The sequence below is a fragment of the Urocampus carinirostris genome, chromosome 18 (genome assembly GCF_059441175.1).
Source record: "Urocampus carinirostris isolate Australia breed hairy pipefish chromosome 18, RoL_Ucar_1.0, whole genome shotgun sequence".
NCBI lineage: Eukaryota > Metazoa > Chordata > Actinopteri > Syngnathiformes > Syngnathidae > Urocampus > Urocampus carinirostris.
This window is the reverse complement of record NC_142366.1, coordinates 16,027,350-16,090,721: the sequence shown is the minus strand read 5'-3', so window position 1 is coordinate 16,090,721 and position 63,372 is coordinate 16,027,350. Positions and strand designations below refer to the sequence as shown.

At 39.9% G+C, this 63,372-nt stretch overlaps 2 protein-coding genes across 2 annotated transcripts; one reads left to right on the top strand and one right to left on the bottom strand.

The window, feature by feature from the left end:
- Positions 1-3,059: 3,059 nt before the first annotated feature.
- Positions 3,060-14,942, bottom strand: eef1a1l3 (eukaryotic translation elongation factor 1 alpha 1, like 3). Its single transcript, XM_088322728.1, has 7 exons — positions 14,675-14,942; positions 8,807-8,986; positions 7,289-7,585; positions 6,287-6,437; positions 5,159-5,415; positions 3,329-3,563; positions 3,060-3,256 (listed from the first exon to the last, which is right to left on the bottom strand). Exons 1-7 carry the CDS (start codon positions 14,816-14,818, stop codon positions 3,165-3,167), a joined length of 1,356 nt encoding a protein of 451 aa, XP_088178854.1. The 5' UTR covers positions 14,819-14,942; the 3' UTR covers positions 3,060-3,164.
- A 2,738-nt stretch (positions 14,943-17,680) lies between these two features.
- On the top strand, positions 17,681-45,383 carry cyribb (CYFIP related Rac1 interactor Bb). Its single transcript, XM_088322546.1, has 11 exons — positions 17,681-17,847; positions 30,198-30,278; positions 31,137-31,258; positions 33,635-33,740; positions 36,539-36,678; positions 37,657-37,734; positions 40,774-40,890; positions 40,958-41,037; positions 42,120-42,246; positions 42,316-42,386; positions 44,857-45,383. Exons 2-11 carry the CDS (start codon positions 30,206-30,208, stop codon positions 44,918-44,920), a joined length of 978 nt encoding a protein of 325 aa, XP_088178672.1. The 5' UTR covers positions 17,681-17,847; positions 30,198-30,205; the 3' UTR covers positions 44,921-45,383.
- The last annotated feature ends 17,989 nt before the right edge of the window (positions 45,384-63,372 follow it).

Sequence of the window (63,372 nt, the reverse complement as noted above, 5' to 3'; positions counted from 1 at the left end):
ATCATGAAAAAGTATACAAGTAGGCTATTCAACTTATCACCTGAATCATCTAATTAACTCGAAACACCTTGCGAGGGTTTCCTGAGCCTTAAAAACACTCAGCTTGGTTCAGTAAACTAAATCACAAGTATGGGGAAGACTGCTGATCTGACTGCTGTCCAGGGGACCATCATTGATACCCTCTATCAGGAGGGTAAGACACAAAAAGAAATTTCTCAAAGAGCAGGCTGTTCACAGAGTGCAGTTTCAAAGCATATCCACAAAAAGTCTGTTGGAAGGGAAAAATGTGGCCGGAAACGCTGCACAACCAAGAGAGATGACCAGGCCTTAACAAAATTGTGAAGAGCCGCTTCCAGAATTTGGGGGAGCTTCAAAGACAGTGGGCTGAAGCTGGAGTCCAGGTATCAAAAGCCACAGTTCACAGACGTGTCCGGGAAATGGGCTACAATAGCCGTATTCCCATGGTCAAGCCACTTCTGAACTCAAGACAACGGAAGAAGCGTCTGACTTGGGCTATGGAGAAGAAGCACTGGACAGTTGCAGAGTGGTCCAAAGTCCTCTTTTCAGACGAAAGCAAGTTTTGCATTTCATTTGGAAGTCAAGGCGCCAGAGTCTGGAGAAAGGCTGGAGAGGAGCAAAATCCAAGTTGCTTAAAATCCAGTGTGAAGTTCCCACAATCAGCAATGGTTTGGGGAGCCATGTCAGCTGCTGGTGTTGGTCCACTGTGTTTCATCAAGTCCAGAGTAAATGCAACTGTGTACCAAGAGATTTTAGAGCACTACATGCTTCCATCTGCTGAAAAGCTCTATGGAGATGAGGATTTCATTTTCCAGCATGATCTGGCACCTGCCCACAGTGCCAAAACCACCAGTAACTGGTGCACTGACCATGGCATCACTGTCCTTGATTGGCCTGCTAATTCCCCTGACCTGAACCCCATCGAGAATTTGTGGGGTATAGTTAAGAAGAAGATGAAAGACACCAGACCTACAAATGCAAATGAGCTGAAGGCCGCTATCGAAGCATCCTGGGCATCAATAACACCTCAGCAATGCCACAGGCTGATTGCCTCCATGCCACGCCGGATTGATGCAGTAATCCGTGCAAAAGGATTCCCAACCAAGTACTGAGTGCATCAATGGACATTTTCAAATGTTTGATTTAGTTTTGCTGTTATAAAATTATTTTTTTACTTGGTCTGAGGAAGTATTCTAATATTTTGAGATAGGATTTGAGTTTTTTCCAGCTGTAAGCCAAAATCAGCAATACTCAAATAATAAAAGGCTTGAAATAGTTCAGTTGATGTGTAATAAATCCAGAATGTATGACATTTTTGTTTTTTTAATTGCATTACAGAAAATAAAGAACTTTATCACAATATTCTAATTTTCTGAGACAGTCCTGTATATCAGATCTTAAACTGACTAATTCGACTTTCATGAGTTCTATGGTCATGAGGTCACGTGAGGCACCATCTCACCTGCCTCCCCTAAATACACATCACTGGGTTCAAGCATAAATACAACTTCTCTAGCCATCCATCAACTTTGGTAACTGTTTCTATTAAATAAGTCAAATCATGTTTATATGTATAGCCCTTAATCACAAAGTCTCAAACGGCTGCAAATTACACAAATTATTGCGACACCATCCCTGATCTAAAACCTACATGAGGGCAAATAACAAATATTGTCAACATAAAATATAGGTTCTTTATATGTTATAGAATAGGAGTTAAGCTTAGATTTAAACAGTTTCACTGAGATTGCAGATCAAATATCAGGGCAGAGCATTCCACAGGACTGGGGCCCGAATGGAGAACCCTCTCGGACCTGCGGATCTCTTCTTGGCTCTTAGAATCACTAGTAGACTAGCATTTTCAGAGTGAAGGCTCCGGACCGGAACATGGGAGGAAATTAAATTTGAAATATGAGGGGAGCAAGTCCATGTATGATTTTGTATAATATCAACAGAACCATAAAAATCACATCTTAAGCCAACAGGGAGCCAATGCAGGTGAGGTAAAATCGGGGTAATGTGATCAAACTTTCTTGTCTTAGTTAAAATCCTCATAGCAGCATTTTGTAACAACTGAAGGCTCTTGATTTTAGACTTTACAAAATATTCATGAATCTGCAGTTCTCCAAAGTGAGTGCTTACTGTAATAAAATCTGACATCAATTTGGGGTATTTATGAAGCAATTTCATCGAGTTGACCATTTAAACAAATTTCGGGGATATAAATTATACAGAGATTTACACACCTGAAAATATGCACATTCTTTGACTATATTGGAATGCGCAAGTCTGTACAACTCCAGTGCCGTAGGCAACTTTACTTTAAAACAGATGTAGATTTAAAACATTGCTTTTGGGCAATATTGCAAAATAGATTTTCTTGAATTTTGCTGGACACACTTTAAAAGTTTAGGGTCACCCATACAATTGTGATTTCCCAAAAAGTCACTAGATATTAGACTGTACCAGATATGGAGTACTTTTCACCCAACCTTCTAGAAGATCCGTAAGGTTTCCATTTCTCAAACTACAGATTAATATAATTCATCCTGCCACTTGGTTAGCACAGGTTTGTGCTCTTCTCTGAAGAGTGTAGTACACGTTTAAGATCTTCAGTTTCTTGGCAATTTCTCACATAGAGCAGCCTTTATTAGACGACCTTCACAAAAGTTCTTTCTGGACATTTTGAAAAGTGAATCACACCCACAAAAGTGACGCTCCAGAGACTTTACTGGCTCAATTTTATAGCTTCTCTGGGCCAACATTGCAAGTGTTTGTCTAATCATCCATTTGCCTTTTAACACAATAAGCAAACAATGTACTATTAGACCAGTGGAATACTAGTTGCTGGAAATGGGCCTAAACACCAGCAATTGCAGCCAATAGTTACCGTGTTAACGATGAATGGGGTGTATTTATACTTTGTTTCATGTTGTCCTTATGGGGGAAAAAATATTTTCCCTTCAGAAATGAAGGAAACCTAAGCAAGACCCAATTGACTCAAGTTGAAACATTTCAAAGCAACTTCAGAGACCAAGTTGGACAATAAATCAGGTTTTATTTTAAATTTAAACAAAAGGCGTGCAGCTATTACACTACAGAAGTCAAAGTCCTCAAACTTGTCACCTTTCTCTGGAAGTGCTGACTCATTTGGCCGCTTTGGAGCCTTTCTCCTTTTCCACCGACTTGATGACACCGACCGCAACAGTTTGCTTCAGGTCTCTGGCAGCAAAGCGACCTGTAAAGAAAACCAGATTTAACAGAAAAGCTAAGCCCTAAACAGCCTTCGAGCTATTCAAGGAGAACGTACCGAGCGGTGGGTACGTGAAGAAGCTCTCCACACACATGGGCTTTACAGGCACCAGTTTGACAGTGGCTGCATCACCCGACATTAGCAGTTGGGGGCGCTCCTCTAGTTTGGCACCCGTGCGCCTGTCCAGTTTTTCCTTCAGTTCCGCAAAGCGGCAGGTCACATGGGCAGTGTGGCAGTCTAGCACCGGTGAGTAGCCCGCCTTGATCCAACCTGGGTGGTTAAGAATAATCACCTAAAAAGTCAAAGTTAGAACTATTAGACACTCAGAATAAGGAAGACACTGGATTTTGAACTTGCACGGAGAAAAGGAGCGAAGCCTACAGATAAGAATTCCATTCCTGTTTGACGCCCCCTTAACATCTTCCATGATTCTGCACACTTAATGGATCCAGGGTTGCATTTATGCAGCTTTAATATTAGAGCCAGCCTTTCAAATTGCATAAAATTATGTTAGGAATCTCATTGGCTGACCAATCTGTCAATCGACATTTGAATCAGTCAATATTACCTAAAGATTTTTAAAGCAGAGTAGGGCATGTCTTTACAATACAAGCCCTCAAAAGTGTTTACAGGCTATGGGCCACAAAAAAGCTTGCAATTGGCAGTCAATAGAAAGGTCAGGCCAATGGCTGTATTGGAAATCTAACGTTTTTTTTTTTAATAGGGCCACATAATTTGAGTTAATATTTTACACGGATGGAAATCCAATAGCTTTTCATTAGTCATCAATACCAATGGTGGCTGAGTGCTTAGGAATCGGCACTCCCCGCTGCAACCAGGGTTTTACTCAACTCAATCTTTGTGGTTGGGTGCATAGGAGTAAGAGTGAAGCAACATTTTATACCAGTTTTTCATCCAATTATTAGGGTTCACACAGTGTACATTTTACACACAAAAAAAACAAGTTCGCCAGCGTAGTGTCCAAATTCAGGCTCGACCAATATGGGTTTTTCAGGGCAGATGCCAATTAGTATTTAAAACCAATGAGGGATATTAATTTGCAGCAAATGCTTAAAAATTGGAGATTTTTAATACAAAACAAAAATTTGATATAAATTCAAATTAAACTAATAGCCATCTTAAGTACAGTAAATAAGAATGTCAACACATGACTAGCTAACCTCGACCAAAAACTTAAAGGGCATGAAAAAAAGGCTTAGCAGTAGCTCTTACAAAAAATGTTTTACAGTAAATAAAAATGTTAATACAATCACCATGGCCAACTCAAAAGTGCAAAATGACAACAGAACTCTGGAATTCAAATGTGGGCACTTCAGTTCTAGAGCCATATTGACAAACTTATGTTATGGTAATAGCTAATCACTCAGCTTTCCACCTTAGCATGCTTTTTATACTCTCAATCACAAAAGCGAGATTGACGAACTATGTAATGATAAGAGCCAACATATTAGTGTCCACCGTAACGTGCTTCCCTTAAAAAGTCAACACTTTACACCATTCCATAACAAACTTTAAAATCTCGTAGGCGGTCTTCGTTACATGCATGTCGTGACACAGGAGTTAGCAGAGCTGCCAGCGTTCACTCTGCTCTGTTATTCCTGCTTCACAGGCTCTGCACATGGTCGCTTCGTCAATCAGAAAACGCGGGGCGGATTGGGTAGAATCTGACAGGAGTGGGAGAGAGGCTCTGCTGCATCTAAGCCTAAATCTGCCTGTCGCAGTAAAAATGCAGATATCCGTCCAATTCCAAATTATCAGCGCTTGTCATCATCCTGCCCGATATTCTGTCGACCTCTAGTCTGAATTCGCCCTTTAGGTGTTAAATTAACACTGATTATTTTACTGTGTAGACTGCAGAATGCCAACCTGTGCCTCAAAACTGCTGACATCAGAGGGCGGATCATGCCGGGCATCACCTGCGACGTCCCCGCGCCGCAGGTTCTTAACAGAAACGTTCTTAATGTTGAAGCCAACGTTGTGGCCCGGCAGCGCTGCGTCCAAGCCTTGATGGTGCATCTCGATGGACTTCACCTCCGCCGTCACCTTGGCAGGTGAGAAGGTCAGCGTCATGCCCGGCTTCAAAACGCCCGTCTCGATCTTGCCCACTGGAACAGTTCCCACGCCTGCCAACAAGCGCATCATTCACAATTTCAGTTTAACATAGGGGCTCAGATAGGCCGCCCGGGGACTGCTGGGGCTAGGGCCTGGTTGGGCCAAAATGGGGTTTTTCGATATGCTAGTTTGAGGCTATTGCCTGAATAACAGTTAAATCAACAATGTGTATCAGACTCATTGATGTATTGTGCAACCGAAAACGAGTGCTATAATGCACATGGAAAAATACAAGTGAAGGAGACTCAGTGACCAAACGGCACCCCATTACTTTTGGAGAATCAAAGCAAGAAAAAAAGACAAAAAAAGGACTAGGGAAAGAAAACACTAAAACAACAAACTAGGATTAAGAAAAAAAAAACTTATAAGGCAACTCATAACAAAATGCAATAAGTGAAGAAAAAGTGCCAAATGAGAAAAAAAAAGACAAAAAAATTAAAGGGAAAAAACGTTTTTGTGGGGTGTACCTGAGGCAGAAAGATGGTGGACAATTAGGTAGTCTACCTCAGGTTGAAGCTCATGTTATGTCAAATACATCAATTTCTTCAACTAAAATTTAAAAAAATGCAAATTAACCAAGGGTTTTGCGTGTTTGAAAACATTTGTTTTTAATGAGTGAAATTTTACCAATAAAAAGCACCAAAATGCAGTTAAAGTGCAGCTTCAAGGATAATGGATTAATTTTCTTATCACTTTTAAGTAGATCAAATTTTGTACAAGATTATTTAAAAAGATTCAACAGTGGACCGTCTTCAGTGATTTTTAGTGGAAAACCCCATTTGGACCCAACCTCAACCAGGCCCAAGCTCTAGCAGCCCCCCAAGAAGAATTTGAGATCCCTAATTGAGGACAAATAGTATGACCCATCATCCCAGGCCTCACCTCCTATCTTGTAGACATCCTGAAGGGGTAATCGCAGAGGTTTATTGAGTGTGCGAACAGGCACTTGAACGGAGTCCAGCACTTCCAGTAGAGTTGAGCCGGTAGTGTTGCACTCTTTGCGGCGTGCTTTCCACCCTTGGAACCACGGCATCTGAAAATCCAAAATCCCAAAAGCTTCAACTTGACTAAACTTAAGCCAACACTATTCTGCCAGGATGACCACAGCACATCATAAATGAATCCGCTTCCTCGTCCTAGTCAGTGTGTAGAAATTAAATATTGTATTTCCAGCGTGCCAAGAACTGACATTTTCATGGTTTAATATCTAGTGCATCCGTTCAATATGGTTTGTGTAAAGTGGTGAGCTGTTTTTGAAACGAAAGTGGAATAAGAAGGCTTGATGCGGTTGAGAAAATGGTCAGAACGCTTATCACGGAGGAGGACCTCTTCCAAAAGTTAAATTTGATCTTTATAGAGCATATTTTTTCATGAAACATTTTTAGTACAAAACAGTACAGGTTACTTATACAAGCCTTAAACATACTTATATAAACCTTTAACATACAAAATTTAGCACTGAAGCAACTAACAAACAAATTCAACTTGTTCGCAAGTAGGGCAGCGTCTAATGAGCCCCAACAATCTTGAGACAAATTTAAAGTTCTAATGTTGATATAGCTAACATATCCATCATTTCATTTGATTTGATCAAATCATCCAACGCTGCGGTTAGATTTGTGTGTCGTTAGATTCTAATGTCAGTGTAGTAAACTGAAAAATTAGCTTTTGTCGGGAGACATGTTTGGCAGTTTTTCTGAATTTTGTATTAATATACGGTATAGCTCTCCAAAAATAATGTATTCATGTTTGGCCATTATGGCTCTTTGGGTCAAAAAGCTTCCAACCCTTGACCTAGAAACTTTTGGTGTACTCATTTATGGCGGACCGGATCAAACCATCCGACAGGCCGGATCGAGCCCGCGGGCTGCATGTTTGACGCACCTTGTTGGAAGTGCTGATCAAGTTTTCGCCGTTCCAGCCGGAAACCGGGACAAAGGGCACAGCGTTTGGATCATAGCCAATCTTTTTGAGAAATCCGCCGACAGCGCGGGTCACCTCGCGGAAGCGCCGCTGGCAATACGGTGGTTCTGTGGCATCCATTTTGTTGACGCACACGATCATCTGTTTGATGCCCAATGTGTACGCTAGCAAGGCGTGTTCGCGCGTTTGGCCGCTGCGGGACACGCCCGCCTCGAATTCGCCTTTGGCTGCAGACACCACCAGTAATGCCACATCTGCCTGCAACGGAGTTTCAAAACATTTTGCTTGACTGCCTGCTTTGTGATCCAACAACCTTATACAGGGAAATGATGCTTCATTAAAAACAGACTGAAAACCTGGCTCAAACTAAACCTAGTCACATTCCATCATTTGAGTTTTTCCCCCAGTCTGAGACTACTACATATGTGGTCCTGAACGCACCTAAACTCATCTGTTTTAAAAAAAAAAAAAAAAAAAAAAAAAAAAAAAAAAAAAAAAAAAAAAAAAGCATTTTGTCCAAACGAAACTGCACAAATCTGTTAAAAAATACTTTATCAGCCGCATTATTTTTAAATATGCACACTTGTCTGTTGTAAGGCAGCTGCAGCAGAGGGCACCCTCGCCCTATCATGCAGTGCACCCTGTGCAAGTACACAGAAATAGAACCTGTCATGGTTGCCGATTCGGGGCACCTGCGAATGCCCCATGTGCTGATTGGTTCATGGATCCTTTTTAAACCCCCGGCTTCCAAGAAGAAGCCGTCAGACAGTCCTGCGAACCTACGCTTTCGCTAGGCAAGCACCGTACCCTCCGACAATCTCATGCTTCATTTTCTCCTGCCTGATTACCTGTTGCCGACCCGCTTCTGGACCCGCTTCCGTCCCGGCCATCGATCAGTTTTGCCCCATTCCCTGCCCGATACTTGTTGCCGACCTTTTTTCTGGACTCGGTTGCTGCCCTTGCTCCCCTGTCCCGGCTACCGACCGGCTTTCCTGCCACCCACGACTATCCTCGCTCGACGCGGAAGGGCCACTTCCGCGTTCCTGCCATCAGCCACCCGTGTCAAATGATGATCGGATCGTCGAAGCAAGCACTGCTCTCTATTTCAATAAAACAGTTTAACGAACGCTATTGGGTCCTGTCTCAGTTTCTGGCTTTTGACAGAACCATCAACTGAGACTGCAGCTTTTAAAAATGTGTGCCCTATGGTCATGAAAATACAGCAGTTTTTCACTAAGTACTTTTACGCAATTATTTGGATGACTCCTTTTTACTTTTACTACAGTCATATTCTGAAGTAACAGTACTGTTACTTGAGTAAAACTTGACCAGCAGTTGCACATGAATTTAACATCCTAACCAACTTCCACAAACACTAAGTTCACAGATCAGTGACTGTCCCTTACACTACCACTAGAGAGCAAAGGCAACTCACTGCAAGGCTTTTGAAACGTCTCGATGGGGCCCAGAACATTTTACCTGGGAGGTCCCGGTGATCATGTTCTTTATGAAGTCTCTGTGACCGGGTGCGTCGATGACGGTCATGCACAATTTGTTGGTGTCAAACTTTAGCAGCGAGATGTCGATTGTGATTCCACGTTCCCGCTCCGCCTTCAGCTTGTCCAGCACCCACGCGAACTTGAATGAGCTCTTGCCGGCCTTTGAGAAAAGCAGATGTTAAATCAGGAGTCAAACTACACCCCACGTGCCGGATCAGGCCTCCTAATGGATTAAATTCTGCATGCGAGACGAAGCTGAGAGCACAAAAGAAATAAGCCCCGGCCTATCATATACAGTTTTAACAGCTAGTACTAGATGTTCACATATTTGCTCTTTGAGAGTCAAGTTATCAAAGAAGGAACATTGCATGTAAAACAATACAGGGCATAAAAAAGTATATGTACATGCATCTAAGGTCCCCAGAACATTAGGAGTTAAGTAGTCAAAATTTAATAATAATATCAGAAATGACTTTACAGCGCAAAGGCATAGACATTCCATGATCATAATACCTCGAGGGTAGATAGTCATTTCTAACCTTAGGGGTTAAATATGTCTACTCCCGAAGCTGTACGTGCTGATGATCATTTATCAACCAGAGAACTTTTGAGGAAACACTCGTATGTTTTTTTTTTTACAAAAAATAGAAGTCTCGCACACACCCTTTCAGCAAACAATTGCAATCCCCTGGATTAAAAAAAAAAGAACAATAGCAAAAGTTAAAGGCTTTCGCTCCTTTCCATGCGAAGTTTCCAAAGTTAACTCTTACATAAAAGACTTTTGAATCATTAAATAAATCATTTACTCGTGCATTTTAACCCAGCCTGCCTAATGAAAATGGTTAAGATATAATGCCAACATATGTTAAAAAGCCAATGTACCAATAAACATGCATTATCTTAGTCTTAGAGTCTCGTGTGCTCACAAATTTTTCATTATGCTCATGGCCAACATGGAAGCACATTTACACATTTCTGTATTTTTTTAATCATTTTTATTTATGAGATTGCATTTCATAGAAAGAAACTGGTGAAGTACCCCTACTGCATCGAGTTTCAATGCAAAATAATACAATTTGATGCTGTACGGAATTTAAAACTTGCTGCCACCATCTTCTGGCTTGCGTCATTGCAGCTTCTGTCAAGTGCCTCGTGTTGTGAGTACATTAGACGCGCTCGAATTTTTTAATCCTTTAGATTGACTACAACAGGATTTTACTTACCTACACCACTATTATACTATGCTAAAAAAAGATACATTTGCCATAATTTTTAATTTAAGTTTTTATTTGTAAATAAATATGTGTTGGATAAAGTATCCCTTTCTAAACAAATACCATTTACAGGCAGTGACGGACCATGCAGTTAACACCTACGCCTTCACTCCAGTCTGAAATTAATTTTTAGTCATTCGCAAACAAACTGGGTCAAGTTTATTAGCGAACATCACTTTTTGGGAATTCTGTGTTGATGACTAGATTTGTTCAGTACGAAAAAGGCCAAACTGTTTCGGGTATAATTTTGTACATCAATAACGAAATGTTTCCTTTGATTTTCGCAACTAATGTAGAGTTTTTTTCTTGTATGACATTGTTGCACTGAATATTTTGATTAACATTGAGTCAAGTGTTTGAGATTCTGAATTGCGATAAGTTGACATTAAAGTTGAGTTGTACAAAAAATGTAATCTTTTAAACGAGTTACAACACAGTGACATCTTGTGTTATAGTGTGAAAAATAGATTTTATTTTTTAGAAAAAGGTTTTCTAAATTGCCATTTGATTTTGTGCGCAACTACTTTTTAGGGGACCCAAAATCTTGTCTTTTTTGGTTTTTTTCCCTTTTTACATTTGTCGTCCTAAATACAACCCTTAATGACCAATTTATGAAAAACCTTTATTGCAGTTACAGCTGAAAAACAAAAAAAGGCATCAATAGTATCTGTGGGCAGTTGGCGCAATAGTTTTCTGATGAAAAAGACGGAATATTTTAAATTACGTTTTTTTTTTATTACCATCATTAGTTGCTTTATTTAGGCAAAGCACAAAAACAGCAACAAATTGTCACACGATTCGGATATTTTTAGGCTAGCAGAAGAGGCCTTACAGGCCCTCACATCCCATCCCACCATTGTGTTCAAGAAAACGTTAACAATAAAATTTGCTTATGCCATCTTTTTTCCTCCATGTATTGTCGAGGTACCAGTTTTAGGACTATCACCACGTTTAAACACATTACACATTAGCTCAGGAGGTAGAGCGCTCGTCTTGAAATCATTTACAATACACAAGCCATTTTTTCCCTTCTGGTCCGTCCCCAGTGCAAATGTTTTCAAACCAATGTGGCCCGTGAAATTATAGAACAGGGGTAGGGAACTTTGGCTTGGCTAATCCAGTGTTCCAAATTTGAAGAGCGCATGTCTAAGCTAGTACATGCACAGCTAGCCTAGCACTGAATTTATGGTTCGGCCCAGGATACCAAGAACATACTCCCCACTACAGCTGAGTCAAGACGTCGAAGCAAAAGACCTTATTTTATCTTTAAGTTGCTAAGGAATCCTTTATATGAAAGCTCATCAAACAATTTAGGTTTATTTTAGGGAACTTTAATGAACACCTACAGAACAGCTAGAAACGCCTGCCAAGCACATAGAGCAATTTGAGTGAGCAAAGCTACGCACACAGCACTCATCACTTAGTGTCCTTGTTTACAGTATTACATTTAACCAAAAACGATCTGGTTTTGAAACCATTACAAAAATCAGTCAAAATGACTCACTCTTAACTGTGGTGCAGACGCTCCCCTACTTGCGACCATTTGACTTACGAAGAACTAGATACGAACATTTTTTTTCGGGATGTAGAAAAATATCCGGACATTGCTGTAAATTAGATTTTGTATTGTGTGCACCTTCTTCCGAGTACAGGACAATAGTGCTTCTTTCCGCCGCGTAGCACTAGGAAAAGTCACCCATCATCCACCCCGAGGAAGAAATCCAGCATTAACTTCATAGTTCATGTGTAAACATCCAGTGCTACGTGTACTGAATCTCCAGCGCGCGCAAAACATTATTTAATGTCTCGTCCATCCAGTCTATATGGTTGGTTTAAAGTGTAAAGCAGTGAGCAGTTTCTACTATAATGAGGAATAAGAAAGCTTGATGCGGTTGAGAAAATGGTTGAAACCTTTTTTTTTTCATCCTCTACCACGGAAGAGGACCTCTTGAAGCCCATCTTCCAAAAAGTAAACTCAACTTTATCTTTATATAGCATATCATTTTATGAAATGCTTGTTTTTTAGTACAAAATACAGGTTACATATACACGCCTTAAACATACTTTTATGAACCTTTAACATGCAAAATATAGCACTGAAGCAACTTGCGAACAAATTCAACTTGCCAACGACCGTCCATGAGTAAGATCTCGTTTGTGATTAGAGCAGCGTCTATATTTCTATTAAAATGGGTTGTTGGCATTCTTATGTCATACATTTTAACAAATCAAGTCAGTGAAATTAAAGGCAATGAATTTAGATTAGTCTGAAGAGCCAGTTTAGAGTTTCAATTTGCCTAAAGGCCCTTTGGGTCAAAGATGTTCTCATACACGTCAACCTGTACGGTTTTGCCGTACAAAGTACTTTTTTAAAGCATTTTAAGACTAGTACGACGTACAAGGAAATCTGTACAGAAAAATGCAAATTTGTCAATGATTGGTACCATGCGGTATACACCGACTATCACGAAACAGCAAATCAATCAAGTCAAAGGAGTTTGTCGTGGAAACCTCCATCTCGGTATCATTTTTTCCGTTGCAAACGAAGCGAGCGGTTTGATGCTACTGTGCACATGCGTCTGCCGCCTGGGGATTTCCCATCATGCATCATTCCGAAAAAAAATTATGGTATACAATTATTTCGTAAAGCAAAATCCGACAGTTTGTACGGGCATGGAGACGTGGAGGTTGACAGGTATGTGTTCTCAACTCTTGTTTCAACCTTTTTTAAAACACTTTTCCTTAATAAAGGACAGGCTAAACAAATGAAAACACTAGCTAACATTTAAAAAATACAAAATGTTAACACTGCATCAGAAAGACTACTGCATTGAAATGGTTCAGTCCATTTCATTCCTAGTAGCACCGCACTATAGATCAAGTAATATGTTAGACCAGTGGTGTCTAACCTTTTTGAAACCATGTTATTACCGGGTTAAGTATAAGCCAGTAGGGTTAGCTAGTGGCAAGTAGAGGTAAATAGACTCGGTCAACCACTAGAAAATCACCATGACCCAGCACTGATAATCACTTCTCAGAAAAGGGACAATGGGGACAGAGTATAATTCCTATATTTACAGTACTATTGTATATTAAACAGCTATGCCCTTGCACAATAGTATTGCCCTTTACACATTGGTTAACTGCTGTTGAAGGTATCAATGGGGGTTGTTCAAGCCTCATGTTAAAATCTGATGTTGTGATATGAAAATGAAATTGTGTGCTTAATTGCTGTTAAAAATGTCAGAAAATTTGTTAAAACGTCACGAAATTGTGAATATGCATAATTGCTGTTGAGATCATCGAGAAAAATTGTTCAAACCTCACATTGTTTATTTGCTAAAAAATAAAAAAACAAACCAAGTAGTATTTAATTGCTGTTAAGTGTCGATAAAAACTCATTGTTGGGATATGATAATGAAATTGTGTTTAATTGCTGTTAAAAATGTTGAAAAATTTGTTAAAACGTCACGAAATTGTGAATATGCTTAATTGCTGTTGAGATTGTCGAGAAAAATTGTTCAAACCTCACATTGTTTATTTGCTAAAAACAAAAAACCAAGTAGTATTTAATTGCTGTTAAAAATGTCGGAAAAATTGTTAAAACGTCATATTGTCAGTTATAACGAAATTGTGAATATGCTTAATTGCCAAGATTGTCGAGAAAAATTGTTCAAACCTCACATTTGCTAAAAACCAAAAAAACAAAGCCAATAAGTATTTAATAGCTGCTAAAAGTGTCGATAAAAACTCATTGTTGGGATATGATATAATGAAATTGTTTAATTGCTGTTAAAAATGTCGGAAAAATTGTTAAAACGTCATATTGTCAGTTATAACGAAATTGTGAATAACGAAATTGTGAATATGCTTAATTGCCAAGATTGTCGAGAAAAATTGTTCAAACCTCACATTTGCTAAAAAAAAAAAAAAAAAATTGTGAATAACGAAATTGCACGGGAAGCACGGCGGCGCAGTGGTTAGCGCGTGTACGGCACAGTTCTAAGGTCTTGGGAACCTCCTGAGTGGGTTCAAATCCAGCTACCGGACCTACTGTGCGAAGTTTGTATGTTCTCCCCGTGCTTGCGTGGGTTGCCTCCGGGCACTCCGGTTACCTCCCACATTCCAAAGACATGCATTTCAGGTGGATTGGCCGGTCCAAATTGGCCCTAGGTGTGAATGAGCGAGCGAGTTGTCTGTCCGTGTGTGCCCTGCGATTGGCTGGCAACCAGTTCAGGGTGTCCCCTGCCCACTGCTTGCTGGGATGGGCTCCAGCACCCCCGCGACCCTACTGAGGATAAGCGGTGCAGCTAATGAGATGGGAGATGAGATGAATATGCTTAATTGCTAAGATGGTCGAAAAAAATTGTTCAAACCACACATTGTTTATTTGCTGTTAATAGTGTCAATAAAATTGTTCAAACCTAAACCCATTAGGCTATAGTTTGCCCACCTTTATTCTAAGTGATAGCATCCCCAAGGTTCTAAACCTAAAATGGCCCCCGTTGCCCACTCTAGCGTTGAGTAACTAAAACAATATTAATGTGACAATATCATGTTACCAAGAATCCTACCTGCGCCGCGGCTTTCTCGAACTTCTCCAGCTTCCGCGGGTCCACGCCACCGCACTTGACCAGCAAGTGTCCCGTGGTGGTGGACTTGCCGCTGTCGACATGTCCGATGACCACCAAGTTGACGTGGGGCTTCTCGATCACCATTTTTGCAAGTACCTACCGCTATTCTCTTTTTTCTTTTAACTGTGTTTTCTTCACTCGTTCGTCGCTTTCGAAGGCTTAATTACAGGGAAAATGGCGATTGATAGAGGCAGGTTTTATGAGGTGCTCTTTGATTGGCGTCAGCTGCGAAGCCTCGTTACAGATGATTGTCTTCAACTGGCCTCATATCTGTCAATTTATTCGTTTTTCTCGTATTTAATACGTTTTTAATTATTTTCAATTGTTTATAGTTTTTGGCCTGTCAAGCTCCAGGGCTCCAGGCCCTTACAAACTGTTGTATTTTTCCTTACAAAATACAAAATAATATTACACCGTATTTTTTTTAACATGTTTATTTATGTAGTTTAACATGTTATATTGTACATGTGTTCCATTATATCCAGGGTTGGGTAGGGTTACTTTAACTGGATTACTTTCAATTACTTTTGGATTACTCCAATACCAAATATGCTAATAAAAGACAAAAGAAACTAAATATGAATATAATGACTAAATTTTGTGCAGGCTTGGGAAGTAACGGAATACATGGAAGTAACGGAATACATGGAACGGCAAAAATGATGTTGGCAAGCTGTTTGGATTTATTTTCATTTTGTTTCCGTCGCATTTTATGTTAGTTTTGCCGGAGATCAAAGAGATCAAAGCCAGGAGAGAAAGTTTACCACGTGTTGTGAGTCATAATTTTATTCACATTTAGTTTCTTTTTTTTTATCAGCATATTTGGTATTGGAGTAATCCAAAAGTAATTGAAAGTAATCCAGTTAAAGTAACCCTACCCAACCCTGATTATATCATATATTGTTAATTAACATTTTGTTGTGAGATCCTGAGTTGCTCGACATGAATGAGGTTTATTATCAAAAGAAAAGTTCAAAAATGAAGTAGCTTGGACGTTCACTGTAGAAGGAAAAAATACATGGAAATATAATTAAGTAGAATAATACATTTTCTTAATCAAATTATGAATTTATTTTCTGCATTAAATTATAGTTGGTAATATAATGATTAAAGGGATAACCACAAACCTGTCTTTTTTCATTTTCTCCTTTTATACTTCCTTTTTTTCCTAACTTCTTTATACAACATAATAATTCGTAATAAAATGCATCAAATCAAGCGAGCCGTTTGAGAGCCGGCTCTCTTTAAGGAGTTGAGCCGAAAAAGTCGGTTCTCTTAAAAGAGACAGACTTCCTTTCACTACATCAAACCGCTCGCTTTGTTTGGAACGGAAAAAAAACATACCGAGATAGAAGCTTCCGCGGCAAACTCGTTTGACTTGATTGATTTGCCGTTTCGTGATAGTCGGTGTTTACCGGATGGTACCCATAATCGACAAATTAGCTTTTTTCCATACATATTTTCTCGTACGTCGTACACGTCTTAAATTGCATAACAAACGTACTTTGTACGGCAAAACCGTACAGGTTGACAGGTGTGCAAATATCAGTTCTGAATTTAGCGCCTTTGATAGATTTGGATGTCAATCCTCTACTTAAGTGATGACCGTAATGTATTGCTTTCTGGTCTCCCGATTTCTAGCATCAATAATTTGCGGCTGGAAAAGTGTGTGATAGGCGTAAGTTATGTGTGAAAGTTGGGAAGAGGAAGGTGATGAAGTGTTCACGTGATGGAGTGGGCATGGCGTTAGAAATAAGGTTGCATGGACAGGTGCTGGAAGAAGTTGAAAGTTTTAGGTACTTGGGTTGTGATGTGGCTGCAGTTGGTGGAATGGAGTGCGAGGTCTTGCACAGAGTGAATCAAGGAAGCAAGGTTTTGGGTGCTCTGAGGAGAGTGATGAGCAACAAGAGTATGAGAATGGATGTTAAGAGGGGACTGTATGAGAGTGTGATTGTGCCGACTGTGTTGTATGGTGCAGAGACTTGGAGCCTGAACGCAGATTTGAGAAGGAAATGAAATGTTTTTGAGATGAAGTGGTTGAGAAGTATGTTAGGAGTGACAAGATTGGATAGATTGAGAAATGAAATTGTGAGAGACAGAACTGGAGTAGTAGTGGAACTGAGCAAGGGTGTGGATAAGAGAGTACTCGGTTGGTTTGGACACATGAAGAGGATGGATGAGGAGCAGATGTTGAAGAGGATCTACAGAACAGAAGAAATGGAAGGAGACCAAGAGGAAGGCCGTGATTGACGTGGATGGATGGTGTTATGAGTGCACTGGAGGAAAGAGGTTTAAATGTAGTGGTGATAGGAATGAGTGGAGAGGTGTTGTGGAAGGATAGTGGGATGTTTTGATGCGTTCTAACGGATGGGCAGGGCACCCGTATGATGCGGCTGGGGTAAACCAGTGAAAGCTGTCAGGCCCCTCTGCTGAACAGAAGTGCGTCGTGTCACCCTGACCCGAATGACATGGCCGCTTTCTTGTGTCCCGTTTCATCTGGAGGGGGGGAAAGCACGACCAACTTGGGTGCCAAGGTGTTTAACTTGTTTGGGTGTTTGGCCATTTGGGTTGGCCATGGTCCAAACATTTCTGTGTGTGTTTATTGCTACTTTTTCCCTTTTGTATTTCCTTGGTTTATTGTGTATGTGTTTGTCTGGCTGTCGGTCACCCCACTCGAGGGATATAACCTGGGTGGATAGATAGATAGATCTAGGGAGTAACACGATTACTTTTTCAAAGAAGTAACTAATAACTAATAGGGTTTTTTCAGTAACTAATACTGTATTAACACGGGCTGTTAGTGTCGTGAGGGTAAATACGAGTACTAGCAAAAGGTGTGGGCCGTTGGGGGCACAAGGCGGGGTTTATGCAGATCTGACGTGGATGACGTTTATAGTCCACCCCTCTGAGATGACAAGACGCCCAAAACGAGCCCCCCTTCTAAACTGACGTCACAATACAAACCCGGAAACGCCAAGGCGCTTTTCTTCTGCTTGGAAGAAGCTCACGAAGCAGCGGACGGGACCTTCTCCTTGTCCAGCTTCTTCTTCCACTTGTTCGTCTCCTGGCCCGGTAGTGTGCCGTTCAGTCACCCCGCCGCTGGCGACTACAAGGTAAATTCAAGCCGAAACAGCTCGTAAATGCCTTATTTGCTTCCGCTTGATAGTACCACTAGTTGCTATTTACTTGCATCGGGATGGCCGTGGTTCGTTGATGAGGAATGATGAGTCACGAGCGACGTTCTCTTCTCTACCGAGATGGCATATAAAGTCCTTTTGGATTCTCTCCCTTTGTAATGGAGTACACACAGGCAGGTTTTACTTCCCTTTACTCCATATACACATGACCTGCTACTGGGTAGTTCTTGCAGCTAAGCGTTTAAAGATGTTGACAGTCACTACTTTTGTGTATCACTTCAGTGAACATCTGACACCCTATGACAAAAACACTGCTGAACGACGAATATGTGAGGGTGTGTGGATCTAATGGGTAGTGTTGGGCGTGTTATTGTAAAATTGTAAGTAGTTAGTTACCAGCCACTTCATCTAAAAAGTAACTTACCGTATGTACTCTGATAGAAGTCGAGCCCATAAAACAGCTAGAAAATGGCCACATAATTAAATAGAAGAAAACCAACCTGCGATAGCGGTGTACCCTTCTGTTTCCTGGCCTATGCCATCTTGAGAGCTTGCAAACTAACTCCGATACACTCCATATCCATTTTGTCTTTAAAGTCGAGTCAAGTTCATACGTATAACCCTTAATCACAAGAAATTTCAAACGGCATCACTTAAAATCGGTCATTGTGCGGAAAAAAAAGGGTGCACAGTCACTTTGTTTATTGCCTGCATTCAGTAAACAAAACAATACAAAGAAGTCAGGCCGTCTGTGCATGACATACATCTAAAACATTAATAAAACTACTAAAACAGGACCTCGCTCAACATGCCGCACTTGGTGGCATGGTTGCATTGAAACATGTTGCATCACAGTAATCATCGTTTCAAGCTGCATTACATAACTTTTTAACTATTGCTTTTTTATGCATCATTTAGTACAACTTATATACATTTATATACAAAAATAGTTAGTGAAAGCAGCTCCTATATAGAGAAAAATATGAACTTTTACCCAAACTGATATTGGGCACAGCTTACCTTCAGCACGAGGTGCAGGTGCAAAAATAATTTTACAAATAAAAAGACAAACATTCAGCGCTTTTTGCTGTAAATTCTGTTCTCACATTTGCCCCATTCGTTTTCTGATCCTGTATAAGCCACGCACCCACCCCACGCGTTGCAGACCATTCGAGACCGGACACACACAACCAAACATGCACAAGTCCACGGATCTCCTGATTTCAGTATTTTAAATTCTTTTTGAAACTATGGCTTGGATGCAAGTACATACAGTGGGGAGAAGGTCTGAAAATTTGTAGGGAGAAATTCTGCAGCCTCGTACCCTGCGCTTGGGTTTAGTTCTTTAAATGTTGCTGGTGGATTGAGGGCTGTATGTTACATTACAATGGAAGGAGGAACAGTTAGTGATTGGAGGATGTTGTAGTTCCTGATCTGATTTTAATAAGTAGCAGGGTAATGCACCATGTTGTAAAAACAGTTCAGTTACACAATGTAATTGATAACTGGATACAGTACTTGTTATTGAGGAAAGGAATTTCATTCCTGGAACACAATCCTTTGTAATACGCCAGTCCCAACACTGTTAACGGGGTCCTGTCTCTCTGATGTCACTGAGCTCCAGGATTGACAAGCAAGCCCAAAGAGTTCTCTTCTACCCATATTCATCAATTTAGATTGGGAAACATCTGTTCAGTTTGCAAAAGTTGAATCGTACTTCAGCATTTGTGCACGGTCGGAAGCCTTTTTGACTCAAAAAGCCTTGTATGCAGTGCTGGGAACATTACTGTAAAACAGTAATTTGTCACAGTCACTAGTTGGTTGGATCCCTTAACCACTAGGGTCGTAGGGGCATCATTTCCTGTCGTGTGTTCTGGGCAAATACATTCTGGTGGTGCCCATCCCTCTCCAGGCCAACATTTGTTTCCACCCGGTCTCGAACTGGGGACTTTTTGTGTACAGTTAGTAGTGCTTTCATTTAAAAATAGTTCATTTATTAAGGCACAAAAAAATCTAGTCCTATCTGGCATGATGTAAAAAAGTAATTGTCTCCCCTTGTTGAATTACAAAGTAACTGTGGCCAACCACAGTTTTGGGAAAGTTGAGTTCAAATCTACTGGCCACACCTAAAATTGTTGGCCACCATCTGTGTTGATTCAAGAAATCACTCAAATTGAATCTGTCAGACAAAGCGAAGTAGGCTACAAAATCTCAAAAACATAATTGACATGCCATGATCCAAAGAAATTCCAGAAGAAATTAGAAAAAAGTAAATGAAATTTATTAGTCCGGAAAAAGTCACCAAGCCATTTCCAAGGCTGTTGGGCTGCATCGAAAGACTGTCTGAGCCATTATCTACTAAAGGAGAAAACTGGGAACAGTGGCTAACCTTCCCAGGAGTGGTTGACAAACTAAGATTACTCCAAGAGTGCAGGAAGTTACAAAAGGACCTTCCAAGGTACTACAGGCCCCGCTGGCCTCAGTTAAGATAAGGTTCATGACTGTTAAAAGAAAGACACTCGCTAAAAATGGCATCCATTGAAGAGTTACCTGGCAAAAAACAATGCTGTCACAAAAAGAACACAGTTTTCTTACATTTGCCAAAAAGCATCTTGATTATGCTCAAGACAATTGGAGAAACATTCCGTGGACTGATGAGTCAAAAATTGAACTTTTTGAAAGGTGTGCAGCCTGCTATATTTGGCATAAAAATGGCACAGCATTTGACAAAAAGAACCTGATACTAACAGTAAAATATGTTGACGGAATAATTCATTCTGGTGTTTACTGGAAGTTCCCGAAGGAGATCGTCCATCAATAAGTTCCTGCCCTCAAACTCAACCACTTTTGGACCATGGAGCAGGACAATGATCCAAAACACATCAGCAAATCCACCTGTGAATGGCTCAATAACATTAAAAGGGTAGTTCATGCTACTAAACCCTCCAATATGGTCGATTTGAAACAATTTTGCAAAGAAGAGTGGGCCAAAAATCCTCCACAGCATTGTGAAAGACTCATTAAGTATCGTAAACATTTTGATTTCTGTTATCGCTGCCAAAAGTGACCCAACTCGCTTTCAGGTTCGGGGGGGAATTTTTTTTCACATAAGGCCAGAAAGGTTTTGATTTTCTTGTTGCCTTAATAAATGGGAAAAACTCTTTAAAACTGCATTTTGTATGTCTTTGGGTTGTCTCTGTGTGACATTAAAATTGGTTTTATGATCTGAAACCTTTTGTGAGTGATACATTAGCAAAAAACACAAACATTAGTCTGTTTTACCACACGGATTGTATGTCTATATAGGTTTTTCACATCTTGAAACAGAAATATGTTCCCATCTTTCCTTACAAAGCAAGTTCCTTACGATGGTGGTTGTTGGTGCACAGCATTTTTCAGATCTTTCCACAAATGGTGTGGATGTTAGCTTGGCCATTCTCACACCTTCATATCGTTAGTTTTAAACCATTCCATTTTAGAGTTTGCTCTATGTTTAGGGTTGTTGTCCTGTCGGAAGGGTAACTTGCACCCCATTTCCAGGTCACTTGCAGACTCTACCAGAGCCGCCCTGTATTTGGTTCCATTAATTTTCCCATACACTCAAAAAACCAACAACCCCAGAGCATAATGCTGCCACCACAATGTTTCACAGTGTGGGTGGTGATTTCAGGGTGATGTGCAGTGTTACTCTAACGCCAAACACAACGCTTGGCATTCAGCCCCAAAAGTTCCATTTTGGTCACATCACCAAATCACCTTGTTTCACATGTTATTCGTGCCCCCCTTGTAGCTTCTTGCAAACACCAACAGGCCTCTTTATGGTATTCTTTTAGAAACTGCTTTCTTCTTGCCACTCTTCCTTAAAGGGTAGATTTATGCAGAGTACCATTTATAGTTATCTTATCCACAGATCGTATAAATGTATGAGAAAACAAAAAAAGCTAGTGAAAAAACAAACAAACAAAATAAATAAAATACTCTGTTTTCAGCGGTTCCCAGTTAAATTGATTTTTTTTTTTTATAAGAAGTGACCTTACTTGGCTTGCACCAGCCATTGTTAGTGTTGGTGGAATCAATAATAATAATGATAATAATCGTAGCGACAATCAATAATTATTATTATTTACAATATCATGTTTTATTTCTTTTTTGATTGGTACTGAAGAAATTGGAAAATTGGCTTTGAAAATCCTCAAAAATGTGCTTGAATTTAGCCACGAAAAAATGTGTATGAACCCCGTTATTTGTTAAATATGGCCCTGAACCTGCCATCAATTTTGCATTTTCTTTTCTTATAGTTTTGCTTTGGCGCCATGCAGTCGCTGAGGTAGCGGCGTCAAAACGGGAAGTGATATAGAGGAAGTATTGCACAAGAGGAAGTGCTTTGTTCACGTGGTTGTGTGCATGCAGTGAAGGCGTTTTTTTTTTGTCACTTTGCTGTCAGGATAACGTCTTGTTGGTTTGCTGACTTTCATTCATATAATTAAAAATAAAATCATTCATTTAATGAGAAATGTAAAAGTTATTTAGATTAACTTTGCATTTATATATATATATATTAATATATTATTACATTTTTAAATAATACAAGTTTATGAGACTCTGGCGGGACCACTTAAACCCTCGCGGCCCGCCAGGATCTTACGTATGAAAACACTGCCCAATTTGGTCTTTGCAAAAAAATGTGCCATTGTTCAGTATCTTTTATTTTCTTGTAGTGATCTTCCAAGTAACTAACAATCATACCGGTAAATGGCATCAGATTGCCATTTTTTTAATTTTTAAAGACTGATTATCTGACAAGAACAAATGTTTTCTTTGTGTTTTTAGCCAATGAGATGCATCAGAACATGCATGCGAGAGTGATATCCGCCTTTTACCATTTCCTGGATTTCTTTTCAAATGTGTAGCTTGCACAAGTTATGAAAAGAATGATCAATGACGGGCTTGTCGACTTTTAAGACGTGTGTTTCTAAATTTCAAACATGTCAAAGATTCGCACCTATATAATGGAATTGAAGACTAATGGTGACGATTCGATTCCCAAGAACTGTAGCCATGTCACATAGCTGAAGGTAAATACTAGGATTTCACAATTAGTTGACTGGAGCAATCCACATGGCTCTATCTTTCAAACTACAGAGCTTTTACCCATGGGTGTTACCAGACTGTTGTTGGGGTGCTCAAGCACCCCTCAAATTCACCCCAAGCTCCCCCAAAAATTAAAACTCTTGTTTCTTCAACAAAAGAAAGGATAGGCTTTTGTATGATTTAAAAAAAAATGCTGGATAAAAAAAATCAGAAAAGTAAAACAAAACAAAACTGTAAACAAAGCAGCGTCAGAAATACTCCACTGCCTTGAAATGGTTAAGTCCATTTGATTCCTAGCACTGCTTTGGAGCTAGGGTCCAGGTGAAACTAGGCCAAATCGGGTTTTCCACAAGAAAAGCTCTGATTAAAAACATTCCACTGTTCTCAAATATGTTTTATCTAGTACACAAAATAAGATCAGGGGTTTTACTTACATTAAAAGGAATATGTGTATTATTTGATCACTAGATATTGCTGTATTATGTAGTGCAACCAAACACAATGAAGAATGCAAACTATGGAGACTCAAAGTAACCAAAATGCACAATTTTTCCTCGCATTTTCTTGCCCAGCCTTTTTGATGTTTTTGTTACCTGTAGCAACAAGATGGCTGACAATTAACTCATGTTATGTAAAATAAATGCATTTTAAAATTAGCACATTTATATCATGGTTCGCGTATTTTGGATTATTTTTAAATCAATATTGTTCTTTTAATGAATGATTTTTTTCCTACCACTTGGAAGGCGCTAAATAATACAACTGTCCCTTTAAACTTTCATATTACAGTTAAACAATCTCCATGCGGGCCTCAATTGGCCACTGGGCTGCATAATTGAGATTCCTGTCCATGACTGTCCACCCACCAAGGTCTCACAAAATTCCATGAGAAACATTGCTCCCTATGATTAATTACTCACACACACCAATAAACTAGCGCATACAATGCACTTCACTTTTAAAATCGCTAATTTGTAAAGAAGCAAAACAGCAATTACATTTGCCATACAGGGCTAAAATTAATCGCGATTAGTTTTCTTTTTTCTTCAAAAATCCTGCAGCCCCAGTAAAAACATCCGTATCCTTCTTGTTTTCAGAATTTTGTGACATTTGTACGAAAGAAGTCTGCTAGCACCTTGTTGTGAAACTCTTATACATGACAAAAATCACAGTTGAAATAAACTTCAACAATTATATGCAACTGTGGGAGGGAGACACCTTTTAAGTGGTATATTTGATGTTATGAGACACATATTACATTATTATTATTTCATATATTTTATGAAATCATATGTCACACAGTGAAATCAAATGTAGAGTAGGATTAGCTTTTTTCTAGAGTTGAGGTTTATCAGCTTGCTTTCATGGCTCTTTTATCCGTTCACTTTAATATCTGATTTCACACTTAAAAAATTGCTTTTAAATTAGTTCCAATTTAACCCTTATGTTGTGTTAGTGTACCAATTTTGACCAGGGGTCTACTGAGTAAAAGAACGGAGTATCGCTTTATATAGTCCATACAACATCCTAACAAACATTAAATGCATTAAAACCATATATTCCCTGATATTTCTCTTGTAAATTGATTTTATTGTCCCTGAGACACATCAGTTATTAGATTTTATAACCTTGAACCGGGTCACTGGAGACCCTAACATCACATAAGTGTTAAGTCAGACTTTGCTGTATGAAAAATAGAATACTATCTTGCTACTGTCATGTGTGGCCTAATTGTCAAACCCAGGGTACAGTCACATATCATTCATGATCAGCGTTACATGCACATTTCATTTGTAAATATTAATTGATCATTATTTTAGTTCAAACCGTGGGATGTGCTCAAAAGACGCTCTTCCATTGTTAAACACTTCAGTTTATTCGAAAATAGTGTTTACGAAAGCAGTACAAATGAGAGAATAAAGTTATTCAAAAAGAGAAACAATCGGCGCAGTCTACACCTTCAAAAGTGGTGGAAGGAAGTTCAAATACTCATCTAGTCCTACCCATTAAATTAATACAATATATATATATGTATATATATATATATATATATATACAAATGGTCTGTGGTCTGCATTTATATAGCGCCTTTTAAGTCCTTGAAGACCTCCTTAACCGCTTTACATTTCGCTTCACACACACCGATAGCCAGAGGCAACCATGCTATCGGGGGCTTTAGGGGTTCAGTACCAGACTTTATATATATATATGTGTATATATATGTAACACACACACCTTGTGAATTATGTTGTGTTTTTTAAATTGCGCTGCTAAATGTGATTGCACTTATTTCCATTTCGTTATTATTTTCATTGCATTAATATTAAAACTTATGCTAGCTTTTCTATGCTGTACATAATTGATTTACTACCTAATCATCCTAAAATTATTTCATCGTTTTTTTTCTTCTAATTTTCATTACATGTTTTACCCTGGAGTGCTATGTCTATTTCTGTTGCATGCATATATGTTTTACAACGTTGATATCATCAACAATAAGACTATTCCATTCATAAAATTATTAATTTTTTAATACATGCAATCAATAAATGAAAAGAAACTGAATACAATTACAAAATAGTACATCATCCTACCTGATTTGTATACTTTTTCCATACTGAAGTTTTAAAACGCTTTGGAAATACACTCGGAAGTTTTTCTCTGACCGCTAGATGGCGCCCTTATCACAGATATCGGCTGCTGCCAGCCAACACAAAAAGTATGTGTGGTACAAGATAATACTCAAAGAAAAAAAAATTGATTTAATGTTTTTGTATTCTTGGTTTAAACCTTTATAAACATTGTAAACCGGGGTTGCAAAGAAAATGTCGTACTTGCACTCTCAAGTATAGGTTTTAGTAGAGCAGAAAGTTTAGTTGATTTTGATATGGAAGAAATTCATTCCTTTAAATGCATATTTTAACCCCCCAACAGCACATACATTATGTTAAATTATGTGAAAACAAAAGCATATTATCTCAAAACAGATGATTCAAGTATAACATCGTTATGCCCAAAAGTTATTTTTTGAGGTTATGGTTTCCTTTTAAACATAATCAATTAAGGATTCACGATTTGCTGCACTGTTTCACAGAGATTTTTTTCCAAGTAGTGGAACTCACTCATTGGTCAGCAAAACTGCATGTTAAAGCATTTGTGAAAGTCACATTACGCCTTTGTGTTGTTTATGTTGAAATGGAGAGTACCTCATAAATTCACTTGTTTTTACTTCAGATTAAAACTTCCAACATACCTGGAAGAGGTTAGCGCTTAGTTCTTCTTGTTGAAGTCCAGTGGTATTGGTGTGAATGTTTTTTCATGTATTCGTATTGGGACATTTGCACCGCCTGACAGGCGACTGCGCCCGCACGTGCAAACTACCCTGATTTCAATTAAAACAGACCACCTCAAAGCCCTGGTTCAAGTTGAGTCTGAAACAAAGCAGTGTCAGTAATACAATTATAGGTAAAAAATATTTTTAATGTATATCTTTTTTTGTGTGCAGCCCGGTTCCCAGGGTTGGGTAGGGTTACTTTAACTTGATTACTTTCGACTACTTTTGGATTACTCCAATACCAAATATGCTAATAAAAGACAAAAGAAGCTAAATATGAATAAAATTACTAAATTTTGGGCAGGCTTGGGGAGTAACGGAATACATGGAACGGCAAAAATGATGTTGGCAAGCTGTTTGGATTTATTTTCATTTTGTTTCTGTTGCATTTTATGTTAGTTTTGCCGGAGATCAAAGAGATCAAAGCCAGGAGAGAGAGCTTACCACGTGTTGTGAGTCATAATTTTATTCATATTTAGTTTCTTTTGTCTTTTATTGGCATATTTGGTATTGGAGTAATCCAAAAGTAATTGAAAGTAATCAAGTTAAAGTAACCCTACCCAACCCTGCCGGTTCCGAATAATCCACAGCCTGGTACCGGTTGGTGGCCAGGTGGTTGCCAAACAGTGTAATAGTCGAATTTCAGCACTCTTCCCCTCCCCTCAACTGATTCACACGCCTTCTGTTCTGTGACTTTTCTACGAGCGCTCTGTCGCAGTGCTCAGTCTCAGTGCTACCCTGGCATGGTAGGCACGCAGCCGGAGCCAGAGTGGATGCTGCAATGGGCGTGGCATTCAAAAGACACTGCAAGCCTGTCTCCGTGTTCCGTCTAAAGGCCACCTATTTGCAATGGGAAAATGATAGTTCTCACAATTCCATCCTGAGGATATTTTTCTCCTCTTGGATCATACACTTTATTTTACAAGCCATCCTGTCATGTCCAATTTTGTATGTACAGCAGCCTATCCCTTTGTGTTATTTTCCTCTGGAACTGAACACTCTGACCCTTACCTGTCTTACTGACGGTCACATCTTGTCAAATCTCAGTCCCATTTGCTTATTTGACTGGTCTGGTCCCTACCGCTTCTCTCTTTGACCATCATACCCTTTCTTTAATTTATAGGTACCGGAAATTCCAGACTACAAAGCACACCTGATTCAAAGCCACTGTTTTGAATTTAGAGTTAAAACATTGTAGAAAAGGGCAGGGTGCCTATCCTTTGTGCTCTATATATGAGCAAAATTATTAACGTGTTTAATACTAAACACCTTTGGCGCCATGAAATTTTCTTCTAAAAGTGCCCCCGCACACCAATCGCAGATTGTCAATCGGAATTGATGACATTAGCTGTGTGCATATGACTTACAGTAAGTGGGGGAAGAGGGAGAATAATGACCTTCAAAGAAAAGTCACCCAGGAATCGAACCTAGGGAAACTTCTTTGAGGACTAACCTCCGAATATGGTGTGGCTCTGTTCTTCCGCTAATGTAATCACCGCACAATTTAAAATTCTTTGAGAGGCATAAATTCAGCTCGACTGTAGTCCTAAAGCAGTTCTGTGGTTTGTGAAATTATTCTCAGGTTTTGTATTTCTGAATTTTCCAACGTCCATCTAACACAGGGGTAAGGAACCTACGAATTCCGTGCCAGATTTGGCTCTTTTCATGAGTACATCCGGTTCGGAGATAAAAATAGGCTCAGGCAAAAAAATCCTGTGCCGTTCCAATTCTAGGACAGTATAGGCAAAAACTGAAGCGACGTGAAAGTGTGTAATGTTCAGTCTAGACTATATATGGCACAGTTTTAACTACAGTCACAGTGTACACCAACAGACCCCGTTTTGGTTGTACGTCTCAATGGAATTCTAACTGTTAACGAAAACCCACTAAAAAAACTTAAAAACCTGTAAACGCCAGCCAAGCACCCAGAGCTATTTGATTGCGTGATCCGTAGGGGTGGGCAGATCTCAGCTCTAACAGCGCGCTCTCCACTCTCTCTCTTTTTACACAGTGCTCAAGGTAAATACATCCCTATACTTCTCGTTTGTAGTATTTTTTGAAGGTAAATACATCCGTATATTTCTAGTTTTGCCGTATTTTGGGACATTTTTACAAAAGAACTCTGCTCGCACCTTGTTTTAAGACCATTACAATTACTGTTTAAATGAGGCTCAACAATCTTAAGTAACTGCTGGGGAGGAGACAAAATTTAAGTGGTTTATTTCTATTGATATGGCACACAGGTTCTGGCATTATTATTTTATAGATGTAACCAGATCATCAAACGTCACACAGTAAAATAAAATGCGCTAAAAATCAGTTTTGTCTTGGAGAGCGGGTTTGGTGGATTTATTTATTGTCCTAAAATAAATGGTTTGGCTCTCTCAAAACTTCGTCAAAACGGTTCTTCACCCTTGGACTATCATAGTTCACAACAAGAAGCCGCATATATCCATCTGCTATTAAATGAATTAAACCGTTATCAAGTATTGTTAGGTTTAGCTGCTCTTTAATAATTAAAGTCCAGTTTAAAATGTAGACCATATACTCCTGACTTTCCTTTTCTCTTTTTTCATTAGACTTTTGGGGGTGCACAAGACTTCATGTTTACATTCCCCCTTCACACATTGCTCTCACTCTCTCATTGGCCACAGCAATGTTTTCGATGGGACCCCAATTTTAAGCGGGGCTCCATGGAAACAGCAAGCCCTCCGCCAGATTAGCCTTAGCCAATGAGGGATGCGGATGGGTTTTTGCTTGTCAAATCAATCCTACGTCCTCCACCGCACCATCCTGTACATAGGCAGACTCTCTACTCTCCCTCTTCCTTCAGCGAGCCAGCAATTCAAAACAAAACGACACAAAAGTGCCACTGGTGACGCCTATAGTAACAGTTTTCCTCCCAGTGCCATCCTCAAGTGACTTTTCGGGACATTTGACCTGAAATTGCATTAAAACACACAAAGGAAATTGATTCTTTTGAGATTATTTAGTACACCTAAAAAGTGGGTTAAGCGCTGCCTGCCCTGCCCATAATTTGACCTCATTCCGGGGTTCAGGTCCACAATAGGTGGCGCGAGAGGATAAGTGAAGCGCCTTAATGCCACGCCTCACAACCTTCCCATCTTTACTGACAGTGGAGAAATGACTAACATTAGGTGCTACCAAGAGTTGTCAACGTCCAGTGTGTTAGTTGCAGATCTAAGAATGAGGATCCACGGGTCCTTGAAGCTTTAATGGTGGTTTCGGGGAAAGAGAAAAGGTGAAGTAGGAAAAAAAGCCTTGCTCACATGTAACCAGAATTGTTACCAGGGTACAAATCACTTTGATTTACCAGAACTTAAGGTGCTCACATGTTGCTGGGCAGACTTTAAATGGCCTGAGGGCAACGACCCGTTTTCAGTCCCGCTTGATCAGCAATATATCTGTAAAATCTGTTAAGAAATGATCCTAACCCAAGGTTTTTGGAAGTTTTCGTTGTATTATTTTTCCAAAACCTTTTCACCATCCTCATAGCAAAACTTGTCTTTTTGTCACTTTGCAAATGTTTATAATGTTTAAAGCCAAATTATGTTTGTCCCTTGTTGCTACCTTTGTTTCAGATAACCAACCCGATTGACATTTTTCATAAGCATACAAGCAGGCTAAATTTACCGTCAAACGGTTGCTGGGTAGGAATTGAGAAAAGCAGGAAAAAAACTAAGTCAGTTTATTTTGGGAGTTTTTTGGGGGGCAGGGGCTTGGCATCTGGTATGCAAGAGAGCATGTGCAGAAAAAGCATATCTTTTGGAGAAGTGAGTTGTAGCAGAGTATCAGGACTCATGGGGGCGCCGTTCTGGAGCCGTGCCTCACCAGTTTGTTTCCCTGGAATTACTTATTGATCCATCCTCTTCTCCTTCAGGTGCCAACATGGGGAACCTGTTGAAGGTGCTGACCTGCACCGACCTGGAACAGGAGCCCAATTTCTTTCTGGATTTTGAAAGTGAGTGAATGTGAGCCACGCTGCATCGATCGTTCAAATTCGAGTCTTCGCTCCTAACTGGAGGCATTTTGGCTTCACCTGCCAGTTTTAGGCAGATGTGTGAGCGAACTATTGATCACCATCCTGAATTAGATGATTCAGCTGGGACCAGCTGAAGGTTTGGTAGCCTTGGGCCCTGGTCCCATTGCCCAACAGAGCTGGGTTAGGTCGCTGAGGGATTTTTACACTTGGCAAGGCCAAAATTCAGTACTGCATCCTTACACAACCATTCGCTATGATTTGAACTTTTTCCAATTTATTTTCTCGATCAGTAAAACATTGAGTATTTCCACCACATCTGATGAGGGCATTTACAAAAAAAAAAACGGTAAGCTGCAGTCATTAGTTAATTTGGAAAGTTATTTATTTTTATACTTTTTGCTTGAGACGGCGCTGCAAAAACTGTGTTGAGTGTCACTTTGTAGTTAAATATAATAAACATGCCAGCCCTTCAATACAGTTGGAGGTGGATCAAGGGTAGTTTGTGACAACATGAGTGATGCAAAAGTAACAGGCAATCAGAGTAGAGTTTATTTCATGATATTCATTTAATTTATGGCGGAATAACGCCGTAACCAACATGTAGTAACGACCGTAAAGTTCCAAAATGTTGTCAATAATGCGGTACGGTAATCGTTACTGACAAAAGTAATATTTTTCCAGGAACCCGTTAGTCCCTAAACTGGATACAAACCAATTCAGAATTTAAAGTCCAAATTGGCAACGCATAAAAAATAATCTCTTAAAATTTAAATCAGAGTTTTTCTTTTGTTAGCACTTAAGGCGTGACATGAATCAACTAACCAGATTTCCTTACAGATGCGCAGCCAACGGAAGGCGAACGACACGTATGGCTGCAGGTGGGCGTCGTGCTGAAAGATGCAGAAGCCATCCTGGACGAGTTGCAGGGCTACAAAGGTGCTGGCCGCCAGATCAGAGAGGTACACTTTCTTGAAGTGAATTATGCTTCACTAAATTGAGATAATTTAAAATAGAATCCTCAAATAGGAGAAGAAGACAACATTAATGATGAGCTTAAAGTTTACACGCATTATAAGGAGAAAAGACATTGATGGAATTTAAATTTCCAAAGAGAACAGGAAAGAGCCCAAACCTCAAATAGGAAATTCCAACCTGTTCTAATAGCCCTTCCCTGAACTTTTTTTTTAAATAAATCTCTACATTAGAAAAGCAGATTCACCCTAAAGGGTGAGGATAATCAAAGAACAGCAACATGAACTGCCAATGGTAACAATGATGTAAACAATCTGTAATTTTCAAGACAGGGTATACTATAAAAACTGAATAAACGTATCAATACATATTGGGGATTAATCAAAATATTTTTTTGCCCAAAACCAAAATGCGATAAGTTTGGATGACAAAAAGAAGGAAACCATTACACAGAAAGAAATTAAACCCGGCCTCCCTCAACACAAAACAAAAACCGGACTTGCTGACTTGTAAAAAATATAAAATTACAAATAACTGATTGGCATATTACTAGATGCTGATTTCAAGTACACATATTAAACTGCAATAAAACTAAAAAAAAAGGCATTTAAGTGCTTAAAAGAAGTAAAACTGACGAAAGGTCTAAAATGCAAATAACACATGGAAGTGAATTCTACTTAGAGTAAAGATGTGATGAAAAATAAATACATTTATAGTATAGTAGACACTCAAAATAAAGACAGAGTTCAATATGTATCGCTATCTAACAGGAGAGGACTGTAAAAGAAATCATCACAATGCTAATTTCAAAATCCGCTCTAAGAGCCCATCCCCTGAGCCCATACATTTTGTTAAATCTCCTAAGTTTAAAAAGCAGATCCGCCTGAAAGGGCTTTAAGTCATGAATACCAACCCTAGTCAGCTCATTTATGGTGCGTGTGCAAGTACATGCCTTTCTCATAAGCACTCGAACAAACTCTTTTTATTTTTCCTTGGGTTTTGGGTCTGCCTTTGACTATCTTGGAAATAGGCCTCTTCTTACTTTAACCGTTTTCATGTTACACTAAAAAATAAAGAAAAAAAAATGCGGGACAAACATAAAGTTTGATCCAATCACTGCACATTTTCAAGCTCGAACAAACGTCCCTCGGTAAAACTGTACAACCGCGTTTTTGACCTTTCACTGCAATTTCCTTTTCCTCAACAATTTCCGTTAAAATTATTTAGATAGCGTTTATCAAGTTCAATTCATCTGAAAAACATTTATGAAGAAGAACCTGGACTTTAAACCACTGGAATTTAACTGAAAATAGATTTATAGACCCCAAAGTTATGTCTTTTGAATATTTCAATGTTCCTTCTACGTGTCTGGTCTTTGGATGCATGGCGACTGGTTGCTCGGCTTGAGAGGTGTGTGATTTTTGTTAACTGAGGGTTTTACTTCTGGGTAAGAATTGTCTCCACCAAAATATATTTAAAGAAAAGACATTGCCATTGCATTGAAAGGGCTACTGTGTATTATTTAGCAATTCTTAGTGGTGAAATAAAGATTATTGGTTTAAATAAAAAATAATAAATACATGATCTGTAATATAGGGCAACACGGTGGCGCAGTGGTTAGTGCGTGTGCAGCACAGTTCTGAGGTCATTAGATTGAACCTCCTGTGTGGAGTTTGCATGTTCTCCCCGTGCTTGCGTGGGTTTTCTCCGGGCACTCCGGTTTCCCCCCACATTCCAAAGACATGCATGTCAGGTTAATTGGCCGGTCCAAATAGTCCCTAGGTGTGAATGAGCGAGCGGATTGTATGTCCCTCTGTGCCCTGCGCCTGGCTGGCAACCAGTTCAGGGTGTCCCCTGCCCACTGCCCGAAGATAGCTGAGATGGGCTCCAGCACCCCTGCGACCCTACTGAGGATAAGCGGTGATGTTGATGGATGTAATATAAACACGCATTTTTAAAAATACTAATAATCGATCAAGAAAGGATGACATTAAAGTAGCTGACATAATTGTCTGACATCTTGCTGCTACAGGTACCCAAAAATCCTTAAAAAGTGTGGGCAAAAAATGTGAAGTAAAATGTGTGTTTTAGACATTTTGAGTTCATGTAGTTTGTATTCTTCCTTGCAAAATTTTTGGGTTGCACAACACAATAGAACAACATCTAGCAGTCAAAAAATTGTAAGTTGTATTCATTCAGTTTTGTGTAAAAGGGCTTAAAACCAAAAGATACTTGTCTTTTAATTCACAAATGTCAGTTATTTTAAAAAAAATTGCATTTTTAAGAAAACCATCGTGAAAGCAATATTTTTTGACGAACAAGTATGGCAATATTTTTTTTTCCTTTTTGTTTTTTTCATCCAGGCCATCCAGAACCCCAACGATGAGGTGCTTCAGGAGCAGGCGTGGGCGGCGGTCGTCCCCTTGGTGGGGAGGCTCAAACATTTCTACGAGTTCTCCCAGAGGTTAGGTGAGTTGACATCCGATTGATATCGGGCATAGATGACTTCACGACAAAAAAACGAATTCTTCACTGCAGTTTATTTCACTGTGTGACGTTTAACGATTTGATAAAATCTATGAAATGATAATGCCAGAGCGTGTTACCTATATCAACAAATATACAAATTGAAATGTGTTGCCCTAGCGCAGTTACTTAAGATTGTTGAGACTCATTTTGACTGTTTAATTAATTGTTCTAAAACAAGGTGCGAGAGGAGTTCTTCTGTAAAAATGTCACAAATACAACAAATGAAAAGGACACAGATTTATTGACCTTCAGCACAGAGAGCAAAATCAAATTGCTTTGGGTGCATGGTTGGCATTTTCAGGTGTTTACAGTTTGTTTTGTGGGTTCTCATCATAAATTGGATCAACAGTGTACATAAATTGTTTAATGAGTTTCCTTATACAGGATTCCTTAGAGACATACAGCCAAAATGGGGTTTGTTGACACCGTGACTATAGTAGGGACTATGCCCTATTGTTCTAGATTACTGTGCCGTATGTCTTTGCATCTACTACAATCAGAACAACAGAGAGTAGATTTTTAGTGTATTTCTGAACCATGAAAAGAGCCACATCTGGGGCGCAAGCCATTTGTTCCCGACCCCTGGTCTATTGTTAGTGTTGCAACATGCCTGAAAATAAAAAAAAAATGTGAAGTCAAATACAATTCAAACAAGTTGGGTTTAAATATCTGAGGTGCTCTGCAGGTAGCTACGCGACTGGGAAAAATGCTCGCCCTAGTTGTGTCATGATGGCATTGGATGTGTATAGGTTTATAAATAGAAGCACCTTCTATTTGTTCATTGGTTGTGTCCGCAGTATCTTTATTCACTGCTACGGGTGGATACCTATTGCATTCAAACCGATACTCTTCCAATTCTCTGCAAAACAATACCGGTACATTTTAATACCAACTTTTTGTACTTTTCACATGTTGTTTATGGCAATAAGTATTAATTGTAATTAAACATGTGTTAAAGTGTGCCGTGGAAAATTGCCAACTGTTTCACTCAAACATAGTCACAGGTAAGGAAGATGAGTTCAGAACCATAACGTGGTGTAGTTTGATTACCGTATTTGCTCGCCCATAAAGCCCACCGTGCTAAAAGGTGCCCTCTCTGTAGCTGGTTTTATTTCTTTATTTATCAACTCATGCGACGCAGCGGCTTATTTTGCGCGAGAGCCGCGCAACCGCCTTACAACCACATAGATGAGCATACACGTGTGCGTGTTAAAAAAACAAAACAGAAATAGCTTCTTTATATAGTTTGAAACAGCTTCTATGACTGAGTTTGGTTATGGTTTATTTAAGTATTCATCACATAGTAAAACTCGAGGATATAACAAAATTGTAAAAAAATAGGGAGCAAAACTGAATTTGGTACTCACATTTTTACCGTTAATTCTTTGTGAAACTGTGGTCTCCGTCGGTCATCCACTGTTCCCACGCTGCACTCAATCTCACTTTGAACAGCCTCCATTTTTGAACCATTGATTTATTAATCTTCAGTTCTCTCACGCTAGCTCGATTTCCATGTTCCTCAGTGTAGTTGATGGGACGCCTCTTTGCCATTTTCTGTGTCAAAATAACTCAAACATGTTGTGTTTAATCGGCACACGCCCGTTTGTTTATATACACGCACAAAATTCAAACGTGAGCGGTGACGCCCACAATTCATACTTTCATAGGGACACCCTAACTTCAGTCCTCAGTCACATCCACCACAAAAGGCGCGCTGGGTGATAGGGTGCGGCTCAAATTTTGAATAAAATCTGAGACGTTTATGTGCGCCTTATGGGCGTGAAAATACAGTATATGTCAGTGTTTTTTAACCAGTGTGCCAGGGCACACTAGTGTGCTGCTGGAATTTCCCCAATTTTATCTTTCCAAAAAATCAGGCTATTATTCAGTATTTTGCAATCTTCAGACGAGGAACTGTAATAGTCATCCATATCAGTAGGTGGCAGTAGATTTTTATATACTTTTCATATACTAATTATCTGCTCATGAGACAGCACAGTACATTTAATAACTTAATTTGTTTAACAAAGCGGTTTAAGATCACACTGTAAAAAATAAAAACATAAATAAAGCACATCATTCTTTTTTATTTTGAGTATTATTTTCTTTTTATATACTAATTATCTGCTTGAGGTAGTACAGTGAAATATTTGACATCAGTTCATTTTCAAACATTGTCGACGGACGGTGTGCCTCTGAACTTTTTTTTGTAAATAAAAGTGTACCTTGGTTCAAAAAGGGTTGAAAAACACTGGTATATTTGATTCAGCGCTTGGAAGAACTGATCCCGAATTGGTACCTCCCCTCTTTTCCCTGTCCCTATTTAATGCACAGGCAGATAAAGGCTTTGTACTTGCTTCCCGTTATCACAATGGTTTTAATCTTGCTCCCTCTTCACTTTGTGTCTCAAAGATAATTACTCCCCTGTCCCGTCTGCATGTGAAGGATACCACTTCTTTACTAAAGCAGCTCTTTGGTCGTTAGGGCATCTGCTCTGCTCGGTTAGCATTTTGCTTTGCTCTTCTGAGACCGAATTTATGAAGGGTGTTTCCATGCGCTCTAAATGAAACCACTTCTTCTGACTCATTCATTTGCATAATGAAAATTCTGCCCTTGAAGGCGATTGAAGATACGCTAGCAAGGTGAATTTTTTCAGAGGAAGTCCGCCACTGTTTTCAGAAGCTAGTGCTGTCCTTCACTGCATTTACCTAGCCTGCACACTTTTTTTGTTTACGCAGAGGCAGCACTGCACAGCCTGCTGGCCGCACTGACCAATGACATGTACGACGACCCCACGCAACACCTGGAGCGGGAGCAGGCACTCGCCAAGCAGTTTGCCCAAATCCTTCACTTCACGTTGCGCTTTGATGAGCTCAAGGTCACAACTCATTTCCTGCTGTTTTACACATCACTGCAAATCTTTACTCTGCAATGAGCTGATATTGACATCTGCCGTTTAATACAACCCAGCTAGTCCCCTAGTGGTTCGCTGACTAGTTTAACAAGTAGGGAACTTTTTTGACTTGTGGGTCGCAATGGGTCTTAAATTTGGCAGTGGTCCCGATCCAGGAGGGGAAAAAACTTAATCTAGATATCGGCTGACCCAAGGTCTCATTACCATACCTCAGCAATGCATACCACAACAAAAAATGATGTCGTCCTGTCCATCTCCATTGTTAATTCATGCCTATAACCATCATATGCATTTCCAATCTCATCCGCCGTATAATTGGTATTGATAACTTGCAGAATGCTATCAGATCATGCAATACTTAAGGCACACTGAACTATAAGGGCCACCTTGAAATTTCTGGCCAAACTGGGCTTTTTAGGTGCGCCATATAGTCCATAAATATTAGGTATTGCGTTCCCGGCCTCCCAAATTATCCAAGTTAACTCTAAATGGCCCGATCACTAAAAACACATTCAAATAATAATTGAACATAGTAATACAGCAATAAGATAAATGAGATGCTTTTGACAAAATAAAATGTGAGTTTATTATAAGCACTTATCATGGATGAAATTGGTAGTTGGTAACAGAGGTGGAGGAGTGAGGAAGAAACGTGCGGGAGGAGTAAGGGAGCACGAGAAGTTAAAAAACACAATACAAGAGCGCAGGATCAGGTTTGTATGACGGGAAACTCGCGTGCTAACTGGAGCAAGCTGATGTTGGCAATGAGTGGTCTCAAGCACTATAGTGGTAGCGTCCGGAAATAATAAGAAAAAGTATTTTCTCTCATGTCAGGCAAGATTTTTGCTCAAAAGACATTTCATATCTCGAATTTCTCTGAACTAGAGTAGTTCATATGTTGAGGGACCATTGACAAATTATAACTAATCGTTCTCATTGCAGATGACGACTCCTGCCATTCAGAACGACTTCAGCTACTACAGGAGAACGCTGAGTCGCATGCGAATCAACAACGTCCCTGTAAGTTGAACCTTCTCATCCCATCAGCTTTTGCTTGTTTGTGGGGCTTTTGTTTTTAATATTTTAAGGGACTTAGAATAGATAATACCAGTGTCTGAAATAACGTCTGCCCGGACGCCCTGGGCGTGCATCTTTTACGTCGGGCGTACAACTTACAAAATGTCTCCACTTAGGTATTTCAATGAAAGCAAAAAATATCCATTTTTTCTTTATTTTTTCTTTTTTTCCAAATCAAACGTTTGCTATATTTTCTATTTAGAAATATTCGTTCGGTTTGGAAATTTCGGTTCGTTTGGCAATTTGCATACTAAACAGCCAATCAGAAGCCTCATTCGAATAACTTCTTGCTTCCGGACTTTCTTTAGCGTTATAATGTCGTGCATTTGCATATCATTTTCCAAAGTAGACGCACAGAGAACACAAGAAAAATGGATAAGTGGTTAGGAATCAAGCCAAAACCTCAGCCGCTGAAGAAAGATTCAAAAGAAGCTAACAAAATTTATGACTCTTCAAAACGTAAACCTCCATTAAAAGCATCGTGGAAAGAGGAGTTCACGCGGCTTGCAGCAGACGACACAACGCAAACATTGCATGAATGAAGATGAGTAAATACATGTACATACTGATGGCGATGGCATATACATGCAATGAATGTTATAAGTAGATTTATCACAAACTTAATTTTAACGTGTTGTTCTGTTATATATTCTGATTATCAATCCTTAATACTTTGCAACAATTTTATTTATTTATTTTTATTTTTTTTTGCGATTAGTCGTCTTATTGTGTTTCAAGTTGTGAAACTTTATGGCTGGGCAGGCAACTTTTCAGAGTTGTCTACCCTGGTGTCCGGTAACTTTTTGTCATGAATTTCAGAGATTGATAATACATAAGGGACATTAGATTAAAAAATTAAACTGTAATTACAAAAGGTCAATTAAAAGCCATCCTAAAATAATGTCGTGGTTACCCTCTTATTATAGCAAGAGTCCTGCAGACCAGATGGCATCATGTGAGTTCATGTTAATTATAATACCAACTTTCATTATTATAGAGGCGTGTGCCACCATCATGGAATACTTCACTTCTAATATAATCTTAATATTAAAAGGAATACATATTTATGGCGTGTATTTTTTGTGAAACTTCTAGTTGATACTAACATCAGTAAAGTCCTTCAAAATTCTCTTTTTGAGCAATTTTTGGCTAAAAATAATACGTTATGTTTTATTGATTCTGTGTGGACATACTCAGAAGTCATCCATTTTTTAAAGTTACTCTCACAGGAAAATCAATAACTCTTTGAAATTACTGAACGCAATATTGAGTTAACAGGCTTGCAAAAAGTATTATGATTTGGAGTGTCTTCCCTTGAGAAAACATTGAACGGCCACTTTGCTTCCTGTTGTTGAACTGTGAGAGTAACATGTCTAAGCAGATGGGAACACACATATAAACGAAGAATGTTCAAGTATACGATGGTCAAAATTCCAGATCAACTTGTCCAAAAAGTTGGGGATAAAGAAATAAATATCTGTCAACCTGCATAAACATGAACATGCCAACGGGCTTTGTTTGTATTGCCATAATTTGTTTTTTTCTTTTCCTTTTTTCCAAGACCGGTACGGGTAGCCATCAATTCCATTTAATAGGTCTATTAAATGTAGACATTCAAAAAAAGGAGACATCAATTGATTTTGAACTTGCAAGGAGAGCAGAAGACCAACCCCTAAGATGAGAGATTCCACCCTGTTCTGAATGCCATCTCTTCCTAACATCAACATGATTGGCCAATAGTGACAATCATGTAAACAGTTTATAATATGCAATCTTCTTTGCAAGTGTCCAATATTGGAAAAAAATATATATATTTTCACCACATGTGCAAATAAATACTTATTTTCCCCCACAACAACAAGTATTATTAAAGAAATACCCCAAAATCCCAGTTATTATTTTTAAATATGAACAAAATTAATGACTGTATAAAACACCGCCACTTTCTAGTACTTGAATGTAAAACAGCTATACCTTTATATCAGATTTGTATTGGTACTGGCATTCGCGACTCACCCATCTATCCATTTTCTGCACCGCTTATCCTCAGTAGGGTCACGGGGATGCTATAGCCCATCCCAGCTAACTTCGGGCAGTGGGCAGGGGACACCTTGAACTGGTTGCTGGCCGGTCTCAGGGCATGCAGAGAAAGACAACTCGCTCATTTCCACCGGCCAATTAATCTGACATGCATGTTTTTGGAATGTGGGAGGAAACCGGAGTGCCCGGAGGAAACCCACGCAAGCACGGGGAGAACATGCAAACTCCACACAGGAGGTGCGATCTTATAACCTCAGAACTGTGCCGCACACACACTAACCACTGCACCGCCGTGCTGCCCCGCGACTCACCCATCCCTGTTAAATTAAGCAAGATGATCTTGCTATCTGCTATATCAGACAGTTGGACTAATGACGGGTTTAAAGTTTAATACTTAAATTAAAGAGAGAACACATCAATTGATTTTAAACTTGCAAGGAGAACAGGTGAGCGAGCTTTCAGATTGGAAATTCCAACTTATTCTAAAGGCCCTCCTCTGAGCCCTTTTTTGGCGGAAATTTCTTTGGTTACAAAAGAAGGGTTCGCCTTAAAGGATGTGGAAATCCAAGAACTTCAACAACATGTCTGTCCGATAGTGACAATGATGTAAACATTTATAATAGTCAAAACAACAGTGTGTAATAATACTGCAAATGATAAACTGGCATCATTATGCAATTTATTTTGCAGGTGTCTATTATACCACCAGAATAAACGTATCAACTAATTTTGAAGATTATTTTTCTTATGCGAGAAAGAATAAAGGTCAGGCCGTAATACTGTGTCATTTAACCTCCCATTAAAGATTTTTTTCTAGTTTTCTGTTTCAGGACTAAGAGTCCACTTGATAAGCTCCAAATAATTTGTTTTGGTGATGTCATTTCTGTCCTTCTTCGGTTTTCTTAACTGACTTCTTCTTTAAATGTCTTCTTTAAATCTCAGGCCGAAGGTGAGAATGAAGTGAACAACGAGCTCGCCAATCGGATATCACTCTTCTACGCTGATGCCACACCCATGCTAAAGACCTTAAGCGACAGCACCACCAGGTTTGTGTCGGAGGTAAGAAGATGCCCGTTTCAGACAGAACAGGTAAATTTCCAGGCTAAATTTATCCTCCTGCGCATAGAACAAGAACCTTCCCATTGAGAACACCACCGACTGCCTCAGTACCATGGCCACTGTCTGCAAAGTCATGCTGGAAACTCCGTGAGTCAGACAAAAATCAGAAATGGCAGCGCACACCAAATTGTTCGGCGATGTAAACAGTTGTGGCTAACCACCCAAACGGGAAAGATCTGTGCAACAAAGGGCAAATAATATACAGTACAGTGGTACCTCTACTTAAGAATTTATTTCGTTCTGGGAGTAGCTCCGTAACCTGGAAACGTTGTAAGTTGAGATGCATTTTGTATGTAAATGCACTAATCCGTTCTAAACACTCAGTATATATTTTCAATAAATCATGAAAGAGCATCAGGTAATGAAACAAATGCATGTTAAAAACAGATTACAGCACTATAAACATAAATTGAGAGGCAAATAATGTAAAACAAAACAAAGAATAAACGAAATAATAAAAATCCTTATTTACCTTTTACCAGGTGATTCCTTGACACAAATTCTGAGACTTCATAGAATTTTGATAAAATGTCTTTAAATTGGGATGATTAAATGATGGGCTGTGTCTTGCCGTAAACCCTCCTCCTCCTCATCTGTGATCTCTGAACTGTGACAGTTGACACGAAGAGCATGCTGGGAGCATGCATGTGTACTGGTTTCCAGGCAGATTTGAAGCGATAGCCATTTTGTTTACGTTCGGGGAACTCTGGGAGCGGCAAATAGCTGTGCATACTCTACTGTTTTTTTGACCTTGTAACTAGAGCCAATATTTTCCTGTTCAGGTACTTTAGAACCGGAAACTTTCGTCTGTAGAAGCATTTGTAAATAGAGATGCTCCTGTATTAACAATATTTGCTGCAGTGTTTCCCATAGAATTTAGTGAGACCCTGGTGGATGATACAGTCTAGGGGAGTTTAAGGGGAGAATATTTTGTACATTTTAAATTCAAATTTATTGATCATGTGCATTTTTAGAGCCAAATCAAGAAACTAGATCAATGATGAATTTATAGTTGTTTCGGGAGTGGTGCTTGACTCTGTCAACATCAATAGGACATATTTAAAACTTCAGCTGGCTCTTTTTTTTTTTTTTCTTACGCTTGCCAGCTATATGTTTCACACCCCTGGTCCAGGACCAAAGTGCTGATGCAGTTTTTGGTATGCCGGCAGGGAGTATCGCAGCCGCTTTGCCAACGAGGACACGGTGTCTTTCTGCTTGCGGGTGATGGTGGGTGTCATCATCCTGTACGATTACGTCCATCCCGTCGGTGCCTTCGCCAAGTCCTCAAAGATCGACGTAAGAAGGCTAATCGCTTGCGCACACATGCTAGCTGGAAAGCTAAAGCTAATTTGGGCCACCCAACAGATGAAGGGCTGCATCAAAGTGCTCAAAGATCAGCCGCCCAACAGTGTGGATGGCCTTCTCAATGCTCTCAGGTAAATGCCAATTATTTCCTCTACGATATAAAAAAAATCCGCCTGAAAGCATTCCTGCATCGTTTGACGTTCCTTGTTGCAATCCGTTTGTATCTCCACATAATTTCTGTTTACAAATAATCAGACTCGTAAAATTAGCTCCAATATGGCCGTTAGCCTCTGACCTTTTGATTAACACCACTCTCGGCCAATAGCAGGTTTTTTTTCACAGACCCCAGCGCACATTAGCCTTTAAGGGTCTGTATGGATAAGACTAAGACCGCCTTATTTAGCTCCAAATATCTTTAGCCAGTAGTAACTGATTCAAATGATTATTGAAACATTAGTTAGACAATGGAATTCTGAACAGAAAAAATCGCAGATATTCACTGTGTGTTCAAATTAGGCCCCAAAAAAAACGTGCGTCTGGCCATTTACGATTCGTTTTTACGCACCATTATTACACGCAAGTGTACATAATCTTTGATTGACTTCTGGAAAAAGGGGTCAATCATTTACAACTCTTTCAAAATGTCTTAAAAAAATAAAAAATAGACAGTTTTAGTAGTTTTAGTGTTTTAAACTGGTCTACCCTTATAAAAATGTGTATAATAAGATGTTTAGTTTTTCTGATTGTGATCAAATTTGAATAAGGTATCAGGTAAGGCTTCAAGCTAATGTCTCACCATATGTCCAGGTAAGATGCTTCACTCTAGTGCAGGCATTTAATTGCAAAAAAACAATTCAGGCGAAAATAAAAACCTTTTCTTCTGTGTGTCCAAACTTGGATTACTCAATGTTAGTAGCACTTGCAGTGATTATTTCAGTTAGCGACAAAACTTCAGAGTCTTACCTTTCAAAAGAGACCAAAACCGTCCATTTTTTAGGCAAGTTTTACAGGAACGTTAATGGATTAAACAGTCAGCTAACTCACCGGGATTGAGTTATGGAAAGAAATTTCATCTGACACCTCCAGACCTGCTCTACTATCTTTTGTTTAAAGGAGGGGTGCATCGTTAGAGGTGTCCTTAATTTACTTACTTCCTTCCATACCCCACTCCAAGCCTTCCTTCCCTACCTCCATAACTTTTCCCCTTCTTTCAAAACCTCCCTAATTTACCTAATTCCTTCCTTCCTTACTTGATTACTTCATGAACTTTACCCCTTTTCCTCCTTCCTTATGACTTTACTACCTCTTTCTTCCTGCGTCCCTTCTTTGCTTCCTTCTTTCACTCTCTAACTTACCTCCTACATTCCTTCACTACCTCCCTAATTTCCCTCCTTCATTCCTTTTCTTCTCAGTATCTCTTCCTTCTTTCACCACCTCCGTAACTTACCCCTTTTCTTCCTCCCTCACTTATTTATTTCCTTTACTACCTTTCCTCCATTTCTCTTTCCTTCCTTAACTTACTTCGAACCTAACTAACCTCCCTAACACATCCTCTCCTTCTTTTACTATCTTCCTTCCTTCACTACCTCCCTAACTTACCCTTTTATTCCTTCACTACCTCAAAAGCTTACTCCTTTCCTTCCTAACATCCATCCTTCCTTCCTTCACTACCTCCCAAATGTCCTCCCTTCTTTCTTTTCTTCCTTAACTAACCTCTTACCTAACACATCCTCTCCTTCTTTTACTACCTTCCTTCCTTCCTTCACTACCTCCCTAACTTACCCCTTTTATTCCTTCACTACCTCAAAAACGTACTCCTTTCCTTCCTAACTTCCTTCCTTCCTTCACTACCTCCCAAACGCCCTCCCTTCTTCTTTCTTTTCTTCCTAAACTAACCACTAGCCTAACTAACCTCCCTAACTTATGCTCTCCCTTCCTTCACTACCTCCCGAACTCACCCCTTTCATTCCTTAACTTAAAACTTACTCATCTCCTTCCTAACTTCCTCCCTTCCTTCTTTCTTTTTGTCCTTCACTAACCTCTTACCTAACTAACCTCCCTGACGTACCCCCTCATTCTTCCTTCAGTACTTCCCCTTCACTACCTTCCTTCAATACCATTCTTCTGTCCCCCCTTTACTACCCTTTTCTGTTATTAGTGTCAATAAATTTGTTCAAACCACTTCCTTCCTCCCTGCCTTCACTACTTCCCCAACCTACCCTCTTGGTACCTGTTTTTTCTTCCGAACCTCTCTAACTTCACCCCTTTCTTTCCTTCACTAATCTCTTCACTTACCTCCATCCTTCAATATCTCCCTAACTTATCATCTCAATTCCTATCTCCATAACTTAGCCCTATTCTTTATGTCTTTCATTACCTCTACTTCGATGACTTCCTTTTTATGCCCAAGTAGCAAGAAGGCCTCAATCCACACGTATTGTATGAATCCATCAAAACACGCCATTTTGCTCAGCCGCATGGATCTGGTAGCCAGGACTTCCATGATAAAACAGACGATCTGAAGGCACCGCACCCCAAAAATCTTGACGAGGAGTCTTTCGGGCTCCGCTGATCCTCTCTTGCCATTTCACCTCCTCCCAGGTATACAACCAAACATCTCAATGACGAGTCCACCAACAAGAGCGTCAGGCTGATGCTGCAGTAGCCGCCGCCAAGTGTGGACAATCTGTCGAAATTTGTCTTTTTTTTTCCCCCCTTCTTTTTGCGAGAGAAGAAGAGCTGCAGCCCCGCCCCCTACCCGTCATGCATAATGCTACTGCTGTCTTTTTCGATGTCCAAAAAAAATGTCCCTTTTTTCTGTTTTTCACACAAAGAGTGCCTTCTTCCTGTCTTTGCTCTTCAAAGGACAGAGGGAAGGGGAGGAATATAAAAGAGAGACATCTCTGGAGAGCGACACTGTATTTTATATCTGTTTGATTTGTTATTTAAAGGAAAAGCGTCCGCACGATGAAAATGATTGTCCGTCTATTTAATGAGAAGATCCGTTTGGGTCGCGCTTGTCTGCTGTGCCGTGCGTTTGTGCAATGGAAGCTGTCCGTCATCCAAACGGTACTTGTGGCAATCTGTTTTGGTTTTTTTATTAAATATTTTTTTATACAGTCACTATATGATTCAGCGTTTGGTCCTTGCTTTTTGTGGCGGTTTACGTTTTTGATCAGCTTTTACAACTAATAGGTGCAAAACAACAAAATGGAAAACAGAAAAATCAAGACAATGTCATCAAATTCATTTAAAGGTTGGACGCTTTTTGTGGGAGGAAACTAAGGTGCATGGGGAGAACATGCAAACTCCTCACATGGAAGCATGTAACTGAAATTGAGCCCGGGACTTCAGACCTGTAAGGTGGACGTGCTAATAGCTACACACTCTGGTCGCTTTCAGAATGTTGAACGTAAAACGTCACATAATTGAAAATACAAACCCACTAAAATTGTGTTGGTGTTATTTGAGATCTGTGTCGTGTCCTGACCATAGAGATCTATTGGAATTAATATCAAAATGTAGCGTTTACCAAATTGTTCGAATTAGTTATCTGACTCCATTAACCAAACACAACCTACATTCACCTAACAATTTATGCGCGCTCGTTTCTTGAGGGAAAAGATGAACAAGAAAGCCGACATTTTTACACTGGGGCAGATTTAATTTCATTAACAAATTAAGTGTACTCCATTGAAAACGGCCACATTAGTCTCGTTAGCGTCTGTGGGAAGCCTTTTTCTCAAGTCCTTTAGCTCTCTCCTATTGGCCATCTTCTCCCCGCATAATGGCGTACCGACTCCTCCCATGGGCGTGCCAAGGAAGCCCACCCTGGGCTTCACCATCTCGTCTAAGAGCGTCGCGATGTCTTGAATACTCTAAAACAACATCGAGCGTTTCTACGTCATCATGGCCTTTCTGCGTCTGGATGTGCTGATTATCTTAACAGCCTTACGTCCCGTTCCCGCCGTTCCAGTAAACATTTTCCACCAGGGTGCCCTGACATCGCACCACAGCCCAGACAGTGAATATCTTTTGCATTAAATTTAATTTGTATTCGATCATATAAAATCCTTTATAGTCAAATGTATAAAGTCCTTTACTATCCATCCTCAAACTTTGTTTTACGTGATGACAGGTTTGTTTACCATCTTTGTAACATGGCACATTGGGCTTCAGTTGACCATTTTTCACACTGATTGGCTATAATTTCAGAAATACGGTAGGATTCATGCCTCGCTGGATCATCCTTGGGTGGGGATCCTGGTTACATCCTATGTGACAGTTGCACCGACCAACAGGCAACAGGACTTGCCAGTGCAAACCACACATATTCTAATCCAAACTCTTCAACCCTGAAAATTGCGGTGTCAGTAAATAATTTTTAGGTTAAAAATAATGGAATTTATTTTCTTTCCGTGTGGCCCAAAAAGGGTTCATGGTCCGGTGGTTGGGAAAGACATCGTGTGTTATGTTTGCCAAGGTAGACTCAAGTGAAGGGAAGTATGAACTGAGGCATAGGTGCTCAAAATAATGATGGCATCTAATAACAAAACCAGGAACAAAGTAACAAACGGTCACAAATTTAAATAACATGCAATCAAAATCAAACCTGACAATATCCAAATCAGAAATAAAGAATGGAAACGCTATGGCCCGACGCAGTGTGCTGTCCGAGCAGTCGATATAAAGGCTTTTGGATGATTAGGGACAGGGTGTATCGGGAGTCTGATCCACACCGGGTTGGCATGGAATAAGGGAACTTCTCCTGGAAAGACCACTTTATATCTGTGTGTGGGTGTTATTTTCTTACTTTAGTCAAGGGGTCCCCAACCTGGTGCCGCCAAGCACCTGGTAGCCCCTTGAGAGCATCCAATTAGCCCTGGGACTGGTTTTGAAAATAGTTCATCAGTGATGGGTCTAGGAAATGTTATTTTTAACTGGCATGCAAAATCATTGACATGATCAGTGTCTTCAAAAACCTTTAGGGTAAACCTTGTGTTAGGAAATAAATATTAAAATATGTATCGTTAACCAAATTGTTCGAATTAGTTATCTGACTCCATTAACCAAACACAACCTCTCCAAACGATGCCCGCTCGTTTCTTAATGGAAAAATGAACAAGAGACTGGCATTTCCACACGGGGCAGATTTAATTTCTTAAATAATTTAGCTAAGTGAACTCCATCGAATATATGGCCGAATTAGGCGAATTAGTGTTGCTCGAGTCTCCGTCAAGCCTCCTGCCTTTCTTTTTCGACCCACGTCTCTCCGCAAGCTGGTGTGCCGGCTCCTCCCATGGGCGTGCCAGGAAAACACCCACGTGGGGTTCACCCCCTCGCCTCGATTTCTGAAGAAACTCAAAACAATACTGAGCGTTTATCAAAACAATGCCTGACGTCCTTCGTCAGAGTCCTGTTATCAAAATTCCCCAGCCAAAACATTCTGAATTTGGAACAGCGTGACCTGAAGCCCACTCAGTGAAAATCTTCTTTGCACTCGATAAATGTAACTTGTATTTAATCGTATATAATCCTTTATAGTAAAATGTACAAAATCCTTCACTTGGCACCCTGGTTCCTCGAGGGATGCATGTCCCGCATGATTTTTGAGGTTATTCTGCTCCAATACAGGTCATTCCAATCATCAGGATTGTTAACAAGCTCTTGACAGCTAGCTAACAAACGGATCATTTGTATCATTTGAGTTGGAGAAGAGAGAAACCTTCAAAACAATTAAGGATATGCGGCCTTCAAGGACCTGAGTTCCCAGGTCTGGTTTAGTGGTTGTCTGAGCACATTTTAAACCCACTTCTAATAATGACAAATTGGTAATAACATCGTAACAACGTAGTAATAACAAATTACTATTTTCAAAATGCATTTCTAACTGATAGCCCCTTTCGGTGATCAGGTTATAGAATGTTGAAGACCCCTGTTTTAGACCTTGCTCCAAACCATGGGTCTCAAACTCAATTGAGTTGGGGGCTGATGAAGCTAGGGGTCTGGGTGAGGTTGGGCTGAATGGGGGTTTCCACAGAAACAGCGCTGATAAAAGCATGTTGCTGTTCTTAAAGGGACAGTGTTTTATATTTGTCCACTAGATGTCGCTCTGTGTAGTGCAACCAAAAATGAGTCCAAGGAAGACTACAAACTACGGAGACTAAAAGTGAGCAAAAAGCAGCCTTTGTTTTCCCATTTTTACCCAGCCTTTTACAAAGAAAGACAAAAAGAAGGGATGAAAAAGAATAAAAAAATGGAAGAAACATGAAAAAGGCAAAAAAAAGAAATTAGGAGTAAAAGTAAAACTAGGGGAAAAGAAAGCAAAAGAGGAAAATCGAGAAAAAAGAAAATAGTTGAAGAGACGAATACAAAAAAGCAATTTTCTCTTTTTCTTTTTCAAAAAAAAAGTCTTTCCCTTTTTGAAATACTTTGTCTTTTTTTTCTCTTTTCCTTTTCTTGTTTTACTTATTTTCCTATTTCTCTTTTCAAAAGTAATAAGGTCTTTTTCAGTTACCTTATTTTCTCTCCTTTCGATGTGCTCTTAGCACTCGTTTTCAATGGCACGACAAAATACAGAAAGATCTCATGGGAAAACAAAACACACTGTCCCTTTAACTTTCACTTGCAGGCAGGGGCCTCAAACGATCATCTCGGGTGGCTGCGAATTTAAAGACCCCCGCTGTAAACAGACATTTGTGGGCATGGTACACTGCAATGTCCCTGAAGCAACAGAGAGACTAGGAAGAATGAAAAATGGTGTTTCAGATCTCTCAGGGACAATTCTTTCATCCTAACCTTTACACGACAGTCTGCGATGACTTCGACTTCATACGACTTCAAAGTCGCCCCTATCGCAGCAATTTCACCGAGAGCTAGTTGCTAATTCGTCATGCGCTATTTGAGAAAAAAAGAAGAGCTGCCCTTTCCAATGGTTGTGCTTTCATCCAGCAATTTTTTCCACCATCATGACATCTACCCCTTTATTTTCTAAGACACTTATCCCTCACAATGGTCGCAGGGGACTCTAGGAAACTGTGATTGGGCAGTAGACGGGTTACAATGAATGTATGAAAATTTTATTCGAACATTAAAATAAAAACAGAACAAAAACAATAACTCGACAACAAAATAATGTTACATAATATGTTCGAAAAGGGGCAGCAGTGGTTAGCGCGTGTGCGGCACAGTTCTAAGGTACTGGGAACCTCCTGTGTGGGTTCAAATCCAGCTACCGGCCTTATTGTGCGGAGTTTGTATGTTCTCCCCGTGCTTACGTGGGTTTCCTCCGGGCACTCCGGTTTCCTCCCACATTCCAAAGACATGCATTTCAGGTGAATTGGCCGGTCCAAATTGTCCCTAGGTGTGACTGAGCGAGTGAGTTGTCTGTCCCCATGTGCCCTGCGATTGGCTGGCAACCAGTTCAGGGTGTCCCCTGCCCACTTCCCAACGATTGCTGGGATGGGCTCCAGCACCCCCGCGACCCTACTGAGGATAAGCGGTGCAGCTGATGAGATGAGATGAAATATATCAATAGCAACAAAGTTAACCATAGTTCTAGACGCACTACTCTCATATCACTCATACTTGATTTTCTTCATCTCTGTATCCTGCCAGTAATGTTTTTTTTTTTATTTAAATTTGAACAAGTGAATAGTTGGACATTGTTTGATCTCGTCTTGTAAATTGTTCCAAAGCTTGACTCCACACACAGACACACACATACTTTTCCTGGTGGTTCTCACCTTTGGCAGTATGTTTTTGTTGACCTTAAATAGCAGTTGTGCAGTGAAATTTTTTACTAAATCATCCAATTTTAATCATTTGGACTGCAGGAATAAAATATTAGTATGATCTTGATATCCTACCCTGTGTATGGTTCTAATCCCACGTTTTTGGAGAATAAAAAGGTGCTGTAGTGAACTTTTGTTATTATAACCCCAGACTTTTGCACAATCAGTGTTTGGGTGCATTACTGAAAAATAGTGATTAGTTACAGTTACTTGAAGTCATCCAGCTAACCTTTAGATTACTGATGTCAAATAGTCAGGCTTTACTCTGAAAGTAACTAGTATCTAGTTACAAATTATTGCATGTAGGCAGACCCCTTGTAAACTGTATTCAAATAGTGTCCTTTATTTACTGGACTGAGTAGTGCCTCGACTTTGCATGTATCAAAATCGTGATCCATTCCCTCGACTTTTGAACGCCACAGAGAAATGTGCCTTGCTCCAAGCCATATGTACTCGTGACAATGTCACGGTTGCCATGGCGCCCAATTGGCTCAGTGCGCTGTCTCTTCCGTTGTCAGTCCGTCAACGAACCTCTGCCCCGCAAGACGTTGGTTCTGACTCGGTCCTGTTTTCCTGTTGGTATTTCCAGTCCGGTATTGCTCCCGTTTATTGTTGTCCTGTTTAATATCCATTTCCAGTTTTGTTCTCGTCTATTTTTGTCCTGTTTATTATTCTCGTCAGTTTTCATTCCCGTCTAGTTTCTCGTATTTATTTTCAATATCCCGATTCATTATCTATCCTGTCTGTCCCGTCCTGTCCAGTATCGACCCCATCTGTCCGATATCAACTCGGGCAATCGGAATCGATCTCGTCGGTCTCTGGTTTCCTGTCTTTCCACACCAGACCGCTGCCTACGTGTATGACTCCCCATTTCCCGTAAAATAAAAGGCTTGTGTGAGAACGTCAAGCGTTTGGGTCCTGATCCTGTTCTGGTTTTTGACAGACAAGGGCCATATATATATCCTTTTTTTCTTATTTTCAAACCAACACTTAGCCGAGACACTCCATATCCAGTTTGTCTCTGGGCTTCAAACCACTCAAAGATCTCCATGTTTACATCCCCTGTTGACACATTTGGCCAATTTCCCATGATGCATCCTTTTTCTATCGTCTATTTCATCTAAACCAAACTTTCTTGCTGCTTCCAGTTTGCTTGTTTCTCCAGCCACTTTTATTACTTTTAGCTTAAAGTCAGCGGTATAAGACACGCTTTCTGATTTTTCTCGGCAAAGTGTATTGCAAAAATGATATTACAAATAAAAAGACAGAAATTCAGCACACTTTTACTCAGGACAAAGTTTGCCCTGTTGATTTTCCGGTCTGTCCCCCCCCCACACGCTGCTTACCATTCGCTACTGGTGACACACAAAAAATGTGTGCATGAAGCGGAATCACTGAATTCAGTATTTTATATTATGGTCCTAAATTCGGCTTGGATGTGAGTATATTTAGTATCATTCTATCAACCCAATCTAAAGACATTTCAGAAAGATTCCTTGAAGTCTTGTAGTTTGTAGAAAGGAATCACCCGGAAATAGTGTTGACAAGTCGGGATATCGCTACGTCTGCCTCGCGCATTTCTGACGGATTGTCAAACCTGGCAAAAGCAGACGTCATTGGATCAGTTTTTCAAGAAACGCCAGGCAAAAAGGTAAATGAATATTTTTATTATTTCCTTTATTCTTTGTTTCTTACATGATGTGCCTGTGGTTTTATGTTTATTGTGCGCTAATCTAATTTTAACATGTATTCGTTTCATGTTCTGATGCTCTTTTATGATTTACTGTACTTTTTCGGGTCTTGGAATGGATTAGCACATTAACATACAAAATTTGTGTCTACTTATGAAGTTTTAAGGATACGACGCTACTCCCAGAACAAATTAAATAGTAGAGTTACCTTTGTAACATAAAAAAATGCTGAATTGTGTCAAACAATGACTTGAGATGTTAAAGTTGTCCACTGGATGTCTTCAAAGCCAAGCACCATATGCAAAGTACCCACTGTTGCTGTATTTGCTGACTACCACTAACCAGTCAAAACATTGAGGAATACAGACAAAAGAAACTAAATATGAATAAAATGATGACTCACAACACGTGGTAAGCTTTCTCTCCTGGCTTTGATCTCGGGCAAAACTAACATAAAATGCGACAGAAACAAAATGAAAATAAATCCAAACAGCTTGCCAACATCATTTTTGCCATTCCGTGTATTCCGTTACTCCCCAAGCCTGCACAAAATTTAGTCATTTTATTCCTATTTAGTTTCTTTTGTCTTTTATTAGCATATTTGGTATTGGAGTAATCCAAAAGTAATTGAAAGGAATCCAGTTAAAGTAACCCTACCCAACCCAACCCTGAAAATAAATATACAAAAATGGCACCTGGGTGGCTTTGCAGAGGTCTAAAGAAGCTTTAGCTCATTTCTATAATATATATAAAATCTAACCTTTTAAGATCCCATATTCAGGTAAACATTTTCATATAAAAAACGTCAGAAAACACAAATAATTAAATCTAACATTTAAATGAGTGTTTGTATGCTGTCCTTGTCACTATGGAAGAGCTACAGTGGAAGAAGGGATTGCTTTACTATTAAGATAAGCAAGTACACTACTATTAGTATCTTATATTATACTTTAATTATTTGATATTTTAATTTTAATTTTATTGTTCGGTAATGCAACATCCATGGCAGCCTGGTCATCATGTGCAATCCCTTCTCAAGGTTTCTTCATTTTCCTCATGTTGAAGTTTTTGAGTTTTTCCTTGCCCTCATGTTGGTTCCAGATCAGGGGATGGTGTCATAATTGTCTGTAGTTTGCAATAGTCTGTGGTCTGTACAGTCCTTTTAGACTCCTTGTGATTAAGGGCATCACAAATAAACTTGACTTGACAATCCAGTCGGCATGAGTTACCCAGTTAAATAAGCTGTAGTGGAAATGGGTTAACACTACAAGAGATTTTTTCTTGGTACTGTAAAGGAAAAAATAAATTTATCGTGAAAAAACAACAAATTACTATCACCTTACATCCCTGAATCATAATTCAAAATGTGACCCTCCAAAAAGACCCCACCCATCCAATTCAGACACACTTTTTAGGTCATGAATTGACTAGTCGGCGCCCTCTGTGGCCCTTCGAGCTAATACAAATTGTATTCTCAGTTCCCTTTAACCTGCAGTGCATAAGAAACCAACCCAACCATAATGTCAGGCAATGTTTCCTGTAATTTTCCAGGGGTCTGAGCGTTCACACAAAGTCGGTGAGCAACGCTTGAAACAACAGTGAGCAACCATAATCCCAAGAGTGGCAAGATAATTAATGATCAAACATGTCCAAAACTTGACATCAAGTTACATTTTGCTGAGTTTCCGGCAATGCAAAATGATTTTTCTCTTTTGAATGAATTGACTCATGTACTATTGCAAAGGTTGTACGGCCTACAAACCTCGTTTCTTCTTACAATTCTTTCACAAGATATCCATTTCTTTTTATTTCCTGATATATTTTGTCGCATAATATTAACATTTTGGGGGGCTTATTTAGTCGGTTGTAAGATACAGAACTGTACTTAGTCACATTTTTGAGTGGAAGTACAATGTTGGCATCAAGATTCACTTGATATCATTGGAAATTATTTGAATGCAACACAAACTTTTTCTTCTTTTTTCCGTGTATTTTTTTCTACTTTTTTTTTTTATTCCTTTAAAAAAAATCTCATTGTGTTTATTTTTTCCGAACTGTTACTTTTTTTCTTTTCGTTCTCTATTTACTTTTTTCCTACATTTCTTTCTTTTCTTTTTTTCTGGCTTTTTTCTAAATGTTTCCTTCTTTTTTCTCTTCCTTTTGTTTCTTTTTTTCTCAGCTTTTCACTACTTTTTCATTTTGGTATTTTTTTATTTTTTGTTCTATTCCCCCCTTCCTTTAGGTCATTTTGTGCATAATTTTGCACAATATTTGGTCATGTTGGGATTAAAGAAGCAAAAACAACCCGAAGAGCTGTTTAGGACACGAAAGAGCCGGTTTCTTTTAGTGAGCCGAGCCGAAGAAGCCGGTTCTCGACAAACTCTACTAACTTTACTCAACTTCGTTCTCCTTCGACTCGACTTCAAAATACCGCATTTAGGACACAATGTCAGGGGAACCCGTGTATTTTTACCTTCATGCACTGTAACTTTGACTTAAGTAGCTTCTTAATGAGTAATTTTGAGCCCTCATTTTTGTGCGCTGGCTAGATTTTCTTGTGCGCTGAGAATGTGCGAGCAGTGCGCAATTGCGCACGCGCGCAGCTTAGAGGGAACACTGATGTCAGGCAAGAAAAAGCAACGTCCATCCCCATATAACCCCGGAAAAACACGTTTCTCGGGGGGCCGGACACGTTGGCTTTTCTCAGAAACACAACTGTCATTCACCCGCCCCCAAAACCACAATCGCATACGCACCCCTCTCCTTCACACAGTTCCTTCTTCACGTTGCTTAAATCAAGGAGTTAGTTAATCATTCATGTCCAAAGTATAACGGCGGGCGGGGGTCCTGTCCGTTTTTCTGAGCGTCTGCAGGAAGTCCATGTCGGTGAAAGTGTTGCCTCACTTGATAGACGCTTCCTCTAAATTCTTCAACTGTCACGCTTGCGGAGGTGGACCCAAATGCAGGGAAGCCGAGACGGATGCCGGTGTGTTTAACAAAGGGTGGTATTGTTACAAAACAAAAAGGGGACAACAAACAAAAACGAACCAGGTGTCTAAACAACTAGCAAAGTCTCCAATGTCGAAACTAAAACCAAACCAAACATGGTGACGGAATACAGGATAGAAGTGACATGGAATTGGTAATGACCCGACCAATCTACTGTCCAAGCAGTCCTTATAAAGCATAGGTCAATAACCTATGGCTCGGAGATTAAATTTGACCATAGTACCATACCTGTCGCGCTCCAGGGCTATATGCGCTTAAAAAATGTCGGATTTTCCCTTACAAAATACAAAAAAATCTTACACAATATTTTTTTTTCAAACGTGTTTATTTATGTAGTTTAACACGATATATTGTACATGTGTTTCATTATATCATATATATTGTTAATGAACATTTTGTTGTGAGATACTGAGTTGCTCGACATGAATGAGGTTTATTATACAAAAAGTTAAAAAATGAAGCAGCTTGGACGTTTACTGTAGCGGGAAAAAATACAAATATAATTAAGTAGAATAATACATTTTCTTGTTCAAATTATGAATTCATTTTCTGCATTCAATTATTGTTGGTAATATACTTATTAAAGGGATAACCACAAACTTGTCTTTTTTCATTTTCTCCTTTTATACTTCCTTTTTTGCTTAACTTCTTCATACAACATAATCATTCGTAATATAATGCATCAAAGCAAGTGAGCCATTTGAGAGCCGGCTCTCTTTAATGAGTTGAGCCGAAAAAGCCGGCTCTCTAAAAAGAGACGGACTTCCTTTCACTACATCAAACCGCTCGCTTCATTTGCAACGGAAAAAAAAAACAGCACCTCTACACACGAGAATTTCGATACACAAGTTTGTTTTTTACAAATAACTTACTCGCTAGATAAAGGAAAATTCAGTTCACCAGCAGTCCCAGAGGCTACCACTGGAGACCGCTCAAGAGCGTTCACCACTCGTGACTGCTACTCCTATAAGCTCGGTCTAGTTGGTACAGTTTGTTATACACATAGAGTACTTATATTACGGAGAAAGTTTTAGTGACTTTTAGTGACTTTTAGTGATCTTAGCCATGAGTTGAAAAGGAAACTGTAAGGTGTCTAAGAAAAAGAGAATGGTGATAATTGTAACGAAGCAAGAATGAATGGAATAACACAAGCTTGGTGTCTTTGTGAGTGACCAAGCCAAGGAGTACAATCAGGAAGCAGCGAGTGCCGATCACAAAGCCGAGGACAAGTTTACGCAGCACTTCATTGCCACATTTTGCGAGGGAGGTCATATTCCTGTTGCAAAAATCTAGATCTATACATTTGAACAATCCATTCAGCACACCCATTGCCTTGCAACCTTCCCCCACCCTCTTCTTCACATCCTTATATGTTATTAATAGTCTTATTACTGTATTTTGTTAAGTTTAATGTCAGGTAATGTCATGAACCATGCTAGGAGAGGGATGGCCGCCACCGGGCTGTACTTGCCCAAGACACACCACTGGAAATGGTGTTTGACGCTATGACGCTAGTGGTTAAGGGATTCAACCAATCAACCAATGTCAGACAGACCCAAACGCAGGACATAAGGAGTCGAAAAACGTGGATGCAATCAAGACCTAACATTTTTTTCATAACAATGAGAGACTCAATGACCAGAAAGAACAGGACTGGGACTGCCGAAGAAGGGAATCCTGGGAGAGTAATTTGAAGAGATTGTCTTGGGAGAAAACGCCTTGAATGGAATATCTTGAGGAAGATACCTTGAGTAGAATGTCTGAAAAAGATGCGCTTGTTGTCTTGGAGGGGTAATGTCTTTTAAAGAGTGCATTGGCGATCCAGCAATATGGAGTGGAGTGGTCAATAATGATTGTGAACATTTGGATCGGGTAATGGTGAGAAAGTAGGAGAGACCTGAAAACGGGACTATTTATCTATCCCTCGGAGAAGTAGAAATACACCAGGCACCAAACCATGACATTTAATTACTGTTTTAAAGTGTTTTTTTGTGATCAGGAAGAAAGTTTGATAGCTATTTAGCTGTTCGCTTTGATCCTTTTGGGGAACGAATTAAGCTCGTATGTAGTGGTACCTCAGTATAATGTTAATCTGTGGTCTTCTGGCTGTCCCAGGGACAACCTCCCACCTCTGCTTCAGTTGCCCTGCCCCCGTCTTATTCATCGTCAGCACCCATCGCACTTTCCATTAATAATGCAGGGGGCCTCCTCCTGCATGCCCCTGCTGCATGCGTATGTTTTATTCACAAGTGTCATCCCATCGTGTCCGCCCGCCCTACCATGCATCCATCCTGGTTACTCGTGAAACCCCCCCACCCCTACTCAGTTAACATCCGCCCACTGTCGTACAAGTAAATATTTGCATTTAATCCCAGAGAAGGTTGAACATCCGTCATGTCGACAGTGCTCTTTAGCCTAGCTTGGCTTCTACAAGGTGAAAACGGGCACAAAATGCTTCTTATCATCTATCACACATATGTCATAGTCAAGGTCAATTTTCATGAAAAGTTACACAGTTGGACTTTAGGCATCCCGGAATGTTTTTAGCTAGGTTTTGTGTCAAGGGACAGGGCAAAGTGTACAGACTCAAATTCACGTCAGCGAGGGTGGGGCTCTTCGCACATTTTTGGTAATAACATTAAAGTGTATACGTGTATTAACATTTACTTCAAAACAAACTACAGCCCCAACAACCTCGCCCAAGGAGAATGCCCGGTAATGTCGGGCCTTGCACATGCTCTCTCCAGACAGGCGTTTTCCCTGCCGCCTTTAAAACGGCGGTGGTGAGGCCCTATCTGAAGGAGAACAAATTTGACTTGGGCATGTAATGTACTACTCTCCGGTCTCCCAAAGTCCAAAATCAAGAGCCTGCAGCTGGTGCAAAATGCTGCAGCGAGGCTTTTAACTAAGACAAGAAAGACTTGCTCCCTCATATCTTTCAGATTTAATTTCCTCTATGTTTCGGTCTGGAGACTTTGCTCTGAAAATGCTGGTCTACTTGTGATCCCAAGAGCCAAGAAGAGAACCGCAGGTTCCAGAGCGTTCTCTATTCAGGCCCCGGTGCTGTGGAATGCTCTGCCACTGAGATTCGATCTGCAACCTCAGTGGAGCAGTTTAAATCTAGGCATAAAACACACTTTTATTCTATAGCTTATGAATGACCTGATGAAAGGCTTTACCTGCTATCGGTAACCATGGAAACAAGTACTGTTTCATGTTGTGAAGCAAACCCCTTCCTCCCACCAAAAAAGGCCTGAGGAGGGATGGGTACCACCAGGCTATGCTTGCCCAAGACACGCCACAGGAAGTTATTCCCCGACGACCCTGGTGGTTAAGGGATCTGTCAACTGTGAATCTCAGGGGTAACTGACTTAATCACGGTAAATTTTGGACTATAGAGCGCACCTGATTAAAACCTGCACCCACCACATTTTAAGAGGAAAACCTATTTTGTACATGCACAAGCCGCACCTGTATATAAGCCGCATGCTCCCACATTTAAACATGTAACACAAACACAATATTAACCCAAACCCGACTTCAAGTCCCGCGATTGAAACTAAATGTCCTCTCATTAAAGTCCACAGTCCAAAAATCACAGCCGGCAAAATGAACGGAAAAGGATACCGGTACTTAAGGTTTGATGCAGACCTGCAGAGTCCGGGTCCCGTTGAAAGTAATCCAAAGAAAAAAATGTATATTTCCAAAGGTAAGGGTGGGAAAAATATATCAGATGAACACATTTACTTACGCAACTCCTTTTTCTTTAACCAACTTTTTACCCCCTCTTCTTTCCTTGTTTGTCCCTCACCTTTAGCGGTCCCCATTTAAACTCGGCACCCCGCGTTTGTTCCGCCCCTTATTTTTCATTCACCCGTGCAAAACATATCAGAATAAGTGTCTAAAATAAATACATTACAAATATATACAGTTGCAAATACATATTATACATGGGTTACACATATTTACAAAGAAAGACGGTACACCGAGAGAGTTTTCAAAGCTTTAATAATAATAATATAGCTTTGACAGGGCAGTTAATGGTAGTAACACTCGAGCGCCGCTAGCGGCCGTTAGTAAAATTACATAAATTGGCCGCATCACTGAATAAGCCGCAGGGTTGAAAGTTAGGGAAAACAGTAGCGGCTTATAGTCCGGAATTTACGGTAATAAATGAAGTAACTAGAAACTAATTATTAGTTTCCTTATTAGCACCCTTTCCTTTCATCTTTGTTTCAATCAAGGCCAATACATTAACTTTCCTTTTAGAAGAGAATAGAATATACCTTTATTATCATTGTTACAAAATGGGTTGAACATATTGTGACAATGAAATTGGACGTGGCAGTCCAGTTTCACATTTTACTATGAGGATTAAAAAAAAAAAAGATAAAGGATAATTTACACAATATTTACACAAGAAATGTGGGCATGTAGGGTGTTTACATACTGTTTTGGGATCTTATTAGTGCAATATGCGGTAGTGCAAAATAGGCAACATTGTGCAAAGTGAGCATAGGCATGAATACAATTCTATATCTGTATGAGGTAGTGTGTTTGCAGGAGTTTCAGTTTTTTGTGCGGTGTGTGTTAAGGGTGGTGACGGCTCTGGGGAAGAAACTATGTCTGATAGATAGACAGATAGTCAGAGTCTGTTGTTTTTTGTTTTATGTGACCTGTAGCGTCTGTCGGAAGGCAGCAGGTCAAAGAGGTAATGGCTGTTGTGAAAAAAAGTCCTTGATAATGTTTTCTGCTCTGCTGAGGTAGCGAGAGCAGGCAATGTCCTCCAGACTGGGTAGAGAGCAACCAACAATTCTCTGGGCTGTTTTGATGACCCTCTGAAGTGTTTTCCTGTCTGCTGCTGTGCACCCAGCACGCCACACCGTAATGCAGTATGTCAGAATGCTTTCCATTGTGGCTTTGTAGAAGTTCTTAGTCATCATCCTTCCGATCTTCTCTTTCTTCCACTCAGTCGCTTTACTTCCACATCCTCTCACATTTAGTGACCCTCTAACTTTGTCATCTGGAGGTACGTAAGCATGACCAACTTGGGTGCCGAGGTGCTTAACTTGTTTGGGTGTTAGAGCATTTGGGTTGGGCATGGTCAATTTTTTGTATTTTTATTCCCTTTTTATTTGTTTATTTTTATTTTTTTATTTTTTTTGCTGTCGGTCACCCCTCTCAAGGGATATAACCAGGATAGATAGATAGGCAGGTAGATAGATAGATAGGTAGATAGATGGATGGATAGCAGCGCACCCCACACTCATGATACCACAAAATTGGTGAACTTCTTCCAGACGTTTGTTTTAAGCCCCAACTGTCAGCTGGCCTGTGGTTTAATCTGGACAGATAGCGACCAGAGAAGGTTGCAGTTGGACCCAACGCAACTGCCACAGGTCGCTGCTCAAGAGTGATAATGGAACAGCGACGCACTGATTAGACTGCATGCAACGCTCGCTCGTTTTGCTTTCTCGTTCACTTTACCGACAAAAAGTATTTCGGGACAAATATTGGATACACGTTGGTTCACGACTCGCTGAACTTTCCATTTCTTTCAATATGTTTCTGTATGTTGATGTTAGCAACATGCTGTTTTCTTAAAACTATTCCCAAAAAGATTTTTTTCCAATAAGGCAAATGTGTTGCAAAACATCCCATTCACCAGGAGACTCAAGAAGTGTAGTCTCAAAGTTGACCTAACTGGCTTGTTTCCTCTAGAGCTGTGACATAATTGAAGGAACATAGTAATGAAATGAAATGAAATGATCTGCATTTATATAGCGCTTTTCAAGTCAAGACTTCCCAAAGCGCTTTACAGTGTGCTTCACATTTCCCAATAGCGGCCGTGCAGCCATGTAAGGCGCTAACCTGCATATTGGGGGTATTAGGGGTTCAGTGTCTTACCCAAGGACACTTCGACATGTAACACGGAGGAGCCGGGATTCGAACTGAGCTCTCTTGATCCCAAGACGAGCACTCTACCTCCTGAGCCACTGCCGCCCCACTTTCAAAATGGCAAATCCCAATAACACAACATGCGAGGCAGCTCTGAAACAGACAAAGATTGTTGCGAAAAGTTGTTGATTCAACATTTTTTCCCAGAAGGACATTCCACTCTCACATGCCAGAACTACATTGAATATCAACACCATTTTTACAATCAGGTAGGTTACCCAAAATATGAAAATACTTCAAAAACTCGGACTCAGCATTTCTGGTTTTATAGACTCAGCATTTTTCCCAAGAAAGACATTCCCCTCTTCCAGGATAGAACAAGTCACAATAGTTTACAAGCAGGTGGGTCACTCTGGAGGTGAATAACCCTGCCAAAAATGGTAATGCCACCCAAAAATGGTTTGGCATCTCAATATGGCGCACATCTGTCCAAGTTACCTGTAGAACTGTGACGCCATTGAAGGAACATAATACCTTCAAAATAATGAACGTCATTGACACTAAATGAGAGATTGCTGCGAAAAGTTGTTGCTTCTGCATTTTTCCCCAGAAAGACATTCCACTCTCCGAGGCAGGAACAATATTTAATATCGACACCATATTTTACAGGCAATTGGTTAGATTGCCTTAGATACTTTCAAAACACTGACTCAGTACTTTGGGTTTTGTCAAATCAGCATTTTTCCCTAAAAAGACATTCCCCTCTTCCAGGCCCGAACAAGTTTGGCGAGGATCAAAATACTCTACAAGCACATCAGGTGGGTCACAAAAGGGGTGAGTAACCCTGCCAAAAAAGTAATTCCACCCAAACCTGATTTCACTTTCCAACACGGGTGATGCTCCTATGGTGCACAGCCCTTCTAGTTTCGTATAGAACTGTGACGCCATCGAAAGAACACAACACTTTCAAAATAGCTAATCCCATTAACACAACATGTGAAGCAGCTCTGAAACAGACAGCAATTGTAGTAAACAGCGATTGCATACCACTCATTTCTGCCTTGAGAAATTGGAACTTTGCTTAACTTGTCCCTGGGGGACTTCTGAGTGTTTTGTCTGAGTTGCGTGTTTCAACCTCCATGAACTGCGTAGGGTAGGTTTACCTGCCGCCGTCGTACTGTGCTTTTCCTTCGGCACCTTTTAGGTAGATAATTGTGGCTTTTTGTGTGTTTTTTTACCGCGTGTGTCGCTCCCTGTTTACGTCAGACCTGGCGAGAGTTTTCCCGTTTTGTTTGCTCCAGGTTGTTGTCGTTGACTGCTGCCTGCATGTTGTTTGACCAGCTAGCATTTGTTGCCTTGTTGTTTATTCCCGGTCTGCTTCGAGTTGGTCACCATAGCCTGGTCCGCTTTTCGTTGTTGGTTTCCCAGTAAGCGTGGCAGCTCACCGCATGTTTTTTTAATATAGCTAGCCTGGTGTTAGTGCCAATTTTGCTATGTCCCTTGTTTTTTTCCCGTCTGGCTTTGCGTTGCCTAGAGGCCCGGCTGCTCACTGCGTGTGTTTTAGTCAGCCAGCCTCTCATTTTTCCTCTAAGCCTCCAGTCGCCTTTCCTTGATTGGTCCCAGTTCGCCCACACTTGGTTTTCAATTAAGGGTTTGGGCCTGTAACTATGATTTTTTAGATTCCTTAGGGTTTCCCGTCTGGGCATTGGAACTAGGGTATGGGCCTGAAACTAGGGTTTAAAAGCGCTCATAGGGTATTCCAATTAAGTTTTCTAACTAGGGTTTGGGCCTTAAACTAGGGTTTTAAGGCTTTCCAAGGATTTTTCGCTAGGTTTTCGAACTAGGGTCTAGGCCTGAAACCAGGGCTTTAAAGCGGTCCGACAGTTTACCATATGGGTTTCATGCTCGTGCCTGGCCCTGAAGCTAGGGTTTTAAATCATTCCTAGGGTTTACCACTAGGGTTTTGAACTATGGTCTGGACCTAAAACAAGTGTTTTAAAGCATTTTGGGCGATCAAGTAGGATCCTGATAATAAGAGTTTGTTTTTTTCCAAAGACGCTAATCCGTCCATTTTTTTTTTTAAACAAAAAGTAAACGGCTTATGCTGCTTCCGGAGCAAAACCAGTTCAGATTTTAACCCTGGAAGACGTCAATCTGTACCCTTTTCTTTTCCTACTCACCCTTCTCGTCATAATGCTGTCGCTGGGAAACGGTGACTCAACCAGTGTGCATTTGACAAGGTCCACCTGTCGTCACTAATGCAAGCGGAAAAAGGATTTGGGGTGCATGAGTCAAGTAAACTCTTGAAGAGGTCCAATAAAAGGAATGGAAATAATCCGTTGTTCTATACTTGTGTGTGTGTATCAGTGGCTACTGCTTCAAGACTGAAAAGCAAGCTGACCTTCCCCCAAAATGTCCACCAATTTCCCTTGACACAAGGGACATGTGTACAGAGTGTATGTAGTATTCACTAAATATGTCTTTTACTATTTTCATCTTGTATTAAGTAATAGCTTTTTATCGCAGATAACTGAATCCATTATCTCAAATATTCGGTTTATCCCAATAGAATTTTTAGATTTTTTAACATTGAAAAACTGGAGAGCCATACTATATGAAGATGAGATAAATGCCAGAAGCAGAATTGAAAATTGTTGAAAAAACACCAATCTTTGGAGAAAACAATTCGCCATTCGATCTCCCATTTTAAAATGTCTCTTTTTTAA

What these genes read in the sequence shown, in the direction of transcription:
- eef1a1l3 (XM_088322728.1), bottom strand. Translation starts at nt 14,818, where the DNA reads ATGGTGATCGAGAAGCCCCACGTCAACTTGGTGGTCATCGGACATGTC. An exon ending in TCGAGAAAGCCGCGGCGCAG is followed by an intron (nt 8,987 to 14,674) that starts GTAGGATTCTTG and finishes CTTTTCTCAAAG; the next exon opens with GCCGGCAAGAGCTCATTCAA. An exon ending in TGATCACCGGGACCTCCCAG is followed by an intron (nt 7,586 to 8,806) that starts GTAAAATGTTCT and finishes ACTCCGTTGCAG; the next exon opens with GCAGATGTGGCATTACTGGT.
- cyribb (XM_088322546.1), top strand. Translation starts at nt 30,206, where the DNA reads ATGGGGAACCTGTTGAAGGTGCTGACCTGCACCGACCTGGAACAGGAG. An exon ending in CTGGCCGCCAGATCAGAGAG is followed by an intron (nt 31,259 to 33,634) that starts GTACACTTTCTT and finishes TTTTTCATCCAG; the next exon opens with GCCATCCAGAACCCCAACGA. An exon ending in CCACCAGGTTTGTGTCGGAG is followed by an intron (nt 40,891 to 40,957) that starts GTAAGAAGATGC and finishes TCCTGCGCATAG; the next exon opens with AACAAGAACCTTCCCATTGA.